This window comes from Rhinoraja longicauda, chromosome 5 (assembly GCF_053455715.1).
Source record: "Rhinoraja longicauda isolate Sanriku21f chromosome 5, sRhiLon1.1, whole genome shotgun sequence".
In the NCBI taxonomy this organism is placed as follows: Eukaryota; Metazoa; Chordata; class Chondrichthyes; order Rajiformes; family Arhynchobatidae; genus Rhinoraja; species Rhinoraja longicauda.
In genome coordinates, this window is record NC_135957.1 from 29589532 (window position 1) to 29661620 (window position 72089).

The following is a 72089-nucleotide window of genomic DNA, read 5'->3' on the forward strand; positions in this document are numbered from 1 at the left end:
GACTAACTTAATCAAGGGATATGGGGAGAAAGCAGGAACAGGTTACTGATTCACCGGCACCTATTTTCTATGTTTCTATGAATTGAACATCAATTTTGTGGAAATTCTGTTCCTGTTTGAAGATTATATTAAACGTAATATTTTTCTACGTCATTTTAACTTAAGAAGAGTGTGGTAACACCAATATTGCAGCCCATCGCAGATAAGTTATTTAATAGAGGCAGAGCTATTCAGCAGGGAAGCAAGCCCTTTCGCCCAACTGGCCCTGTTGATCTTTGTCTGCATTTGGCCCATATCCCTCTAAACCTTTGATAAACCTCTATAAAGTTACTCGTCATTCTTATTTGCTCCAATAATACTCCAAGTGGAATCTAATCACCGTTTTGCATAACTGTGAAGTGACATCCCAACTATTATGCTCCATGACATGGCAAGCATACCATATGTTTGTCTCACCACCTTGTCTACCTGTGTTGCCTCTTTCAATGAACAATATGCTTGTAACTCATTGGTGTCTCTCTGTTCAACAACACCCCTGAGGACCCTGACATTCACTGTGTACGTTCTGGTTTTATGTTCCAAAATGCATGACATTGCACTTGTCTGAGTTAAATTCCATCCGCCATTCCTTCACCCAATTTCCCAGATACATTGCTGTTATCTACAAACATACTAACCATGCCACCTGCACTCTAACCCAATCATTAATATACATGACAAACAACAGGGGGCCTCCACTGATCCCTGCTGGTCTTGGTGTCCAATCTGAAAAGCAACCCTTCACTATCACCCTCTGCCTCCTGCAACCAAGACAACGTTGTGTTCAATTGTGTAGCTCATCCAGGATCCCACGTGACCTAAGTGTTACCATATATAACATTGTCAAAGGCCTTGCTAAAGTCCATGTCGACAACATCTTCAATCAACCTCTCCTCAGTCTTTTTGGGCACTTCTTTAAAAGGTGCAATCAAATTGAAACAATGTACTCACTAATTGTCTCATCTGTTTCTGAATCCTTGTCCAAAAACTTGCAGCTGTCAATGATTTCTAATGGCTTCAGATTAAATCTTCCAGTTTCGACAAGATATGTTTACACAAGCTATCTTTTGCATGGCTCAATAAGATTTGTCAGCTTGCCCAATGCTTCTGTCCCAATTTCTGTCAGAAGTATTGGCTTTCTATCACTGTACATCAAGTTGTTTTGGACTCTCAAAACAGAATCTCATTCCCTTTCAACCTCTCAGATATTTTTCACTTTGAAGAACATTTCTCGTCGCTCAATATGTGAGTTGAGTGATTCTCGACCTCAGTAACATGAGAAGATTCTGAATGGAGTCATGTTATCATATTCCTATCCAAAAATCTCATGCCTAAGCTTTGTGTGTGTAGTAATCCGATGATGTTAATGTCACTGCCCATTGCACATGTTGTCGACCACACCTTGCACCTTTGCTGCAAATCTGCTGCCTATTCTCCTTGTGGCCTGCTACCAGCTGCACTTTTGCTGCAATGCTGCTGTCTATTCTCCATGTGGCCTACCACATGCGTACCTGCTGCAATACTGCTGTCCATTCCCCACCAGGCCTACTACCAGCTGCACTTCTGCTGCAATGCTGTTGTCCATTCCACATGTGGTCTACCACATGCTGCTCTTTTGCTGCTTCTTGCAGTATTCTTGGACAGATGAAATTTCACATGAGTAATTGCAGAAAAACGCAATGAGATATCTGCTTTGATTCTAAATGTTTACTTAAAATTAGCCACATTCTTTCTCCTTCTTCTTAAGCCCTTTGCTCCTCTAGGGAGCATAAGCCATTGACAAATGTCCTCCACCTCACTTGGTTGTTGGCGGTTCTTTCAAGATCTCCCCAGTTGAGCCCCCTCCCAGACATTTCTGCCTGGACACCTCTTCTCCAGCTGTTCCTGGGGCGACCTCTTTTCGTTTTTCCTTGGCGGTTCCATTTCAGGTGCTTGCCGGGTGATGTTTGTGGAAGGTTTTCTGAGGGTGTGCCCAATCCAACTCCATTTTCTCTTTTATCATTATGGCCACTCCCTCTGTATGTTTCGCTCTCTCATCTTCCTTTCCGGAGTAGATAATGGACTGCCCACTGGCCAATTTGATCTCCCCTGACTGTGTCCATCTTGTTTCTGCCAAGCCCAGGACTGAGAGATTGTAGTGCACCATTTCGTTGGCAACAGTGGCAGCCTTGCCAGCATGGAACATGGTTCGGATGTTCCATGTCCCCACAAGGATGGATTTCTTTGGCATCAGAAGGTGTGTCAGCTTCCCAGCGCCCTTGCGGGTTTGGCTGGGAAGCATCATGTTCCCCGTCGCTGGGGCACCTTCTTCAACCAGGTGTGTAATTTGGTTTTCATTCGTCAATGTTTCTGTAACTCCCACTTTTTTCCAGGGTGGGTAGTTAACCCCACGCCCAACCCCCAACCTGGAGGACCAGGGACTGCTTTGTCTGCCTCCTCAACCATGACCTGTCCGGTTTGGTTAAACCTGCCAGGGATATAAAACCCCACCCGGCATAGCTCACAGGATCACTGGAGTACGCAAGCCTCTCCACCAGGCCAAGGTTGCAGTCCAGGAGAAGTTAAAAATTAGCCACATTATCCTTCGACAATTCCGAAGAAAATCTAGTTGGGATTTTATGCTCACCATTTTTTAACGTCTTCACAAACACTTCAATTACCACACCTGGCAATGGTTTATTTGCCAGACCGATACTTCACCTAAATGCATGATGAATCCTCAAGCCATGGCTTCACATTGCGTTTGCCAGACAACAAATTGCCACAATATTACAAAGCAGGCACCCAACCTGACTCTTCTGCCCCACAGGATTTCATTACGTCCACAGAAAGAGGATGTCTATGCGTACTACTTGTTTCCTTTATTTATCTCGCTATGTGTAGGAAAGAGCTGCAGATGCTAGTTTAAATCGAAGGTACACATAAAATGCTGGAGTAACTCAACGGGACAGGCAGCATCTCAGGAGAGAAATGGGTGACGTTTCGGGTAGAGACCCTTCTTCAGACCTGGCTTCGTATCTTGGCTAATATCATATTTTGTACTTGGCTTCATATCTATCTTTCTCTCCTGAGACACATGTAGTTATCCTTTTAAGTTTTTTATAATACTTACTTATGTTACTTTTCTTATCGCATAAATCTATTACTACCTGAATGGAAAAGATGCTTTTACTTCACTCCTTCATCCTAATAATTTAATTCAATTTCACAGCTGCAAGTGATGAACAAGGGATTTCCATTTGCCTCACCACCTGTGGGTCTTCATCTTTCATTGACTGGTAAATTATCCAGCTAGTATACATCATCCACGTGCTATCAGTACACTATCAATTCTACACTTTTGGTGCTTCAAGATTATTAATGTTATGTTTAGGAGACACAAGGAACTGCAGATGTTGGAATCTTAAGCAAAGTACAAAGTGCTGGAGTAACTCGGGCGGCATAGTGGTGCAGCGGTAGAGTTGCTGCCTTACAGCGCTTGCAGTGCCAAAAACTCGGGTTCAATCCCGACTATGGTTGCTGTCTGTACGAAGTTTGTACGTTCTCCCCGTGACCACATGGGGTTTCTCCGAGATCTTTGGGTTCCTCTCACACTCCAAAGACGAAGGGGTTTTTGGTTAATTGGCTTGGGTTTGGATACTTGGTATAAGTGTAAATTATCTCTAGTGTGTGTAGGCTTGTGTTAATATGTGGGGATCGCTGGTCAATAGACAATAGACAATAAGTGCAGGAGTAGGCCATTCGGCCTTCAAGCCAGCACCACCATTCAATGTGATCATGGCTGATCATTCTCAATCAGTACACCGTTCCTGCCTTCTCCCCATACCCCCTGACTCCGCTATCCTTAAGAGCTCTATCTAGCTCTCTCTTGTATGCATTCAGAGAATTGGCCTCCACTGCCTTCTGAGGCAGAGAATTCCACAGATTTACAACTCTCTGACTGAAAAAGTTTTTCCTCATCTCCGTTCTAAATGGCCTACCCCTTATTCTTAAACTGTGGCCCCTGGTTCTGGACTCCCCCAACATTAGGAACATGTTTCCTGCCTCAAACGTGTCCAACCCCTTAATAATCTTATATGTTTCGATAAGATCCCCTTTCATCCTTCTAAATTCCAGTGTATACAAGCCTAGTCGCTCCAGTCTTTCAACATATGACAGTCCTGCCATTCCGGGAATTAACCTAGTAAACCTATGCTGCATGCCCTCAATAGCAAGAATATCCTTCCGCAAATTTGGAGACCAAAACTGCACACAGTACTCCAGGTGCGGTCTCACTAGGGCCCTGTACAACTGCAGAAGGACCTCTTTGCTCCTATACTCAATTCCTCTTGTTATGAAGGCCAACATTCCATTGGCTTTCTTCACTGCCTGCTGTACCTGCATGCTTCCTTTCAGTGATTAATGCAGACTTGATGGGCCGAAGGGCCTGTTTCCATGCTGTATCTCTAAACTAAACTAAACTAAACTCAGTGAGTCAGCCAGCATCTGTGAAAGTAATGGACAGACAATGTTTTGGGTCGGGATACTTCGTCAGGCCAATGCAGTCTGAAGAAGGGTCCCACACTGAAACATTGTCTGCCCATTTCCTTCACAGATGCTTCAGGCCCCGACCTGAAATGTTGTCCATATTTCCCCCACAGATACTGCCTGACATGCTGAGTTACTCCAGTACCTTGTGTTTTGGCTTAATGTTAGATTTAGCTTCTCCAGACTTGCTATTAGACTGTGGCTCAACAATTATAACCAAATTTTAATAAGTAGGGCTAATGCTGCCTCATTGCATGTTCAATTGACTCTGAATGTTCTTTGCAGTAAGTAGAAGGTCAGTCAATAAAACTGTGGAAGAATACAATTGTGGTAATTAAGTAACCACTGCATGCATTGGACTTTCCTCTCTGAATACTATCAAGAAAACTGATCATTTTAAACATAGGTTGTCATGAATAAAGACTATGAACTGTGAAAACCATATAACCTTTTTAAAAATATTTTAAGTGACATTTGGTTCTAATCAAGAAGAATAAATAAATATTTTACAAATCCGTACATTTAGGTCATATTAGGTCAAATGAGTAGTATGATTTGGATGTTCCTACAGAAGGCAGAAAAAATAATTCCTGTTTTGATAAGATTCTTGGACATTTTTGGAAACAAGATCAACATTACTTCTTCAATGGAATTTACATTTACTCCGCGAAGAATGGAACAAACTGACAATTTTAGAGAAATCTTTATATTTAAACTGGGAAAACACCGTGTGGTTTGTCTTGGAGTAGATGATGGAATACGGTGTTGTTGAGTAAAGTTAGGCCTATATATTTGCATTAAGATTATTGTAAATTAATAGTCAGAGTTATTTTTACAGTCAAACCCTTGCAGGCCACTTTTTAGTAGAGGGTTTCAATTTCAGATAAGGAGATAAAGAATGTATCTTGAGTGCTGACCTCCCTTTGTAATTATAATGTGACCTTTTCAATTGAGGTCAATTAACTTCAGCTGACAGGGGCTGTTTGAGTGTATAATGAGCAAGGCAGAGAAACTGTGTCACAGTGGGTCTTGAAATGAAATAATGGCAGAGTGGCAGTTTTGGTGAGTAAATTCTTTTTATTACCAGTTTACTTGCAGTGTGGAAAGAAATTTGATTACATTTTGAGAAGTCCTTTTGAAATTAAAAGTACAGTAGATGAGCTCATTCCAATGTGCTGTACAACTTGGGATTCCAACATGCTCCTTGCAGATTGAATGCCTACGTCTGTGGGATGTGCCTTTAGTTTGGCCCGCTTGAGTGCTTGGCTTCCGAACTTGAGCATTGACTGGGGTCAATGCCGAATGTTGGTGAGATTGAAAGTTATATGGTTAACATGTTTTGAGAAGTAACTATGACACAGCTTAAGTCAAAGTAGTCTGAAAAGGAATAGGTAGAGAAAAGGAGATGGAGGCACAAGAAACTACGGATACTGGAATCTTGAGCCAAAGAGACGCCACTGGAGGAACTCGGTAAGTTAGGCTGCATCAATGGAGGGAAAATGATAGGTGATGTTTTGGATCAGGTCCCTTCAGAAAGGGAGATATGTATTCAAAAAATAAAAACTATGTCTTGTTCTCAAACAGTTTTTGTATTGGAAAGTAGTAGGGTTGAATGTATCTCTGAAGAGTCCAGGTATAGTGATGTAAAGGGCACTGTGGGTTGCTCTGCTGCACAATGGAGGAAGAGCAAGAGTGGTCGGAGATTTGTTAGTGAGGGGAATAGACAGGTGCTTCTAATAATAATACATTTATTTTATATAGCGCTTTTCAAGATACTCAAAGACGCTTTACAGAGCAAACAAGACATAAAAACAAACAAACAAACAAACAAAAGATTTGTCCTGACGGAGAAGCGGCGAACAAACAGCGCCAGCGTCCTCTCACGTCAGGGTCCAGCAGTAAACAATAAAGAACACAAGACACACAATTACAATTTTAACACAAACAACCATCACAGTGATTGCTCCAGGCACACCCTCACTGTGATGGAAGGCAAAGAAAAGTCTTATCTCCTCCTCAATCTTCTCCTGTGGTCAGGCAGTCAAACTGCTGCCTCGAGGCGATCGAGGCTACCGGCTTTTGAAGCCTCCGCCGGGCAATGGAAGGTCCCAGGGCCGAGCCGAGCAGGCCGATGAAGGTCCTAATCCCCCACCGGGCGATGGAAAGTGCCGCGGCCCAAGCCACGCAGGGCGATGAAGGTCCTGCGAGCGGGTCGATCAAACCTCGCGCTTCGGGGCGGTCGAAGCTACTACGGCTGGAGCTCCCGAAAGCCGGTCGCCAGCCAGGGACCTGCAAGCTCCCGATGTTGCGGTCTGCAGGGCCCAAGGCCGAAGCCTCCGAGATGGTAAGTCCAGGCCCTGCGACCGGAGTCTTCAAGGTCAATCCCAGCTGGAGGCCGCCGACTCCACAGTGTTAGGCCGTACCGCGAACGGAGATACGACACGATAAAGGTCGCATCTCCGTTAAGGAGGAGATTAGAAAAAAAGGTTTCCCCCACCTCCCCACCACCCCCCACAAAAATAGAGCTAAAAATAAATCAAAGCATACATTTAAACGATAACAATAGACAAAGACAAAAAAGACAGAGAGGCTGCCGGTGAGCTGCATTTGCATGACGCAGCCACGCCCCCCTTCTGTGCCTATCAACATGAATCTGGTTGGTGTGCTCCTTTCTGATATCGGGGACGAACATATCACAGAATGTTTGCGAGGCACTCCAGTAGGAGATGGTAAATAGCCAGAGGTTCACACGGGTATGAATTTCACAGGTAACAGGAGAGATGAGGTTCTTCAGCATTAATTTAGGAAGCTGGGTTTCAGATGAAGAAGCAGGACTGATTAAATTGTAATCTTGGGATTTATTCTGGTGCCATGTGCAAATGTCTATAACAATTGGTTATCCCAAATCAGTACCCTGTTCCTGCTTTCTCCCCATATCCCTTGATTCCGTTAGACCTAAGAGCTATATTAAACTCTCTCTTGAAAACATCCAGTGAGTTGGCCTCCTCTGCCTTCTGTGGCAGAGAATTCCACAGAGAACTCTCTGGATTTAGCTTGTATCCTTGATTTCTAATTTTTTCTGATAACGCCATTGATTCTTTGGCATACGTGCCTACAATTTCCAAAGCTAGTTTTTGCTGTAATGAACAACCCCATTCTTCCCCTCGGAATACTTGCTACTGATCTGCCCGTAATGCATTTTTGGATTTACAAAATTTTGTTTTGATGAAACCTCATTCATAAATTCGGGTATAGCTATGCTTTTCAAGTGTAATCACTACGAGAAAATTATTTTCTGTGCAGCAAAGTCTGGGAAAAATAGTAGAGGGCTTAGATTTAGAGGGAGAAAGTTTAAAGGAGATGTGCGAGGTTATTTTCTTGGAGTGGTAGGTAACTGGATTGTGCAGCTGGAGATGTGTTAGGAGCAGATCTGATAGGAACTTTTAAGGGGCATTTTTACACATGAACAGGCAGGGAATATAGGGACATGGACTATGTCGGGGCACATGGGGCTGGGTTAGGTTAGCATCATAGTTATCGCAGACATGGTGGGACAAAGGGCTGCTCCTGGGCTGCATGGTTCAATGAACTGAATTGATCGGTCATTTTGGGTGCTGGTTAAAGGATAAATGCTGGTCAGGAACCATGGATTGTTATCTGTAAGGCACCATCTCTGACTGTGCAGAATCTTTTCAGCACTGTACATATATTTGCCCGGATTGCACTGAAAGACTTTATGGGATTTAAAGGCGACCTTCTGATTTCTTTTGTTTTAAAATAAATCTCTCATCTATGTGACAAGCTCTTTTTCTTCAAGGTTAATCTACTCAATTTCTGAGTAGGGCTGTTTTCCAATTTTGACAAACTTTATTTAATTTGTTCCTGGAAATCCAACTCAGGAATGCTAAAAGAGAACACTTTGTCTTGCATGGCGGACTTATTATGTTTTTGCTATTGTTAACTTGTTTTGCTGAGTGAAATGTTGGAAGCAGCATTCATTATCATTCATATCACTGTTAATTAACTGTGGAAGTTATGTCTTTGTTTAAGAATAATATCTAATTATTCTCCCACTGTATTCATGGGTCATTGCTTGGCTAAATTGCTTGCTTAGATGTGATTAGCTGCAACGTTGACATCAGGAATTTTACTATTGTGATTTGAGAAGTCGCCCAATAATAAATGATGTGGAAAGTATAACGATTTATAACAATTGAACAACAGTAAAAATTAACATATTTTGGGTCACCAGGGATAATGCATGATATCGCAACAGGAACACAATTTTATAAAGGAGTGGGAGTGAATTTTATAATAAAATTGGTGTTGAAACACAAAAGCATTTTAACGAAGAGGAAACAAAATTTCCATATCAGCCTTTAACCTTCTATTTAATCCTCAGTCTTATTATGTTGACACAAGGGACTGCAGGTTCCATGTACATGAATAGGTGACGTTTCGGGTCGGGACCCTTCAGAAGAAGAAATGTCTCGACCAGAAAAATTGACTATTCATGCCGTCCGGAGTTACCGGAGTTACTCCATGTGGAACATCTTTTTTCCTCAATGTTATTGCTTTTTTGCTTTTACATGTGCTCACTTATTTTAAGTTTTCTGTGCAACAATGTGCATTAAAGGCATGTGCATGTTGGAGCCACCATCACCAAAGTCTCTTGTGAATGCATTTACATGATTGCTGCTATGCCAGTTAAAACATTCCTGCTCAACTGTATTATGCCTGATATGGTCAAACTAATGTGAAATGTGGCTTGATTTTGAAATGTTCCAATTTGTATTGACTGCTTGATTGTTTAGAATAAAGCACCTGAAATTGTGGCCAATTTCAGAACTTTTTGGTGCTACTATGTGAAATTTCTTCTTTGATTAAAATTGAGTGGACGGGCTTTGAGTAGAATTGAGTATCATGGGCTTTATGAACTTAAAGGCTACCTACCGTCTGTTTCTATTTGGGACCTTCTGTGATTTGCCAGTGATGGAAGAAGGAATTGCACTAATAACTTGCCATTTCCAACCATGGAATACCCAAAGAGCTTCATAGCTTGTTACAGCACTCTTGCAATAGAGGAATGACAGCAGGTTCTTGTGTGACCAGCTGCTCCTTCAAACAACAATGGATATGGTGAGCATAATGATTAAATTACTGCATTACTAGTAAGAGTTCTGGGCTATTAATTGGAAAGGAGTTTAACAGGCATGATCAAATTTGAGAAAATTTAATTTCGAGCAACTGATATATTCAGAATAAAAGCTGGTAATGGTGAAACTATTTGCAAATTATTAAACAAATCCTGGTTTATTCATGTGGGGCATTGGTAAAATGAAAGCTCACAGACTTTTTTTGTAGGGTGGAGGATTGTAAAACTAGAGGGGATAAGCTTAAATTGAGAGGCGAGTGATTTAAGAGGGACCTCTGGGTATCTGTTTCACCCAGAGGTTAGCCCGTTTTTGAACTGAGCTGTCAGAGGAAGCTGTGAAGTGGATACATTTATGACTTTGAAGAGACATTTGGACAGACAGAATGATAGGAAAGGGTTGTAAGGCTATGGGCCAAGTTCAGGCAAATGGAACTAGCCCAGTATGACAATTTAGTTGGCATGGGCAAGGTGGGGTGAAGGGCCTGCTTGTGTGTTGTATCGCTCAAAAGAAAATTAGCAGCCTACCTGTGGAATAGAAAGTCATTTAGTCACAAAACAACTCTGCAAGGCCTCTCCAGCAACACCTTGTAAATAAACATCCCAGACAAGACACTGGGTCATTGTGAAAACATCCCCTAACTTCCTCACCAGTGCAGGAAAATAACTGCCGATGCTGGTTCAAATTGAAGGTAGACACAAAATGTTGGAGTCAGTCTGAAGAAGGGTTTTGACCCGAAATGTCACCCATTCCTTCTCTCCTGAGATGCTGCTTGACCAGCTGAGTTACTCCAGCATTTTGTGTCTACCTTCAACTTCTACACCAGGGTACATACAGTGCTATTATGGAATAACACTATTTTCTTAATGTTTAGATCAAAATCACAAAAATGTCTCCCCAATAATATTGTGTACCTTTATCACTAAGACTACAATGGTTCACCATTGCCCTCAAACAGCCAGGGTTGGACCCACCTGTGAAGGCTGTACTCCAGCAATGAATAAACAAAACTTTGTAAAAGTCCTGCTGTGTTTGTGTATCTTATCTAAGACACTTGCCGATATAATGTTCCAATGTTGGTCAAGAACTGCAGGCACAATTGCAGCTTGTCATCCATTACTCTACATTAAATATTGCAAGGGAAGTGATTTTGTTGATAGCTTTTCTATCAGTAATCAAACAATGTCAGTAAGGCCACATAGAAACTTTGAATTTAATTCATTGATTTTTCTTTTCATATCTACATTTGTTTCACTTGTGCAAGGAGACCCATTCAGTTTTCAGGTAAGCGACGAGAGAAGACAGTGACTTTGTATGACAAAGTGTATTCAACTTTATCACTTTTGTATAGATTGGTCTGTTGCAGTCATAGGACATTCCTGCTAAATGTCCAAAAGCTAATATTGCAGATAAAGTTGCTTAAGACTAAAAGATCTGTTTGCGAATTCCTTCTCCCTGAATAATTTCTGCTCAAAATCTAGGATCAATAAACTTCTTTAACAAAAAATTCTCTAGTAAACAAACAGTTATCAAAAGGTCATAACATGGAAGAATGATGTTTTGGCAGGTTGTGTTCTAAATCAAAATAAATGATTGGAAACCTTTTTGGTTTGATTACTTTAGTTCAATGTTGGTGAGCTATTATTCTAATTATTATTCCAACAGCAGACGGCGGTTGGATGATTATCAGTCTCGGACATATTAATGACTGGGACATTGATACATAATCCTATTTTTCTGTGGATGACAAGAAATTTGAAGATAGAAACAAAATGCTGGAGTAACTCAGTGGGACAGACAGCATCTCTGGAGAAAAGGAATGGGTGACGTTTTGGGTCAAGACTTTTCTTCAGTCTTTCTGTCCTGGGCCTCCTCCCTTGTCAGAGTGAGTGAGGCCCAGTGTAAACCGAAGGACCAGTACCCTATATTTCACCTGGACAGCTTACAATATATTTTAGACAGATTAAATAATGAATATAATATTATTTGGAAGCTCATCGGGAGCATCAGCTGATATCACATGAGGCTCATCCAGTTACCAGTTTATTTTTCTACACTAGGAAGTCAAAAGCGATCAATTTAAGGACAATGGAGTCATGCATTTTGGTAGTAAGAATAAAGGCATGGACTATTTTCTAAATGGAGAGATAATCCAGAAATCGGAGGTGCAAAGGGACTTGGGAGTGCTGGTTCAGGTGCTGGGGGGGAGAGGGGGTGGGTGGGTGGGTGGGTGGGGGGGGGGGGGGGTTGATTTTGAACACTTTTATAAAATTCATTAAATGACCCATATAATCTGAAGTGTATGCTTGTAGTCGGCTAAATTTGCCTATCACTTGCCACAGCCCCTCGCCTCTTACGTCTTGCCTATCTAAAGGCCTCTTAAACCCCACTATCATATCTGCCTCCACCATCACCCCTGGCAGTGTGTTCCAGCCACCTACCCCTCTCTGTGTCAAAAACAAAATCTTGGCCTGCACATCTCTTTTAACCTTTGCAGCTTCTCACCTTAAAGATATGGTCTCTAGTCTTTGACGTTTCCAACTTGGGGGGGAAAAAAACTAACCTGTCTCACATTTATTTACTTTTCATTTTTAGCTGTTGGAGATTTTATTCCCAGGACTGGTTCTGAGAAAAGCTTCCTTCTCTGAAGAGCCACTTTTCTGTTGATTTTTCTCCAAACGTTCCTTTTACTCTTCTGCTAACAGCCGCATGTTCACTGGTTTGATTGACAATTGACTTGGATAGGTTTGGGTGGAGTGGATGTGGAGAGGATGTTTCCACTAGTGGGGGAGTCTAGGACTAGGGGTCATAGCCTCAGAATTAAAGGATGTTCTTTTAGGAAGAAGCTGAGGAGGGATTTCTTTAGTCAGAGGGTGGTGAATCTGTGGAATTCTTTGCCACAGAAGGCTGTGGAGGCAAAGTCAGCAGATATTTTTATGGCAGAGATCGATAGATTCTTGATTAGTACGGGTGTCAGAAGTTCTGGGAAGATGGCAGGGGAATGGGGTTAGGAGGGAGAGATTGAATGTTCAATCTATTGTTCCATTCAATCTTGGATTGAATGGAACAATAGATTTGATGGGCCAAATGGCCTAATTCTACTCCTATCACTTATGATCTTATGACTTACAATGCAAAATATATTTTCTCAATTTCCTTAATTATAACCCTTACTGTACAAATTGTACTTTGAATGGTTCTAATTTTTCAAATTAGAAGATTTTTTTCATCATCTTTCTTGTTTTTGCTCAATGTCCATTTTGCTCAATGTAACTTATGCACCTTTTCTAAATTTCACATGTGAGCCAACAGTAAATTAAACTTGGAACAATTGTGGTCAGCTAATAAGAAGTGATTAAATAAAGTACTGACTCCTTGCAAAATGAGTTAGCAGATTTGAATTCCTGACTGGATTCTATTCATACCAGTGGATCTGCAGCAGGTTCATTGTACTGGACACCAATATAAAGTTGCAACCAATCCATTATGATTTTCTCTTGGGCCCTCCACTATTCCTTTCTGGAAAGTTCGAAAGCTTGGGGGAAAAATATATCACAATTCATTGATCTATAGTTTTAGTATCCAGGTAAGTGCTATTTTATTTTTGTAAGTGATGGAATAAATGCTGAATACAGAAATACCCCAACTATTTTAATTTGGTATCTTTGGTCAGTTGCATTACAAAAAATACACTCGGAAAATACTGTGAATGCTGTAAATCCAAACAAATAATCATGGAAATACTCGGAGAAGAGTGCATCTGTGGAGTGAGAATACAGTTAATGTTAATATTGTGCTCGGGTCATTTCTGCATGAGAATTCAATCAATACTCAGTGGTGTGTCTGGGAAGAAGTTGTGAAATCCATTTTTTAAAATTCTGCCAGGTTATTTGTGATAAAAAGGACTTGAACAAGCTCTGTGCTGCGCAGCTTTGCAATGCACTTTATTTCACTTAGTACATGGGAATGAAAATTACAGAAGAGAGTGGCATAAAAGTAGGAAAGCAAATCACTTTCTTTATGATTAAAGATTTACACCCTCCTATCAGGGCCGTCTTAACGCATGGGCCTGATGGGCACTTGCCCGGGGCCCCACGTGCATAGGGGCCCCATGCTGATCTGTGTATGTTAAGTGACTTGCAATAAATAAATACTACTTTAAAAATGTAGGTTCAATAAGTGCTTTTTTCGCAACATTTTCTGTCACTAAGTGCTTCTCAGCGATCTGTAAGTGCTTTTCGCAACAATGTAGCACCCTAAGTCCATCGCTAAGTGCTTTTCGGTAAGTGCTTTTCGCCGGCACGACGGGGGGGGGCTGGTAGGGAAAGGGGGGTGGGGGAGAGTAACGGTAGGGGCCCCAGTACATTGCTTTGCCCCGGGGCCCATAATGCTGTAAAAACGGCCCTGCCCCCTATGTGATGCTATTTTCATTGCAGCTCATTGAAGTTGCTGCAGGATATAGTGGCATACATTGAAAATGTATTAAATAAACTCTTTAAATAAAACGTTAAGCTCCCAAGTGGTCAGAGAAAGCTTTAAGGAAAAAAGATTCCGAGAGAGAGAGAGAGCTGGATTTAACTCTTTGGGCTAAGAGAATCAAGGGATATGGGGAAAAAGCAGGAATGGGGTACTGATTTGGGATGATCAGCCATGATCATATTGAATGGCGGTGCTGGCTCAAAGGGCCGAATGGCCTACTCCTGCACCTACTTTCTATGTTTCTATTCTTGCGTGCTTCCATTGACAAATTCTGTCTTCAGTACTGATTTTTTAAAAAGTTTTTAAAAAGAGTGTTATTCCTTCATCTGATCCTTTGAGTATCATTGACTACAATATTTAACTGTTAAAGTTGGTGCACAATTGCATTTGCGAAATATTATCATAAGATGGTCATTTAATGCATTGGAAATTACTAATATTGTTCCAAAATTCTTGAATAGACTGATTTGTACTTCATTAAAACTTTACTTGTTTTGGTTCTCCAATAACTGCATTAAAAATCACAATACGTTTCTGGTCTACTTCATAAAGCTCCCCTTGCCTGGATCATTCCTACTGTTATTAATCCTTTAGGAACTAGTCTTCAGTTTAGAGATACAACATGGAGTCATGCTCATGGCCCATTGACCATGCATTCGCACTAGATCTGTTATCCCACTTTCTCATCTACTCCCTCCACACCAAGAGCAATATACAAAGGTCAATTAACCTACAGTCCTGCACATCTATGGGATATGGGACGAAACCAGAGGACCCAGAGAATACCCATGTGGTCACGGAGAGAACCTGCAAACTCCACACAAACAGCACCCGAGGTCAGGATTGAACCTGGGTCTCTGACGCTGTGAGGCAGCAACTCTACCAGTTGTGCCACTGTGCCGCCCTCCTGCACCCAATTCAGGAACTTTTCTTGCATATTGGACCCAATTCAGGAACTTTGGGCAGCATAGTGGCACAGTGGTAGCGTTGCTGCCTTACAGCCCCAGAGACCTGGGTTCAATCTTGATTACGGGTGCTGTCTTTTGGGAGTTTGTATGTTCTCCCTGTGACTGCGTGGGTTTTCTCCATGCCCTCTGGTTTTCTCCCACACTCCAAAGACGCACAGATTTGTAGGTTAAGTAGCTTCTGTAAATTGTCTCTAGTGCATAGGATAGTGCTAGTGTACAGGGTGATCGCTGGTGCTTGCGGACTCAGTGGGTTAAAGGGTCTGTTTCCATGCTGTATCTCTAAAGTCTTAGCAGGTTTTAGAGAAAAAAAAAAGCAGAAAAGAATAGCGGGGCCAAATTTCTTGTGCGACCTTCTTAAATAACCAAATTGAACTGTCTCCAAGCAGTTCACAAATTCACTTTGCACCTCTTGTTAAGTATTTCTTTTTGCAGGGCCACCCCCATATTGTCTTCTGAATGACTGGAAAGTCCTTGCTTGAGGGTGAGGGTATTGTTCGCTAACGGCTGCCTTTTTTCCTTTTCTGTGATGCAAATGTTCACCATTGTAACTCGAGACCTAATTACAAAACAAGATTGAGACTTGTGGTCAGAAGAAAGAGATTCTCGTCCGACTGCTGAGATTTTTGGGTGCGCTTTATTAACTTGTACATTGACCCCATGGTTTTTACAAGTGTAGCAGGAAGGCAATTAAACACAGTGGACTGACAAGCTCCATATGCTATTCTACTTCTCTATGTGAACAGAAATCTGATCCTATCCCTACATATTCAGACATGCTTTGTGCACCTTGAGCTTGACAGAGAAGAGGGTGTGAGCTCGTATGTTTCCAAGTCCTGCGTCACTTTCGAGAACAAGACGGTTTATTTGTCATTTGCACAGAGGATGAACTGGCACAATGATAAACCAAATCATATAGGGCAACCATGTACTTGCAAAGTCCGTAGTGGTTCAGTGCTGACATAGGGTTGTGGTTAGTGGTGTGCAGGGTGGTTCAAGAACAGGGTTGATGGGAAGAAGCTGTTCTTGAACCTGGTGGTCAAAGTTCTTGTGCTCCTGTACCACCCTCCTGATGTCAGCAGAGTGGCCAGGGTACCGTGAGACTTTGATATTAGTTACTTGAGGCATCTCTTTCTGTAGATCTCATCGATGGTGGGGGGGGGGGGGGAGGGGGGGCTTGGAACCAGTGATGGCCCGCCACTCACTGCAATCTCATTCATTCTTGAGCATTCGCATTTCCTAATCCATCCGTGATGCAGCAGCCAGTAACTCTCCACGGTGCACTTGTAGAATTTTGACCAAGTATTCGGCGACATGCAGAATCTCTCCGCTGACTGATTAATGCACTCCAAGTGTTTTGCACTGTACCTCGATACACGTGACAATAAACTCAACTCAACCCGACGAACTGGAGGTGCTGGTGACATTGTATCGATGTGCTGAATCCAGGACGGATCATCAGAGATGTGTATGGCCAGGAATTTGAAGCCTTTGATTCTTTCCACCACCGTTCCATCAATGAAAACAGGTGTAAGGTCCCTCGGCCTTGAAGTCAACAATTGGCTCTTTGGTCTTTCTAGTGTTGAGAGTAAGATTGGTGTTCTGGCACCACTTGACCGGATGATCGATCTCCTTCCTGTACTTTGACTCATCATGACTTGTTATCCATCCAACGACCGTGGTATCATCAGCAAATTTAAAGATGGTGTTGGAGCTTTGTCTGGCTTACACCATCATGGATATAAAGAGTGTAGAGCAAGGGAATGTGCAAGCAGGCTTGAGGTGCCCCTGAGCTCTCCACCTCTTCTAGTCTCCTCCTTTGCCCCCCCCCCCCTAAACCACCACCCACCTTGATGATAATTGGATGAGGATGTGAATCCAGAGCAAAGCCACCAGTGTGTCGGGAGAGACACATCTCTTTCATAGGATCATGAGAGAGGAGTAGAATTAGGCCATTTGGCCCATCAAGTTAACTCTGCCATTCGATCATGGTTGATCTATCTCTCTCTTCCAAACCCATTCTCCTGCCTTTTCCCCATAACCTCTGAACTTTCTGACCATTCATTAAAGTCTGCCACTCAAGTTACGTTTATTGTCAAACCCGCAAGTACAGTGAGATACAGGTGCAATGAAAAGCTTGCTTGCATCAGCATTACAGGCACAAAACTCCAACAACACACCAAAATATAAACTATTAATCAATCACACAAATTCTACAAGATGGTGAAAAGAAAAAGACCTCAAAAATAATACACTAGTGCAAAACACAATTAGAAAACATATTTATGGTAGTGTGAGAGATGCCCATAGTATTCTGTTAACTTGATAGGATTGAGATTATGTAAAACACCACATTAGGGTTTCAAATGGAAAGGGTAGAGAAATTGGATCATTGTACATGCTTGGGTTTCATTTTTAATACTGCTCTGTGGAAGCAGTCTTTTCAGAATGTGTTAAGTAAGTTTGTTTGGTTTATTGTCACATGTACTGAGATACAGTGACAAAACTTTTGTGCGCTAACCAGTCAGTGGAAAGACAATACATGATTACAATCGATCCATCCACAGTCTGCAGTCTGATCTGCAGTCATCTGTTTTGCAACTCTCAAAATCATTTTGTCTTTCAGCAACAGGGATCAACATTTTGTGTTTCAAGTACATTTCTTATTAATACAATGCTATTTACCACCCACTTTCACCGTTTTTCCAAATATCCCTCCTCGCCTTTGCTATTGTATAATTCAGAAACTTACTTCTGGCCATTACACAGAACAGTTGAAATTAATATTTAATAGCATCAGATAAACAGGTAGTCATGGGCCCTAGTTTGAATTCGGTCTTCAGGTTTTATCTATTTGACCCCTATGCTTTTGAATGGTGAGTACTGTTTGATTTGGATATCTTTTGGGTTTGTCAAATTACGGTCTGCAGTCTTTTCCCACACAAAATCCATCAACCTAGGGCTGTACTTATCTTGTGTGTTTGTGCAATATTACGGAGGTCTTTAGGGAGCACCGATGCAGACAATACTCTGCACTGTATGTGACAAGAGAAAAAACATTAACCACTGACACTGCCTTATCCGAGTACACAATGAATGTTACTTCTGATAACTGGGAACTGGGAAACATCAATCCTAATCTAAACTCAGACATTGCATCAAAAACGTGAAGCTGGATCCTTTACATTTAAAGGACCCAGCTTCAGAATTTGGTGCTTTTTAAAAATATAATTACATTGCTTAAAGTAATTATTTTCAGGGGTAATATTTTAAATATGGTACAAGCAAGAACAGACAAACGTTTGCATTTAATATGTCTGAGGTCAATTCCTTCAAGGTTCATCTTCATGGCTTAATGAATCTCGTGGTTCGGCAGCACTGGGGAAAATGGAGATAAACAATGCTGCGAGTGATGGGACAAGCCCATACTCTGCTTATTAATACGGATAACAGGCTACATGATAAATCGTGCTCAATCCAATATTCATCAATTATCCTCTAATTATATCATTAAAAATATAGAGTATTTGTCTTCTGTTGAGTTGCTTCGTTTCTCTGCATGTAGACTCTTCTGACCTCTTGAACAAAAGAACGTTATCATCTCAATTCAAATGATACTTTAAGTGGGTCACGTTTACATAGTTAGAATTAAATCGTTTGATTCAACATGCTGATTCAACAGCTATCATGCTAAATGTCCTTCATTATATCTGTTGCAACTTCTCGGTTCAGAAAGGTGTGCGATTTATTTCCCTTTTTTCTAAAAGAAAATACAATTCTGAATTAAAATGTTGGACTTTTTCAAAAGGAAAGCACATGTTCAATTGTTTTGGATGTACAGATGCAGGTCAGGAGGCACAGTCAGTTGCATTAATGTTATCTTCCACCAATGCTTCTTCTCCTAACAGGGGTTGCATGCTCTTCTATTCCTTTGTTTCTCCCGCCTCCCAGTAAATGTAGTAATTAGGAGAATATGGCAAAATGGAGGGCATGGTAACACAATTGTAATTGCAGGAAACGATCACCTGCTCGTGTCCAAAAAATTAAAAGTACTGCTAAATAAGTGAAAGACTGGATGCATCTTTTTGTTCTGTGCTGTGCCCTCAATGTTAGTAGTTTATTCCAGACCACTGAGACCACACATCGACGTGTGCCGAGACGTAGAGAATGGAACAAATTAGCATGCACAAACCATTGGAATTCTAGGCTTAAATCCTACTCCACTTAAGGAACACCGGCAGTGTGGCACACAGGTAGTGATGCTGCTTTGCCGTGCCAGACACCCGGGTTTGATCCTGACTACGGGTGCTGTCAATACAGAGTTTGGACATTCTCCCCGTGACTGCATGGGTTTTCCCTGGGTGCTCCGGTTTCCAAAGACGTACAGGTTTCTCGGATAATTGGCTTCAGTGAAGATTGTAAATGGTCCCTAGTGTGTGTAGGATAGTGCTGGTGTATGGGGATTGCTGGTCGGTGTGAATTCGGTGGGCTGGAGGGCTTTTTTTGTGCTTCATCTCTAAACTAAAACTGGAAGAAAAGTGTACTCTAATGGTGAGTTGGATAAGGCAGGTAAACTAAAATACATTTTCCTGGTATTTCATCTGATTGGATAGTGTAAGAAAATAACTGCAGATGCTGGTACAAATCGAAGGTATTTATTCACAAAATGCTGGAGTAACTCAGCAGGTCAGGCAGCATCTCAGGAGAGAAGGAATGGGCGACGTTTCGGGTCGAGACCCTTCCTCAGACTGATGTCGGGGGGCGGGACAAAGGAAGGATATAGGTGGAGACAGGAAGATAGTGGGAGGTCTGGGAAGGGGGAGGGGAAGAGAGGGACAGAGGAACTATCTAAAGTTGGGAAAGTCAATGTTCATACCACTGGGCTGCAAGCTGCCCAGGCGAAATATGAGATGCTGTTCCTTTATATATATATTCTCACTAGTTCATTTAAAAGAAATTAGACATCAAACACAGTCTACCTTAATTTATATTTACAGGGAGTGTACTGGAGCAGGTGGAAGGAGAATGCAGAGGAACATTTTTGTGGTAGTTATTTGTCATATTTAATCAATACATGGGAGGCCATTTGGCCTGTTGACTCTCTGCTGGTTCTCAGAGCAATCTCATTATTCCTATTCCCTCCTTTATTTCCTTGTAACTCATTCTCACGTATGTACCCATTAAAATGTCTATGAGTCTCTGACCAGTCACCCCCACATTAGGGACAATTTACAGTAGCCAATTGATCAGTCAATCAACCAGTCTTTGAGATGGGGGAGGAAATTAGAGCATGCGTTCATAAGTCATAGGAGAAGAATAAGTCCATTCAGCCTATCAAGTCTACTTCGCCATTCAATCATGGCTGATCTACCTTTCCCTCCGAACACTATTCTCCTGCCTTTTTCCCATAACCGTTAGCACCCTTATTAATCATGAACCTATCAATCTCTGCATCGAGCACGCGGTCACAGTGAGAAGAAGCAAACTCCTACAGGGACAGCTCCAGAGGTCAGTAATGGACACTGGTTGCTAGCTCTGTGAGACAGCTACACTAATGAGGCATCCACGTCAACTTAGCATTGTCCTGAAAAAGGACAAAAATAGTGTCGACTGAAGATTCCAAATTTGGGGAGGAATAAAATTGGATTGAAAGGCAAATTAGGTTATATGGGCTATAAACACTTACTCAGAAGCAAAAAAATTGGGGAGGAATTGGAAGAAGATGATTCCAGGGCTTTGGAGTTAGTAAGTTCCTGCAAAGGGGGAAAAAAAGGTTGGACTGCCAAACCTGCTGCAGGACTGAAAGGGCCAATCATTTAATCTTCATTTTTTCTCTTTTATCATGAGATCACACCACTCAATGCTGAAAAAATGGCATCAACACTGATTTTGACACTGTTCTGAATGCACCATCTGAAGTCTTCAACACTGAACCCTGCATGAAGTCCCTTCGGCTTATGGGATAGTGTGCCACCCTGTGCAAAGATTGGATCTCTGCATCGGAAGTCTCCGGAAAATATTAACAAATGAAATAGATTTATTTGATGTCGGTAGTTTCTTATTTGGTATGTGTAGGAAGGAAGTGCAGATGCTGGTTTAAACTAAAGATAGACACAAAAAGCTGGAGTTACTCAGCGGGTCTGACAGCATCTCTGGAGAAAAGGAATAGGTGATGTTTTGGGTCGAGACCATTCTTATTTGGTGTCTGATGAAGGGTCTCGACCCGAGACATCACCGACTCCTTTTCTCCAGAGATACTGCCAGACCCTCTGAGTTGCTGCAGCTTTTTGTGTTTATCTTCAGATTTATTTAAACCTTGGGGAATTTCTTTTGAGCTGCTGGAAAATAATTTCTGCACTCTCTTGTAGTTATGGAAAAGATGGAGAACAGCTGCATGGAGTTCCTGACCTTATTCAGCATGATTCATGAAAACAAATCTATATTTTGTCTTGATTTTAAGTCTTTCATGGGATCACCACATGGGAAAAATGATCAGGGCTCCTGAATAAGCACAACTTCTGGTTCTCATCAGTCCTGCCATCTCACGGGATGGCCAGACCAGGGAATCGATGTTACCGGTAGGTTCGCAGTTCATGGAGGAACAACGTTACAATTTTCTACCCAGCCGTGACACTGATGCTGCTTTTCCTGGCTTTTCAAAAGTCAGTGCTAAGTAATGTGCAGATTTCTGATGAAGTTACATAAACACAGAGATCCTGGGAAACTCTAATAAAAATTCAAAAGCAACTATTTTTAAACTTAAATTACCACACAGCTCAATAGGTCATATTTAAATGTAAAGTATGCTTACATTTGACATCATCCATGGGGATGGCAGGGGGATACTGTCTTGTGCAATCTACAATGCAGGAAAATAACGTGATTGTCAAACATGCTCACAGATTAGTCTTAAATGCAGATGTGTTTTGACTGTCAAATAATCTTCCAATACAGTTACTAATGTAGGAACTACAATGGTTGGTGAGAGGAGGAAGGTAGAAGAGATATCCTGTATCTTCTACAAGACTCTCCAGGCACACACTCAAAAAGCAGAGGAAGTCAAAGGCCTGGTGGCATTCCTTCTCTCCTTCTCTCCAGAGATGCTGCCTGACCCGCTGAGTTACTCCAGCATTTTGTGATACCTTCGGCCTGGTGGCAGTGGCTGTTCTGGGAAATCCATGGCATGATGATACATTCAGTGAATGTGTTTCAAAGTGCAGGTGGAGCAGTGAGTTAAAAGCCACTCGCAGCTCCAGCCACAAGGTTCAATCATGACCCCTCGCTTTGTCTGTACAGAGTCTGCACGTTTTTCCAGTGACCACCTGGATTTCTCCCCGTGACCCAGTTTCCTCCCACGTGACAAAAGCGTGGGGATTGGTGGGCTAATTGGCCATTGTAACCTTGGTATTTACGCGAGTAGCAGTGGTTGGGATTGAATTGATGGGGATGTATGGTTTTCTTACAAGCGGTACAGGTAAGAAGAAATAACAGTGTGATGAAGGAAGTGTTTTGACAAGAGGAGATGGATCAGATTGTTTTTTTAGTTCATACATAAATCAACTGAATGTCTGTGTGTTAATTTTTCTTTTGAAAAATTTATGTTGTACCATTACAAGAATGAATTTGAATGTATTGTTTGGTCAAGTATGTTTCTTGTACAATTATTAATTTATTTAATCTTGTTAAGAAAACACGCATTAGTCACACATGGCTTGTAGCTCGAAAATAAACACAATGTAAGCCACATTTTATTTTTAAGCACAGCTTTTAGAACAAAATGATGTCATCTGAAGCTGTGAGTAAAATTGAGAACAATGCGAATTCTAAGTTTTGCTTTCTAAAGGAATCATATTGACCCATGACAGCATGTGCCAAAAAAGATGACTGCGGTGATTTCAGCCTCTTATTGGCAATTGAGTCAGAGAGTAGAAGTCCCAACAAATCTTCGCGCAACCCAGCAACCATCCCACATCAGCTAAATGAGTGGATTCCCAGATAAGTTTCAACATCTTGGACTGGAGCAAGATAAGTCTATTGAAAGTTCCCTCATGAAGTTGGGAAATACCATCTGAACTTTCTGAGGAGGCTCCGCCCTTTCATCGTCTGCAGTAAGATGCTGCAGATGTTCTACCAATCGGTGATGGCCAGTGCCAGCTTCTTTGCTGGGGCAGCAGGGTGAAGGCCACGGACAGCCACAGAATTAACAAACTCATCAGGAAGGCTAGCTCCATCCTGGGGTTGCAGTTGTATTCACTGGAGATGGTCTTGGAGGGGAGGATGCTCCTTAAACTTGGATGATACAGCTCACCCCCTCAATGAGGAGACTGGTCAACCTGAGGAGTACCTTCAGCAACAGACTGGTTCCACCAAGATGCAGACTGAATGCCACAGGAGATTGTTGTTCCCCGATCCTGGACTTTCCTCTCATCACGTTAATTTCATGTTTCATGTATCTTGTTGTGTTTTACGACAGTCAGCAGACCAATTTCCCTCCTGGGATAAATAAAGTCCTATTGTATTGTATCGCACTGTAGGTCATTGCAAATTCAAGGATGAGGGTGAAAGGTTAATGAACCAGCTCATCTAGAGTTCAGCCTTCTCAGCTTTGCATCTAGTGGGAAAGAGGAGTTTGACTCTCATGGGGTCTGCAGATCGAGCACAAACTGAAAACAGTGGCTATCCCAATACCAGACCACAGGGAAATGAAGTGAGGATGATGGGAGCAAAATGGAGAACAGAATAGAAGAGTACAGGTCAACTACCAATTTAACGGCTGCTGATGGCCCTCCACCTTCTTTAATCCGTGCAAAATCATGAGAGCGCACTTGAAATCTCCCTTGGAAGTCCATCCAAAATGTGACGTCTAGGCTGGGTGTGGCGGACAATCTCAACCTTGGAGTATTGAATTTTTCCCCTATTGCTGGGCTTTGGAACTCCGACCTGGCTGGAGCCAGCGGATCCATTCACATAGCTGACTTTTGAGGACAACTGTGTGGGCTGGTATCTCGGACCTTCGACAGCCTAGGCGGACCCTTCCGGAACCGTTGGACTCCTCCTGGAGGCCATGTCCTTTGTCGGTCTGGCAAAACGGATAACCCAGAAAGGCTCTGGAACCAAGGGTGCCGGAAAACTGGTGGTGGACCTGTACTATTAAGGAGCTGCTGACATCCAAATATATTTGAACAATGTTTGGTGTACTTTTGGCCAGCACGTCTTTTGACTGAAAATAAATTAGATTCTCAGAGGATGCAAGGAGGCAGGACTAAAAGCAAATGGCCTGCTGATCTGACAAAGCCCACAGCCTTCTCCATGAGGTGGTGGAAAGAACTGGAAGACAGGGCTCAAGTGAAATACTAACAAATGTATGAACAAATAGGGAGAGCATGCCAGATCTTTGGAATGCTCTGGACACCAAATAGTGTTGAGGCAAATCTAGAAAGTCACCATTATTGTGTAGGAAGGAACTGCAGATGCTGGTTTCAACCAAAGATAGACACAAAAAGCTGGAGTAACTCAGCGGGGCATCTCTGGAGAGAAGGAAAGGGTGACGTTTTGGGTTCCGACCCTTCTTCAGACCCTTCAGAAGGGTCTCGACCCGAAACGTTACCCATTCCTTCTTTTCAAAGAAGCTGCCTATCTCACTGAATTACTCCAGCATTTTATCTTAAGTCATTTTTATTGCTGAGATCAATAAAACAGGACATCAAAGGGCAGGAGACATCTTCCAATGATGCTCCAGTTCTTTCATTCCCCTTGTGACTGAGGATGAATGAAATACCACAAAATTTAGTTTGAACAAACTGAGAGTATCCTCCAGGCTACCTGTCATTGTACAGGTAGATATTTTCATTGACATTCTGAGCACTCAAGGTACAAGTTGATAAGCCAACACCATTTAGTTTCAAAGCTCCAAAGTGAACCAAATCACGGAAAGCTATCAGAAGCTCTGCACCTATCTATGTGGGAGGAAATTTGTAGTGGAATATAATAACTGATCCCGAGAGGAAATCTGAAAGGAATAAACCCACGTGGAGCATCAAAACGACTGTAAAGATTATACTTGAGTTATGACTTTACTCTGAACTACATACCAGGAAAATAAGTGGTGTTAGATGATGACCTACCATATCCATTACCGAGCATGAGCTGAGAGATTTAGGTTTGAAGAAGCGTAACTGAGTGAATGTGACATCAGTAGAAACAAGTAAAATCAGAGACAAGACCAACAATGATCTCTCATTAAATGATTTGAGGAAGCCTGAAAAGATTAAACAAATGCAACCAGCAGTAAAATGTTATTATTTGATCAGAGATGAGTGTCTCGCTGTTCGACTAGTTGGAATAGTCAACAAACAAAAAATAATTCAAGGTGAATGATTCTTGAAAATAGACTAAGACCTCATGAGTTTGGAGAAATGTAACCTGAGAAATTGTTCATGTGCATAAGGAACTGATGTATAAATATGACCTGGAGAGAATGGTGTCAACATAACAGTAAGGCCTGAGATGCAGAAATTCAGCTTAGTTTATTATTGTCACTTGTACCGATGTGCAGTGAAAAGCTTTTTAGGTGTGAGATATCCAGTCAGCGGAAAGACTATAGAGAAGATGATGGCGACTAGCAAAAATGATATGCCATATTAGTAGTGCCATATATGATATGCTATATTTTTTAGTTTAGAGATACAGCCCAGGAACAGGCCCTTCGGCCCACCGAGTTCGCACCGACCAGCGATCCCCACACATTAACACTATCCTACACGCACTAGGGACAATTTACACATACACCAAGCCAATTAACCTAAATAGCTGCACGTCTTTGGAGTGTGGGAGGAAACCGAAGATCTCAAAGTAAACCCACGCGGTCATGGGGAGAACGTACAAACTCTGTACAGACAGCACCCGGGTTTCCGGCACCGCAAGCATTGTAAGGCAGCAGCTCTAACGCTGCGCTACCATGCAACCCTAGATCTAGATTCTCATCCATTAGAGGTCAGAAAGAATTGAGACCCCCCAATTGAAAATAGAGTATCAGCAGCAAGACCAATTGAATGTAACGTCAACAATATCATCAACATGATGAGTGTAAAATGGTCACAACAATAACCAAGTTACCAATTGGGATCAAGTCATAGGGGCCTTTTATTAAGTGGGCCTTGAAGTTGCCGGGAATATTTAGGCTCATTTGCAGTTGGTGTCCACTTCCAAGCTGAACTCCAAAAATAAGTTTGACTAGTTTAAGTTTTTTCTACGTGGCTCAGGTTCACCAGAACAATAGCAGGTTTGAAAGAGTTAAGTCCAGAACTCTGTTTCTATTTCCTGGAGTTCAGGGTGTTAAAGTGTGACCTGATTGAGCTGTATAACAGGCAATGGAAATCTGGAACTCGCTCCCAAAAGGGCTACTGGGTCAATTGACATATTCAAGGTGAAGATTGATGAATTGTCAGGTCAGGGTATTCAGGGGTGCAGAGCTGAGGTAGTTAAATCTTGTTGGAGTACAGATCAGATGTATTCCAATTGAAAGATGGGCAGGCTTTTGTCGAATGACCTAATAATATTCCCGTAAACCAAGAAGATTGCAAACACGGAGAAATTGCAAGTAGAATTGACGCAGGTGATTCTATTAAAAATATAATTCCAGCTTGTTTTACTCTATCTGATTTTCTTTCCTTTTGATTTCAATGGAAAAGAAATATGTGCAGAGCATAAATCACTGTGCTCATTCTTTTGCCCACTGCTTCGCTGCTATTGGTGAAGATCTTTCAACCTCCATGTCCTGTCTTGTCAATTTTAATGCCCTTAATTGTTACATTTTAAGAAAATAACTCGGAACAGTTATGAACCTCTTCCCGCCACTGTTAATATAAAGTTAAAACTGAAGCAGAACTTTCTTCAAGAGTGCATGGGGTTAAATGATTTGCCACATGTGAGCAGTGCACATGAGGTGAGAGTGATCCTGTCCTTCGAAAGCTGAAAGATCAGAGTTCAAATTGGAGTCTGACATGTTGAATATATGGCTTAGTTTCCCATATTAACTGGGCCTCTTGAGTTAATTTTGCCGTAATAATATTGGGGTGAAGTTGCTGCAAGATTTTGCATATTTTGTAAGAACACACAATGATTAATTACTTATCTTGTGTTATGAGTAGAGGCAGTCAAAATAAAGTACAGAATACATTGTAGTCTATTTATTATTAGCAGTGTGAGAAAAAAATAAATTTGAACATTGTTATTTTTGAATGCCATTCAGAATGCTCAACAATAGCTAAAAAGAGTTAGTTAGTCAGTGATGGTCATCAAATGGTCCTCTAAGCTAATTAGTTTGGCAGCAAATCTAACAGACACATTATTTTAACAATTTTGATTATCACATTTTCTGTTTTCCTTTTCGGCTTTTTACTAAAAGTCAAAAATTCTTCATTTTTCATTCCTCCATTGAGATTTATTTCAAACAATCGGAGAAGTAGCATGGCAAGGGCATAAATCCGCATGTTTCAAAGTCAGTGAAAACATAATAAGTATCCACACTACTGTTATAAATCAGAAAAATAATAGCCTGCTGCACCTGTTGTGAATAGACCAAGAAATCAAATCCTTGCACCATGAGCCGCAGGGGTTTATTGAAAGCAATTCTTTTTAACACTGCAAAAACTACTATATGTGATTTATTTTTGTGTGAATATGAAAGAGAGATGAGCTTCTGTTCTGCACATTATACTTTGTAAAAATTGGTTTCGGTGAAACAGAAATAGAATAACTATGTAAAGATCACATTAATGGTGAGTTCCAAAGTATAACTTAACAGTCATTATCGCACATGATGAATTAAATATTTCCTCGTGAAAATATGTCATTCTAAGCACAATATATTATTTTTAGGGTTTCTTTGGGAGTGGTTTAGGTTTATTCCCAATGTTGGGGGTGTCCAGAACCAGGGTGTCACAGTTTAATAATTATAAGGGGTCGGCCATTTAGGACTGAGATGAGGAAAAGCTTTAACACCCAGAGAGTTGTGAATCTGTGGAATTCTCTGCCACGGAAGGCAATGGAGGACAATTCAATGGATGTATTCAAGAGAGAGTTAGATAGAGCTCTTAGGGCTAATGGAATCAAAGGATATGGGGAAAAAAACAGGAACGGGCTACGGATTTTGGATGATCAGCCATGATTATATTGAATGGCGGTGCTGGCTCGAAGAGCCAAATGGCCTACTCCTGCACCTATTGTCTATGTTTCTATTATTGTCACGTGTACTGAAGTACAGTGAAAAGCTTTGCTTTGCTATCCAAACAGATCAGATATATCATGTATAGATACAACCGGTTCAAACACAAATGCAACAGATAGAATGAGAAGGGGAAGATACAGAGTGCAAAATATAGTTTTCAGCATTATACCATATTAAACTTTGTCTAAGGAACTGATGCGCCACAAAATCCTCATTGGGGCAGAGGTGAATCAAATAGCACCCCAGTTAATGGAAGGGACAAAGCTGTTCCCGAGCCTGGCAGTTTGCGCTTGCAAGATTCTGTACCTTCTGATGGACAGGAGCAAGGAGAAGAGAAAAACACCGGGGTGAGACAAGTCTTTGATTATGTTGGCTGTTTATCCGAGGCAGCTTGAAGTGTAGATGGAGTTAATGGTGGGAAGCTTGGTCTGTGTGATGGACTGGCTGTATCTTCCACTTTCTCTGGTACATCTGCAGAAGTTATGTAGGAGTCGTTGCAGACATGGCAGATTTCCACAGTCTCCTCAGGAAGTAGAGGCATTGGTGTGCTGCCTTGGCTGCCGCATCAATGTGGTTGATCCATGACAGGTCATTGGCAATATTAACGCCAAGGAACTTGAAGCTCTCAACCATTCCCAATCCGCACCATTGACGCTGATTGGGGCATATACTCCATGCTTTTTGAAGTAAATAATTAGCTGCTTTATCTTGCTGATATTGAGGGATGGATTATTATCCTGGCATCATGTCATTAAGTTCTCTATCTCCTTCCTGTACTCCATCTCGTCATTGCTCTTGATTCTGCCCACTACAGCAGTGTCGTCTGCAAACTTGTAAATTGAATTAGAGCTGAATTTGGCCATGCAATCACAAGAGTAAAGGAAGCACGTTAGGGGACTGAAATAGCATTCTTGCAGGGCACTGGTGTTGAGAGTTATTGTGGAGGAGGTGTTATCATCTAAGCTGAGTGTTTGAGGTCTGCAGGTCAATAAGTCGAGATTCCAATGGTGGAGGGGGAAGCTGATTCCTAGGTCCTGGAGTTTGAAGATAATTTCCGATGGGATTATGGTGTTGAAGGCAGACCTATAGTTGATAAATAGGAGGCAGAAAGGAAAGCTCTACAGCGGGTAGTCCATAGAGCTCAGAGGGCCATCGGAACACAGCTACCAGACTTGGAGGGCATCTACAACACACGATGCCTCAGAAAAGCCACCAGCATCCACAAAGACTCTTCACACCCCTGCAACAGTCTGTTCGAACTCCTTCCATCGGGCAGACGATTCAAGGCCTTCTATGCCCGCACCTCCAGACTCAGGAACAGCTTCATCCCCAGGGCCATAGCTGCTATGAACCGGTCCTGCTGAGCCGGATGGCCACAACGCATAGATCAACTTGCACTTTACCCTGTCCAAAACTGTTACAACTGTTCGTTTCGTTGGGTTGCTGCTGTCTAAATTACCTAAATTAGTGCATCGTATGGGAGGCGCATTCCCAATCTCGTTGTACCCCTGGGTACAATGACAATAAAGATATATTGTATTGTATTGTATTGTATTGTCTAACATAAGGAGTCTTCATAGTGTAGGTTTAGTTTGGTTTTGTTTATTGGTGTCACATGTGCCGAGGTACAGTGAAAAGCTTTTTGTTGCATACTTTTCAGTCAAAGAAAAAACTGTACATGATTACAATCAAGCTGTCCACAGTGTATATGTAAATGATAAAGGATACAACTTTTACTGCAAGATAAAGTTTGATTAAAGTTAGTTCAAAGGTCTCTGATGAGGTAAATGGGAGGTCAGCACCGCACTCTGGTGGAAGAGGATGGTTCAATTGCCTAATCTCTGTTTCAGAGATGGATGTAGGGCCATGGAGATGACACCTGCTGTGGATCTGTTTCGACGGTAAGCAAACTGCATAGAAACATATAACATTGGTCGGTTTCCTAATATTTGGAGCCTTGTCACAGATTGTACTAATTGTGCATCTTGGACTTGATTACCTGGCATTGTTGAGACCTGCTTTTGTGAAAGAGTGTACCAGTTGATAAATGATTCAAAGAGTGCAATTTTGAGGCATAATTCATCTTTTCTTTTAGATGAAAAGCAGCACGGAGAGCGATTAAAAATAAAACAAGCATTTCAAATATAAATGGTTCTGAAGGCAATCTTTGATATTGGTTTTAACATTGCCAAGAGAGACTGAAATATCACTTTAATTTGATATCTTTTAGTCAGGAGCTAGACCCCCGAGTGTGGACATGTGGAGTAGGTGATAAGTGCCCTCGGAAAGAATAGCTTGATGTGGGGTAGAAGATTACACAAGGAATTGTTCCTTGGCAACAATCTCGGAGGGTGAGCAGAGTTCAGCATGTTAGTTAACTGAAGGGAAATAATAATAACAGTCCCAGTCAACGGTAATTCTTGAAAGAAGTCTAATAAATTATGAAAAAACAAATGCAGCCAGTAAAAATTAACATAATAATAACGCTGGAAAATAAGTGACTGGGGAAAGGATGTCTATGCATTCTTATTTCAACACTCCCAAAGCTCTGATTTAAACTTCTGAATGTAATATATGAATTATGATTAAAGACGATGGTTCCGCACTACTGGTGTCACATGAATAACCCACTCTACTTCTCTAATCAATGTTAAAATGAATACTTAACACTGAATAGACAAGGCTGGCATTTCTTGACATTTGCTGTAATCTTCTCAGAGCCTTCTCGAGCTTTTGGTGAATTGATTGTCCAACACCATTTACCGGTAGATGTGGTAGGATTGCAGAGCCATGATCTTTTTTTGCTCCATCTATTGCATGCCTGCATTGCAAGTAGTCCTTTGCAACTTCAGAGGCTGATGGCTCAAATTGGACACTCATGATGCTGCTTCTGAAATGTGTCTCAGTATTCCTCATTGAACCAGGGATCATTCATCATCTTGACAGCCATAGAGCACGGAAAGAGGTCCTTCCATCCAACTTGTATGTGCCATATGTACAGGAAAGAACTGTGGATAATAAACTAAACTAAACTCTAGTTGATAAGTTATCAGATAGGTTATTTACACTCTTTGAAATATCTAGTTGTTAGTGTTACACTTCCATGCTTTCTCCATCCCTGGCATGCACTTTCCGATGGGCTGCTGCATGATGGGGGGACAAGTAATCTTGGACCATTGTTCTCCTTTCCATTACCATAGCTCTGACCACTCCCTGCAGTCTCTTGTATGGACCATTGCTTTCCTCTTTGCCAAAAACAGTTGGAGCTCCCCTGCAATCACCTCAACCAAGAGCAAGGACAGTGATTTACGAGTACTATTCAGGTTCCTGCTCCGTTTGATTCAGTTAGTCATCAGCTAAACCTGTTGAACTTTATGAAGAAACCAAAGTTGCTTTTTTGTTGAATTTTCTTGAGCAATGTTTCCCTTCACTTTTTCCTTTCCTGAGTTTGCCTTCTAAGTTTAGTTTTTTTTAGTTTAGTTTAGTTTAGAGATACATCGCAGAACCAGGCCCTTCGGCCCACTGAGTCCACGCCACACTTCGATCCCCGTACACTAGCTCTATCCTACGCACTAGGGACAATTTACAACTTTTACCAAAGCCAAATTAACCTACAAACCTGTAGGTCTTTGGAGTGTGGGAGGAAACTGGAGCACCCGGGGAAAATCCACCCAGTGTGGGGAGAACGTACAAACTCCATACAGACAGCAGCTGAGGTCAGGATTGAACTCTGGCTCTGTAAGGCAGCAACTCTACTGCTGCGCCACTGTGCCGCCCCTAAAGGTCATTAACCAATCTGGGTATGGTCACTCTGTTATGAGCTGAAGGAGCTCTAAGCCCAGAATGAGTTGACAGAATGAGTAAATGTGACACTGACCTCGTTTTGTCTTATCCACGACTTGATCTGAATATAATAAAATTATCAGCCCTTGCTGGTTGGTTAAACGTGCAGTAGTATTGGGAGAGCTTTCAGTTTTATATTGGCACTTCTGCATTCCTTTCTTGCCTTGAAATCCATCTCTTCCTCTCTACTGTTGTGTTCATGCATTAAGCACTCAGGATAGCTATAAAAAAAGCAATTGGTCAGCTGTGTCCAAAATGGTCCATCATTAAGCAGCTAGGTGCTGCTTTTGCAAAGCTTCACTCCCTAAATTGTGCAAGAGGTGGAGGAGTAGGTAATAAAATACATATCTCCTCTTCCTGTAGCCAGGAAACAGATCAGGAACAAAATTGGTCACAGCTGCATTTAAAATGCTTCACACTAATTCGTATAATAATGAATGAATATAAAATTCCCATCAGATTCAGTTTCAAAGAACATGCATTTTCAAAAAAGTAAGGATAACATTGTTGTAGGCTGCATGAAACCTGTCACCAAGACTGGAGATAACTTGACCGCTGTTGTGAATTGCTTCATTAAAAAATAATTGCCAATATGAGAGAGAGATTTTAACTCGCGAACCATATTTTCTGATCTTTATTTACACAAGTGCGGAAATGCATATTCTGTCGAGGTTATTTACGCTCTTTGAAGTATCAGTGCTCAAAGGTCATATATTGGGCCTGTCGGATGCAGTCTTACTTTTAAGTTGTACTACATTAACTATGCTAAGTCAGCAAGGTTGAATATTTTGACCCACTCCAGTCTAATTTACTGCAGGTAATAAGTTACTCCAACAAAGTGGTTACTAAAATTATTCAAATTTACCACTTTAAATGGAAATTAGCCACTTCAACTCGGCAATCAAATGTGACTTTTAGCACTGTGCCCATAAACTGGAAAATGGTCAATAAAGTTGAAAGACCAGAATATAAGTGATAGCAGTAATTGCAGGCTGCTCTGCCCCTTGTGTCTGTTCTATCATTTAATAAAATCATGGCTTATCCTTTACTGCAAAAGCACATTCCTACACTAATCATATTTCCCTTGATTTGCTTATCCAAAAAATCTATCTCTCAGTTAAATGTTACTGATACAGGAAGCATTCAAACATAATTCAATTGGAAACTAAATGCCATTGCTTAACTCAAAGTAACAGGGCAAGATTTGTGACAAAAAAATCTTTACCTTCAATAATTTCAGAAAAATTAATTTCTCACATCTATATGGGAGTCTTAGAATCCCTCCTGATACATTTACAGATCATGTCAATAATAACTGAATTTAAACCTCATTAACTAATCATTGATGACTTTGTATTAATGATGTGTTGCTTAAAGTTATCACAAAATGCAGGAGTAATTCAACGGGTCAGGCACCATCTCAGGAGAGAAGGAATGGGTGACGTTTAAAGGTTGCTTAAAGGTACTCTGGCTGTTTTGTTTTGTTTTTACTCCACTTGAATCTGTAAATGCGAAACCAGCAGGCAAAAAATGGAAAAGTGCTATTGTTACTACTGGAGTTTGCTACTTTTTGGAACTCAATTTAGATAGCCAGTAAACAGATGAACCATGTATTAATATGTAAAATGAGCCTTATGTGTCAAATAACATAGCTCAGATGACAATGCTGTGAGCAAAATGATTTTGGGTAGTGGACAAAATTTTCAATTGCACAAAAAGGATCTTGAAGTGTTTAGTTTAGATGTACAGCACGGAAATAGGCCTTGCCCACAGAGTCCGCACCAACCAGTGATCCCCGCACATTAACATTATCCTGCACACACACACACTAAGGACAATTTTACATTTATACCTGTATGTCTTTGGAGTGTGGGAGGAAACCAAAGATCTCGGAGAAAACCCATGGTACACAGGGAAAATGTACAAACAGCCAGACAGCACCCACAGTCGGGATCAAACCCAGGACTGGCACTGTAAGGTCTGTAAGGCAGCAACACTACCGCTGTGCCATGGTGCCACAGGTTTAGAGATATAGCATGGAAACGAGTCCTTTGGCCCACCGAGTCCATGCTGACCATTGATCACCTGTTTATACTAGTTCAATGGTATTCCATTTTTGTGTCCACTCCCTATACATTGGGGGCAATTTACAGAGGTCAAATTAATCTACAGACCCATACATCATTGGTAAGTAGGAGTAAACCCGAGCAACTGGAAGGAACCCAAGTGGTCACAGGGAGAACGTGTAAACGTAGAATAAGAAAATAACTGCAGATGCTGGTACAAATCGAAGGTATTTATTCACAAAATGCTGGAGTAACTCAGCAGGTCAGGCAGCATCTCGGGAGAGAAGGAATGGGCGACGTTTCGGGTCGAGACCCTTCTTCAGACTGATGTCAGGGGGGGCGGGACAAAGGAAGGATATAGGTGGAGACAGGAAGATAGAGGGAGATCTTGGAAGGGGGAGGGGAAGAGAGGGACAGAGGAACTATCTAAAGTTGGAGACGTCGATGTTCATACCACTGGGCTGCAAGCTGCCCAGGCGAAATATGAGGTGCTGTTCCTCCAATTTCCGGTGGGCCTCACTATGGCACCGGAGGAGGCCCATGACAGAAAGAAGAAGGTCATCTGGGTCTCTGACACTGTGAGGCTGCAGCTCTACCACCTGTGCCACAGTGCCGCCCTAAGTGTTCTAAGAAATTAGACAGACAGTTTAAATCTGCAGTCTCTGGTATGTTGTCTGTTAATGTTGTCATTATTTTCAGCCTTCAAACAAAAAAATAGGAGATGCTGGGATTCTGAAACAAAACCTGAAAATGCTGGAATCCTGCAGCATATCAGACAGCATTCTAGGTAGAGAAAGAATCTAATGTTTTTGGCCATGGACCCATCCACTGAACTGGAAAAGTGAGATAATAAATGTGCTATAAATTGCAAAACGAAGGGGCGATGGTGGGGTGGGTGGAGAGAACAGATAAAATGTGATGGGGTGTAAGGCACTAATTAGTTTAAATACTGGCAATTATAAACAAAGGAGAAAAAAAGAAGCAATGGAATGAATTGGAGCCAGATTGTCTAGCAACAGTGAAGAGCAAAATATGATAACGTAAAATTGTTAAATGCAATATTGAGCCGCATGATTGCAATGTGCGTACATGGAAGAAGAGGTTCTGTTGTTCTGTGAGCTAATGTTGGACAATGGTGGGACAGTGGAGAATGCCAAAGACAGAGAGCTCAGAGGGGATGTGGGACAGAGATGAGTGGTTGGGATCATGCCTGCAGACTCAACAGAGATGGAGAAAGATGTCTGAAGAAGGGTCCCGACCCAATACGTCACCCATACTACTTTTTTCAGAGATGCTGCCTGATACACTCCAGCATTTGTGTCTATCTTTGACTCAACAAAGATATTTTGCAAAGTGTTCACCCAGCCTGTGTTTGGTTTCTCCAAAGTGGAGGAGGTCACATTGTGAGAACCAAATGCAGTAACTGGATTATGAAGAAGTCAGTCCTTGCTTCACCTGAAAGGATTGTTCTGGTGGTGCCTGGATGGATTTCCACCAATCATTCCCCCTCCTGTTGAGGCTGCAACGGATCGTTTGCACAGCTGAGAAGGTTGTTGGCTGCAGCCTTCCCCCCATTGACGAACTGTACACTGCAAGGGCCAGGAAGCGAGCGGGCAAGATCATCTCTGACCCCTTTCACCCTGGCCACAAACTCTTCGAAGCACTTCCTTCTGGAAGGTGACTCCGGTCTGTCAAAGCAGCCACAGCCAGACATAAAAACAGCTTTTTTCCCACGAGTGATAGTTCTACTCAATAACCAAAGTCTCTAGTCTCTTTTTTGCTCTGGTTTATTTTCACCCACATGTTTAGACCGTAATGGCGTATCCTTATTGTTTTGATGTGTTTATGGTTTATTCTTAATTGTTAACTGTATGTTTGTGTTGTCATTTGTGTGCGGAGCACCAAGGCACATTCCTTGTATCTGCATACTTGGCCAATAAACTTATTCATTCATTCATTGTTGGGTACTTGGGAACGTGCCACTCTAGGAGATGCAACACTTGCCTTTTTACCTCTTCCCTTTCCATGACCTCTCCCCACGGATGCTGCCTGACCTTCTGAGGGCTTCCAGTGTTTTCTGCTGGCAGCACAGATAATCCTGGCTACTTGCTTTTTCTGTGCGGGAATCCCTCGGGCATGAAATTAAATCTCATCAAACACCTCGGGTGGAAAGAACCTAAGGTTCACTGTTTATGCTGTGTCAAAACTAATTCCATTCTCTTTACCAAACTCAGCATGATTACTTGTGTGTACCCAACCCGTTTCCGTGCAACATGATCTAAATTTACAATGTCATGCATGTAAGCATACAAAAAAAATGTGTAGGTAGGAACTGCAGAAGGTGGTTTACTCGGACAATTGACACAAAATGCTGGAGTAACTCAATGGGACAGGTAGCATCTCTGAGGAGAAGGAATGGACCTCCTACATATTTTGTCTGCTCCACTGCGAAATCTTCTCAAGGTAAACCTAAGTTGAGAAAGGCCTCCCCTCCCTCCGACGAGAGTTCACACATTCCCCTTCCATATCTCCAGTTTCCCTCTACCCTGACTCTCAGTCTGAAGAAGGGACTTGACCCGAAACATCACCCATTCCTTCTCTCAAGAGATGCTGGCTGGCCCCATGAGTTGCTCCAGCATTCTGTGTCTTTATTCATTGTTTTTTCTTCTTAGCTGTAAACTTGTCATTGACATTGTCTTTGTTTCTTCAGGTTATAAATTAAAGAGGTTGAAAGAACGATTAAGGGGGAATTGAAGTTGGTAGGGAGGTATATAACTGCTTGAAAGAACGGTGTAGGCAGAAACCCTCATCTCTAAAATATCCATTTAAAGAGCTATCACCTATCAGGGTAGGGATAAATTCCAGAAGATGGAATTAAATCGGGAGGCTCCTGATCGACTGCAACAAAAACATTATGGGCTGAGTGGCCGTTTTTCTGAGTTGCAAACGTTTTATGATTCTAGGATTCGAAGCAGAGAATTCACAACGACCTAGTTTAAATCGTTGTTGTTTTTTATGTCTTCAGCCACAGACAAATCTGTATCCACGGGAGGGAGATTTACAGTATTATCGCACATCCCTTTAATGTCCTCTGAGATCTTTTCATCAACATGGACAATTCCAGATATAACTTTCACTATGAACCAAGTACCTTCTTACATTATTGCCTTGGATTACTTCACTAGTGTCCCATTGCTGAATCTCAGACTTACTCACTGGTCTAGTTTTCCTGACCTTTTCACATTGTCTGAATTGTTATTCTTCGCCTTAATTGCTGGTTGTCTTTCCTCCACATTGGGATGAACTGAAACAGCTTCACTTCAGAATTTCCTCTCAAATAAATCATTTGTCCCCTGCATTTGCTTTTCTTGTGAGGAGATTGTCTGAACAAGCATGTCTATCCTCTGTGCCTGTTTTCTTTTTCCATGCTGCATCAAGAGATCTTTGAGAATTTGACTCCACACATGAACTAATTGCAGGAGTATGATCCATTATTAGTTTAGTTTAGAGATACAGCGTAGAAACGGGTCCTTTAGCCCATCAAGTCCATGTCAACCAGTGATACACTAACGCACAATAGGCACGAGGGATAATTTACAATTTTTTTCCAAGCCAATTAACCTGCAAACTGTACATCTTTGAAGTATGGGAGGAAACCAGAGTACCCGGGAAGCACCCACAAGGTCACAGGGAGAATGAATGCATGAATAAGTTTATTGGCCAAGTATGTACACATACAATGGTCCCAATACTGAATCCTGAAGCATCCAATTTGAAAGCAACCTTCCACTATCATTCTTTATTTCTTACAAGGAGCCAATTCTGTGTCCAGTTTGGTAGTTCTCCCTGGATCCCATGCAATCTAACTTTCTAGAGCAGCCAACTATGCGGAACCTTGTTGAAGTCCTTGCTGAAGTCCACATAGACTACCTTTATGGCCCTTCCCTCATCAATCTTCTTGGTTACTTATTCGAAAAACTCAATCAAATTTGTGAGACACAACCTCCCATGCACTAAACCATGTTGACTGTCCCTAGTCAACCCCTGTCTTTCCAAATGAGGGCTATATCTTATCTCTCAGAATCCTGCCCAGTAACCTTCCCACCACAAATGTCAGGCATACTGGTCTCAGGTTCCCAGTTTTTTCATTGCAGCCCTTCTTAAATAAAGGTGCAATATTCACCACCCTCCCCGTCCTCTTGCACCTCACCTCTAATGATGATTCACATATCTCAGCCAAGGCTCCTGCAATTTCTGCTTTAGCTTTCCATCTTGGCTTTGCCTATACCTGACCAGACCCCAGAGATCTACCTACCTTCACCCTCTCCTTCTGTAGAAATTATGTTATCAGTTTCCAATAGACACTACTCTTTTCTTGATTATCACATCTTATTTGCCAGTTTTCAAATGTAAAATGTAAAACAGTGGACCTGTTGTACTCCACTTCTGAAAGTTGGGTACATGGAAGCTGTTTTATTTCTTTTTTGAGCGAGGGGTGAGTTTTACTGTGACCACTTTGAGTTTTACTGTGAGTTTTCCTGTAACCACTCCAAAGATGTACAGGTTTGTAGGTTAATTAGCTTCAAAAAATTGTCCCTAGTGTGTAGGATAGTGTTAGGGTACGGGATGAATGCTGATCTGTGCGGACTTGGTGGGCTGAAGGACATGTTTCCGCGCTGTATCTCTAAAGTAACGAAAAAGGAAAGAGCAATTCCGGTGATTTGGAGAAATGAAGAAGAATTTTCATATGCTGGTCAGACATAATCTAATAGTTTGGTAAAAGAGGATCAAGCAATTAAAGATGACCTGCTCCTGTTCCTTGGCTCTCAGGACTGCTATTATGTAATGGTATTAAATGCATCAGTGTGTGCATGGACCATTTTGCATTGAGTCAATGAAGAAAACTCTGAAGAGATAATAGTCAGGTTGCAGACTCTATCACAGGCTTTGACATATTGATTAAAAAAATCAAAACCTGCTTTTGTAACCTCTGCTACAAGAGGTCTCTGAGTTTTCACTTCAGGCAACCAAACATTACATAAAATCAGTATTTTTTTCCGTTATTTCCAATCTCTAGTAGTGAGCTAAAAATTGCCTAATGAGCTAATTATTTAGGGTAGGTCCCAACAAAGGCAAACCTGTCATCATTTCAGACCTGCAAAAATGAAGACAACCTAATTAAAACGTGTTGCTCTGGACTTCAGCAATCGTCTTAGAATGTACCTGCGACCTGTCTTTTCGTGATCTGTGAAATTGCCCAGGAGAGTTGTGTGTTAAAAGCACAAAGTAAATACAGGACAAAATCCAAAAAAATCACAAGACATTTTATGTCATTAGATTTGGAATTGCACACATGGTGTAACCTTAATGTATTATTTCAACAGAGCACAGCAAATAAATTATTGTTGGAAGGAGACTGCAAGAATACATGTGACAGGATTCTGCAAGTGTTGAAGCTAGAAACATAGACAATAGGTGCAGGAGTAAGCCATTCGGCCCTTCGAGCCAGCACCGCCATTCAATTTGATCATCCAAAATCATCAGTACCCTGTTCCTGTTTATTTCCCCATATTCCTTGATTCTGTTAGCCCTAAGAGCTCTATCTAACTCCCGCTTGAAAACATCCAGTGAATTGGTCTCTACTGCCTTCTGTGGCAGAGAATTCCACAGATTCACAACTCCCTGGGTGAAAAAGTTTTTCCTCATCTCAGTCCTAAATGGCCTACCCCCTATTCTATGGAAACTATGTCCATGTGCTGCCTTCTTGCTCAGAAGCCACAATTCCCAATACAGGGGGTGATGCACATTTCTTGCCCACAGGTGGAAGTGTCAAAAACATTGCAGGGCTTTCCAGTGGAGCAGAGCCTTGGCCAAATTACGAGGCATAGATGTAAAATCTGTAAACCTTATGGTTACTGGCACCCAACGATGGAGCAGACTAAATGATAATCTTTAGACTTTAGAGGTACAGTGTGGAAACAGGCTCTTCGGCCCACCGAGTCTGTGCCGACCGGCAATCACCTCATACACCAGCACTATCTTATGTACTAGGGGCAATTTGCATTTTTTTAACAAAGTCAATTAACCTACAAACCGGTACATCTTTGGTTTGGGGGGGGCAACCGAAACACCTGAAGAAAACCCACGTGGTCACTGGGGGAACATACAAATTCTGTTCAGACGGCCCCCTTAATCAGGATTGAACCTGAGTCTCTGGCGCTGTAAGGCAGCAATTCTACTGCTGGGCCACTGTGCTGCCCTAATGTCTGTGCCGACAACCTCTTTAAACTGGAGCAGAGGTGGGTGAACAGAGGCATCGTTATCTGTGGCCATGAGGAAATATTTTATTATTCCACAAGCCACATCCATGGCCCTGGGAATTAGAGGTGTGCTGCTTCTAAAACCTACTTTCAGCAGGGGCTAGTTCCCCAACTACCTTAAGAGACCTGCAGAGAACCTGAGACATAGAGATAGCTTGGTTAGATTTTGCAATAATCAAGGCTAACTCAGAGACGTGAACTTGACGCCATAGATTAATGACTCATTGGCAAAAATATTTGCGATTATTAGCACTAAAAATGTATGTTTAAAATGAGGCCCCAATTTGGATGTTCTGTGACCCAAAGGCACAGTGAAGTGAATAATATGTCTGTCAATACCACTCACATTGTTAGACAAAATTATGACTGGTTCTTTTCTTTACTGACAGCTTCAAGGTGCCAGAGACCCAGGTTCAATCCTGACCTCGGGTGCTGTCAGTTGCTATGGTGATTTTGTTACGGTTTCCTCAAGATGCTCTGGATTCCTCCCACATCCCAAAGATGTGCTGGTTTGTAAATTAATTGGCCTCTGTAAAACAAAAACAAAATTGCCCAAATGTGTAGGGAGTGGGTGAGAACGTGAATTGAGTTTAGTTCATTGTCACGTGTACCGAGGTACAATGAAAAGCTTTTGTCGCGTGCTAACCAGTCAGCAACAAGACAATCCATGATTACAATCGAGCCATCCACTCCCTAGAGCGTATAGATACATGATCAAGGGAATAACGTGAATAGCGTTCAGTGCAAGATAAAGTCTGATCAAAGATAGTCTGAGGGTCTCCAATGAGGTAGATAGTAGTCTAGGACTGCTCTCTAGTTGTGATAGGATGTGTTAGTTCCGTTTTGAGGGAGGGGGTGAGTTTTACTGTAACCACATTTGCATTAGAAACCAAGCTGGTTAAAATAGATGGATAGATTATTCTTGAGAAAGTATTTCAGGTGATTTGGAGAAATGACAAAAAGTGTTGATATGACAAATGAAGTAGAAAGCTGCATTCGCAGAGCGCAGGGGAAAAAAAGAGACAAATCTTGCTATTGGGAAAATGCAGAATAAAGTACTGAGTGCTGCCTATAGGTGGATTCTGTTGGGTTTGGATCAAATGACCAGGCTCGGCTTCAAATCTAGATTTGGACATTTTACCATTGAGTAGTTGGCATAATGATTTTGACTGTTGATTTTTCTTTTGAAATGATTTCCGCTTACATCAACTGTGCGATAGACTGTCCATTTTGCTGGCAAACATCTGCACATCTAATTTGCACCAAAACGATTAAGACCGAAGGATGCCACTTCCTATTTTGCACAGTTACACAGAACAGAATAGGGTGGCCACAGTGGCGCAGCAGTAGAGTTGCGGCCTTACAGCACTAGCAGCGCCGGACACACGGGTTTGATCCTGACTACGGTTGCTGTCTGTACGGAGTTCGTTTGTTCTCCATGTGACTGCATGGGTTTTCTCCGAGATCTTTGTTTTCCTCCCACACACAAGACGTACAGGTATGTAGGTTAATTGGCTTGGTATATGTGTAAATTGTCCCTAGTGTGTGTAGGATAGTGTTAATGTGCGGGGATCGCTGGTTGGTACGGACACGGTGGTGGGCCGAAGGGCCTGTTTCCGCCCTGTATCTCTAAAAACTAAATTAAACCTAGTCGATGAATTGATTTCTCCCAAAGTATTTGATGTTGCTGTTGAAACCAAATAAAAAATAATTAGTGTTAGAGTAAACCCTTGGGGCTTATTAGTATTCATATGATTAGTCACACTGTTACCATTAGGATGACTAGCTGAACAGTTACTGAATAGAAATTAGCTCTTACTTTAGTTTAACTGGCGAATGGCAGGGAAACAATAACTGAAAAATACACTGAATTATATATATATATATATATGTGTGTGTGTGGTGAATATTTACATCAGAAAATAGAAGTTGTTGGTGCATACTTCGATTTCTGACTGCACATCTGCATAAAAACAAAATATTTCTCTATCTGTATTTAATCAATGATTTCTTTCTTTATATATTCACCATTCGAGGTAATTTATTATAGCAATATGATAGGCATAACTATTGAATAAATCTATCGCATTTAATCAAAATATTGGCTATTTATCTAGGAAAATACTGCAGATGCTGGTAGAAATCGAAGGTATTACAAAATGCTGGAGTAACTCAGCGGGTCAGGCAGCATCTCAGGAGAGAAGGAATGGGTGACGTTTCGGGACGAGACCTTTCTTGAGACTGATGTCAGGGGAGGGGGCGGGACAAAGATGGGATGTAGTAGGAGACAGGAAGACAGTGGGAGAACTGGGAATGGGGAGGGGAAAGAGAGGGACAGAGAAACTATCTGAAGTTCGAGAAATCAATGGTCATACCGCTGGGGTGTTAGCTGCCCAAGCAAAATATGAGATGCTGTTCCTCCAATTTGCAATGGAGGAGGCCCATGACAGAAAGGTCAGACTGGGAGTGGGAGGGGGAGTTGAAGTGCTGAACCACCGGGAGATCAGGTTGGTTAAGGTGGACTGAGTGACGGTGTTGGGCGAAACGATTGCCGAGCCTGCGTTTGGTCTCGCCGATGTAGAAAAGTTGACATCTGAAATAGCGGATACAATAGATGAGGTTGGAGGAGGTACAGGTGAACCTCTGCCTCGCCTGGAAAGACTGTTTGGGTCCTTGTGTGGAGTCGAGGGGCGAGGTAAAGGGACAGGTGTTGCATCTCCTGTGGTTGCAGGGGAAAGTACTTGGGGAAGGGGTGGTTTGGGTGGGAAGGGATGAGTGGACCAGGGAGTTACGGAGGGAACAGTCTCTGTGGAAAGCGGAGGAGATGGGAAGATGTGGCCAGTAGTGGGATTCCGTTGGAGGTGATGGAAATGTTGGAGGATAATTTGTTGGATATGCTGGCTGATGGGGTGGAAGGTGAGGACAAGGGGGACTCTGTCCTTGTTACGAATGGGGAGAGGGGGAGCAGGAACGGAGCTGCGGGATATAAAGGAGACCCTAGTGAGAGCCTCATCTATAATGGAAGAGGGGAAGCCCCGTTTCCTAAAGAATGAGGACATCTCTGATGCCCTAGTATGGAACACCTCATCCTGGGCACAGATGTGGCGTAAACGGAGGGATTGGGAGTAGGGGATAGACTTTTTACAGGAGATAGGGTGGGAAGAAGTGTAGTCAAGATAGCTGTGGGAGTCGGTGGGTTTGTAGTAGATGTCGGTCACTAGTCTGTCTCCTGTGAAGGAGATGGTGAGATCCAGAAACGGTAGGGAGATGTCGGAGATGGTCCAAGTATATTTAAGAGCAGGATGGAGATTAGTGGTGAAATGTATGAAGTCAGTGAGTTCTGCATGGGTAGCACCAATGCAGTCGTCGATGTAGCGGAGGTAGAGTTCGGGGATGGGGCCAGTGTACGCCTGGAACAGGGATTGTTCGACGTACCCGACAAAGAGGCAGGCATAGCTAGTGCCCACAGCTACGCCTTAGGTTTGGAGGAAGTGGGAGGAGTCAAAGGAGAAGTTGTTGAGGGTGAGAACCAGCTCTGTTAGGCGGAGGAGAGTGTTGGTAGATGGAGATTGGCCGGTTCTACGGTCGAGGAAGAAACGGAGGTCTTCAAGACCATACTTGTGGGGGATGGAGGTGTAGAGTGACTGGACATCCATGGTAAAGATGAGGAGGTGTGGGCCTGGAAACCGGAAGTTATTGAGGAGACGGAGAGCATGTGAGGTGTCTTGGACATAGGTGGGGGGGGATTTGACCAGCGGGGATAGGATGGAGTCATGGTGGGTGAAAATTAGTTTGGTGGGACATGAACAGGTAGAAACAATGGGTCTGCCAGGACAATTCTGTTTGTGGAGTTTAGGGAGAAGGTAAAATCGGACCGTGCAGGGCTGGGGAACGATAAGGTTGGGGGCATTAAAAGGCAGAGTGCCTAAATTGGTGAGTTCAGTGATTAAGGTCTAGTGCTCGTCAGTGGGGTCATGGTCCAAGGATGAGTAGGAGGAGGTGTCTGAGACTTGTCGTCTGGCCTCAGTCCGGTAGAGGTCAGCGCGCCAGACTACCACGGCACCTCACTTGTCAGCGGTCTTTCCTTGTCTTTCCAGGTGAGGCAGAGGTTCACCTGCACCTCCTCCAACCTCATCTATTGTATCCGCTATTCCAGATGTCAACTTTTCTACATCGGTGAGACCAAATGTGGGCTCGACGATCATTTCGCTCAACACCTTCGCTCAGTCTGCCTTAACCAACCTGATCTCCCAGTGGCTCAGCACTTCAACTCCCCCTCCCGCTTCCAGTCTGACCTTTCTGTCATGGGCCTCCTCCATTGTCATAGTGAGGCCCACTGCAAATTGGAGGAACAGCATCTCATATTTCGCTTGGGCAGCTTAGACCCCAGCGGTATGAACATTGATTTCTCTAACTTCAGATAGTTCCTCTGTCCCTCTCTTTCCCCTCCCCTTCTCAGTTCTCCCACTGTCTTCCTGTCTCCTACTACATTCTATCTTTGGCCCGCCCCCTCACCTGACATCAGTCTGAAGAAGGGTCTCGACCCGAAACGCCACCCATTCCTTCTCTCTTGAGATGCTGCCTGACCCGCTGAGTTACTCCAGCATTTTGTGATACCTTGGCTATTTATCTGTTCATTTCATTCAAATTATTAGGTGTACATTGGAATTTCACTTATTAACTACTCAGTGCTATTACAATACTAATTCCAGATAATTAAACATGTTTGGACCACAAACAAGTATTAATTATCAGGAGTTCGTCATGTACACTTCTGAAACAATAATTACTGATTCAGAGAAGAGATGAAGAGACATTATTTTACACAGGGAGTTATTACCTAGAACTCGTAACAATGCAACAGACAAAATTTAAGTAGTAGTTTTCAAAGGGAATTAGATAAAAGAAACTTTAAAGAAAGAGAATTGCAGATCTGTGGAAGAGGAACATGGAGCTAGCTCTCCCATAAAGACAGCTCAGGCATGATGATCAATGGACCTTGTTCTCAGGAGCACAATCATAAAGATTGACATTTCTCAACGTATCAATTAAATGAATGGGAAAATAAATGTTTAATAAAACTACAATTTTATACCACCAAGTTTTGCACAAAAAAACTGGATTATCCTAATTAGTAAGGAACATTAAAGTCTGTGGACAGGTTCAAAATGAACAGCCCATGAATTGTTTCAACTCTTCAATAAGATGATCACTGATCGCCATCAGTAATCTCTATCAGTTCATTTAACTACAATTGATCCACATTCCTTAAAGCATTTACTCAACAAAGTAAAATATGTTTCTTTATTTTCTTTGAAGTGTTAAAATAGCTGTGAGCTATGCTGTAACACCAATAACCTGTTTAATTTGAAATAAGAATCTGGCCTAAGTATGTAGTTTTGGTTCTAATTGCTGAATACTATAGCAATGCATTGCCTGGAAGTAATAACATAAGAACATAAGAAATAGAAGAAGGGATAGGCAATTGATTTTTCTCCTTCTGTTCCCATATCCTTTGGTTCCTTTGATATACAGAGATTCATCCATCTCTGCTTTGAATGAAGGATTGAATCAAAGGCCGAATCTCAAATTTTTAGGGCAGCAAAATCCAAAGAATTACTCCCATGAACGCAAAGAGAATGCTCCTCTTATATGAATCTGAATTTTCATCCTTTATTTAAGATTGTTGTTTTCAGTGCTTAGTTCTTGGCCTGGGGAAATGACTTCTTCACATATGTCGAACACTCTTGTAATTTTGTGTCCCTCAGAGAGGTTGCCACTCATTTTTCTAAACTGAACGACAATAGGCAAAGTCTCCTCTTTTCATCTGACAGATCTGTCATGTCAGAAACCAACTTGATAAATCTTCACTAAACTCTATAACAATATCTCCTTCCTCCAGTAAAGAGACCAAACTTGTGAACAATACACTGGATATAGTCTCATCAGAACCCCCTATAACACACTTCTGTATTAATTCTCTTGCACTAAAGCCACATGATTACTCTTCCTAATTGCACGCTGCTTGCGGTAAATTTTGTACAAGGCCAACCAGGATCCTTTGAACATCCACGTTTCCCTGTCACTCACCATTTAAAAAAAATCTGCATTTTTGCTTTTCCCATCGAAATGGATGCCCTGCTCATTTATCCACATTGTTCTACACCTGCCCGTTGTTGCTAGCTTATATCCCCTTGCAGCCCCTTTGCATTTTCATCGCTACTCTCATTCATGTCTTCAGCAAATTTAGAAATGTTGCCTTTGATCCTCGGCCAAATTATTGATACAGATTTTGAACAACAGTGGCAACAGTCACAGTCTGCCAAGCTGAGACAGGCCTATTCATTCTCACTCTTTCCTTTCCATCAATTGATCAACTGTAAATCTACGCTCGAGTATTATTTCCATGCATTCTAAAGATATCTACCTACTTATCAAAATCTTTCTGAAAATCTAAACACACCGCATCCACTGGTTCTACTTTATCTACCCTGCTAGATAATTCCTAAAGAATTCCAATGGATTTATCAAATACGGTTTTCTTTTCATAGAGAAACTTAATAGTAATTGTGTTGTTTGGATGCAATTTCAGTTTAATTTAGTTTAGAGTTGCAACATGCAAACAGACCCTTTGGCCCACTGTCCATGCCGACCAGCAATCACTGTGCACTAGCACTATCCTACACAATAGGGACAAATTACAACTGAAGCCAATTCACCTACAAACCTGTACGTCTTTGGAATGTGGGAGGAAACCGGAGCACCCGGAGAATGTGGGAATGTCCGTGTAAGTGAGGGCGTGTGCATGTGTGAGAGTGATGGCAAGACACCAGCACCACTTGTGTTTGCCTCGGTTGTGACCAGATCACACTTAAAGACTGATGTGTGTTGTGGATGTGGCAGCTGGCGGAAGCCTCTGGAGCAGCTTATCTGAGACATAAATAGCATGTCTAGGGGAGAATCGGTTCAATGATTGTATTGTGCTTCACTGGAGGCCTTTTGTGGAGTGCAACAACATTCAACGAGGTCCAGGGGTCCCCCAAGACAAGCTCTGCTGGAGTTAATACTGGGAGTCAAGGCCCTGCAGTTGGATACTGGAAATGTATCTTAATTCTCCCTCTGCTCCTGCCACTTATGGGCATCTGGGTTTAGATGTGAGTGATGACTGACTGATTGACTGTGAGGTCCACAGATTCTGCTGCAGATGGAGTAGGGTGTGCTCGATGAGAAAGATGGGTGATTAGTTTGTGAGACAGGCAGCATCTTCAGACTGAAGAAGGGTCTCGACCCTAAACGTCACCCATTCCTTCTTTCCAGAGATGCTGCCTGTTCCGCTGAGTTACTCCAGCATTTTGTATCTATCTTTGGTTTAAACCAGCATCTGCAGTTCTTTCCTACACTGATTAGTTTGTGAGTTTGTGCATAGTCGTGTAGCATAGAACCAGGCCCTTTGGCCATTTAGTACCTGTTTATATTATTCCTGTTTTCCATAATTTGTCCTGTAGTCTTCAATGCTTCCAAGTTCAATCTAAATGCAACTTAAAAGTTGGGAGAGGACCTGCCTCCACCAAATTCACATGCAGTTTTCAGATTTCAATCATGCATTAAGTAAAAGTATTCTTTTTCAAATCCCCTTCTACTTCCACTTCTCCTTCTATGCCAGGGGTGGCCAAACTTGCTTAATGTAAGAGCCACATACGATAAAGTTCAGATGTTTGAGAGCCGCAAGACATGAACAAAAGAGCCGCAAGACATGAACTTAAATATTTTTACTAACCATGAACATTAAACTTACTTTTATTCCAATGGGGTCTCAATTCATACCCAGTAAATAATTATAAAGCTTGAAATTTGTTCTTATTTACCTTTTATATTAACTGTGATGAAAAAAAGGAGCTCAGCCAACATATTTCCACGAGCCGCATATTAAAGGTCAAAGAGCCGCATGTAGCTCGCGTGCCGCAGTTTGGCCACCCCTGTTCTATGCCTTCTGATCACAAGGGGAAATGCTTCTCACTGTCTATCCTATCCCTGCCCCTAATCATTTTGTGTACTTCTATTATCTGACCTTTGGCCTTCTCTCCTCTGGGGAAAGCAAACACAGCCTCTCCAGTCTTTCCTCGTAATGAATCTCTGTGACTTTCTCCCAGTAGTGTAGGGAGCAGAACTCCACTCAGTACTCCAGCTGTAGTCGATCAAAGTTATATGCGGTTGTGCCATAACTTCCTTGTGTATTCTTGCTGTTCTCTATGCGAGTCTCAATAGAAGTATAGAAGAGGTCAGGAATCATTGCTACCTGGTAGACCATGAGTTTTGATGTTGGTTTTCAGGCCTTGATCTCGAAACACTATTTCTTCAGATGACCAAAAGCAATGCTGGTGCATTGGTGGTGAATTTCAACCTTGCTCTGCGATAGCTGAGACGTGGCTGCCAAGATTTGGACATATGTCCGGCCATCAGCTGCCCTAGCACCGTAGGCCCTATGCTGCTGATGACCAAGAATAGAGGTGAACCTTTCAAATGCGTGGAAGCAGTCAATGCTAATGAATGGCTTAACCCTGACTCTAACCTTGATTGCATCCCGCAGTAACATTTTTGTAATGTATGTAAGTGATATTGTGCAGCATGTGCGACGGTGAGAATATATGCACGTAAATGTATGTGTGCAAATAAGTGTGCATATATGTGAAAGTGTGTGTGTCAGAGTGCACACGTGTGTGAGAATTTTCACATGGTCTAACCATCAAGAAGTCATTGATCCAGATCATCAAATCAAGGCCTGACATCCAGCACAAAGTCATAAAGGCCATAACCCAACCAAAAAAACATAAGTTTTCTTGACATGATAGTATCTCCACTGACATTTTAAAACACGATGATAAAAATCTCAAATACCTACAACCTCATTGTTCCTGTTTGGGAAAGGAAGGATATAGCAGAGGACTTGGGAAATGCCTTAACAGCGACCAAGAAAGGAGGCACACCTGACTGCAATAACAAGGGATGGGTGACCTTATAGTCTGCCATCAAGAAAGTGATCACCGAATGCTTCACTTGAATGCTTCCTTTGCAATTTAGCCACAAATAATAAATGTAAACCATAACATTGAGTTGGGGGCTGAAAAGTGATTTTAATAAATGGATCGCCCTTGGCAAGGAAAAGTGCTACCTCACGTGAACGGCAGTAGGAGTCCAGGTGGTTCTTTTGTTGATTCACACAATGATTGTGAAGCAGCGACGAGAGACAGCAGGAATTACAAAATCTACAGATATTTATGGATTGGGCAAAATATGCAGAGTAGATTTGTCTGAGGAAGCTATGGGAGGAAATTTCAAGAGTACAAAGGCACTCTTGTGTCTTTGTAGTACAAAGGCAGCACAGTGGCACAGTAGTAGAGTTGCTGTCTTATAGCTCTAGAGGCCAGGGTTCGATCCTGACCTTGGGTGCTGTCTGTATGGAGTTTGTATGTTCTCCCTGTGACCACATGGGGTTTCCTCCAGTTTCCTCCCACACTCCAAAGATGTGCCAGTTTGTAGGTTAATTGGCTTCAGTAAATTGTCCCTAGTGTGCAGGATAGAACTAGTGTGCAGGTGATTGTTGGTCGATGCGGACTCAGTGGGCCGAAGGGCCTGTTTCCACGCTAAACTAAACTAAAGTATCTGCCAATGTAAAATTGAAGGCTGAGGATTAAGAGGCATTTAGTGGTTCAAACATAATAGTGGATCATGCTAAATTTTACATGGATGTTATGAATGGAACTGTCACTTTTTACAAATTAACACACAAGAAATCTCAGAGTACACGCATTGACTGTGAAATGCTGAAGTCTGAAACTCATTCACAGGTTAGAAAGGGATGAATCTATCAATTTGCCGACTCAGTCCAACACCTAACCTCAGTCACCTGAGACATCACCTATCCATGTTAGGTGAATAGAATGTCACCTATCCATGTTCTCTAGACATGCTGCCTGACCCGCTGAGTTACTCCAGCAGTTTGTGTCAAAATTATTGGCATCTCTCACAATCCCACCCGTAGATTTACCAGATGCTAACAGGGGTTTCTCAGAAGCAGGGGCTTCGTTCAGTGCTGCCAAGATCCTCTCACTCCTGACAATGTGCTGCTGGACACTGGGATGTCAGATGTCAATGAGATAAGACATCAGCATCCTGCTCAGATGGGCATGATGGGCATGACACCCTTACTAATCAAGAATCTGTAAATCTCCACCTTAAAAACACTCAATGACGCCCTCCACAGGCAATGAATTCCACAGAATCACCACCCTCTGACTAAAGAAATTCCTCCTCCTCTCCTTTCTAAAGGTACGTCCTTTTAAGGCTGTGCCCTCTGGTCCTAGACTCTCCCACTAGTGGAAACATCCTTTCCACATCCACTCTATCCAGGCTTTTCGCTGTACAGTAAATGTCAATGAGGTCCCCCCTCATCCTTCTAAATTCCAGCAAGTACAGAGCCAGAGCCATCAAATGCTCATCATACATTAACCCAATCATCCCCAGGATCATTCTTGTAAACCTCCTCTGGACTCTATCCAATGCCAATGCCTCCTCAGATATAGGGTCCAAAGCTGCTCACAATGCAGTCCCACCAGTGCCTTATAAAGCCTCAGCATTACTTCCAGGACCACCTTGGCCCTATCCAGTGGGATCTCCTTCAATCTCTGGTGGTCCGGACCAACACAGTGACAGAAAGTCTTAAGGCATCAGGATAGAGAAGCCCCATGCAATCTGTTTGCGTGTGATGTCAAGATGTTATGGAGTAGTCTGTGCGACAGGTTCTAACAAATTAGGCTCAAGCCCTTGGGTGATAATGAGAAGAATTTAGGAAGAATTGTATTTGGGTGTTTTTTTTGTGGTGTCAAAATCCAATGCTAGTCGGTCTGTGTTATTTTTGTATTTTGTTGCCACAGTTTTTTTTAATTGAATGGTTTGCTTTGTTGATTCAGTGGACTGCGGGTCTGGAATAGAACTTAAAGCAGACATGGTAAATTCAGAAGATTATTTTCCCTAAAGGGTGGCAGTGAAACAAGTTGCTTGCTCAACAAAATAATCGTTTTGCGATTACTGTTACTTATTTCAGATTAGTTAGTTGACTGAATTGAAATGGCCTGACTGTCATGGGATTTGAGCTCATGTTTCTGGACCATTAGTTCAGCCCTCTAGATTTCTGATCTAGTAACATAATCACTCACTCTTCACTTGGAAAAATTGGTGACATAAATAATAAAAGAGCAGGGAACCATGACACATTAATAGAGTGCTCAGCAATAGTTAAAGAAGAGAGTTTAGTCAGGCTGGGCAAGATAACTTACAAATAATAAAGGGTGAGGCCCACCGGAAATTGGAGGAACAGCACCTCATATTTTGCCTGGGCAGCATGCAGCCCAGTGGTATGAACATCGACTTCTCCCACTCTGTCCCTCTCTTCCCCTCCCCCTTCCCAGATCTCCCTCTATCTTCCTGCCTCCACCTATATCCTTCCTTTGTCCCGCCCCCCTGACCAGCCTGAAGAAGGGTCTCGACCCAAAACGTCACCCATTCCTTCTCTCCTGAGATGCTGCCTGACCTGCTGAGTTACTCCAGCATTTTGTGAATAAATACCTTCGATTTGTACCAGCATCTGCAGTTATTGTCTTATAATAATAAAGGGTGGATAATTTCCAGAATAAAGTACCAGCCAGTTTCCGTCTGGAGCAACGAGAATACTTCTGGTTGCACAGGCACTCGCGTGTTATTGCATCTCCTGAGAGGTTGAGGTGCGAGCAACAATGGGCACTGATGTCAATGGAATGTAACATCTTGAGAGTCAAGCATCTCCTTCCCTCACCCCTGGGGTTACAAGAATGGCAGCTATGAGGGCATTTGTGGAGGAAAAAAAGCCTGAGTATTTCCAGCAATTCTGCACACACACCTTGGGCAAGTTGATTTGCTTCTTGGGAGAAAAGAGAGTCTTTGAAACGGTATAATTATAGTTTTTCAAGATTCAGAGAAAAACCAGCACAGTGGCACAGCAGTCGACTGACTGGCTGCCTTTCAGCACCAGGGACCCAAGTTCGATTCTGACCACGGGTGCTATCTGTACAGAGTTTGTACATTCGCCTTGTGACAGCGTGGGTTTTCCCCGGGTGCTCTGTTTTCCTCCCAGATTCGAGACTTGCAGGTTTGTAGGTTAATTGGCTTTGATAAAATTATAAATTGTCCCTAGTGTGTAGTGAACAGGTTGGTCTGCACAGACTCGATGGGCCGAAGGGCCTATTTCCACGTTGTCTGCGTGGAGTTTGTATGTTCTCCCTGTGACCACGTGAGCTTCCTCTGGGAGCTCCGGTTTCTTCACACTCCAAAGCTGTATAGGTTTGGAGGTTAATTAGCCTCAGTGAATTGCCCCTTGTGTGCAGGAAGTGGATGCAAAGTTGGGATAGCATGGAACTAATGTGAACGGGTTTGGTTTAGTTTAGTTTAGAAATACAGCGCGGAAACAGGACCATCAGCCCACCGTTCAGCTATCCCTGCACATTAACACTACCCTACACACACTAGGGACAATTTTTTATATTTATACCAAGCCAATTAACCTACAAACCTGTATGTCTTTGGAGTGTGTGAGGAAACCGAATTCTCTGCCTCAGAAGTCAGTGGAGGCCAATTCTCTGAATGCATTCAAGAGAGAGCTAGATAGAGCTCTTAAGGATAGCGGAGTCAGGGGGTATGGGGAGAAGGCAGGAACGGGGTACTGATTGAGAATGATCAGCCATGATCACATTGAATGGCGGTGCTGGCTCAAAGGGCCGAATGGCCTCCTCCTGCACCTATTGTCTATTGTCTATCTCGGAGAAAACCTACACACGCCACAGGGAGAACGTACAAACTCTGTACAGACAAGCACCGTAGTCGGGGTTGAACGTGGGTCTCTGGTGTTGTAAGGTCGTAGCTTTACCGCTACGCCACCGTGCCGTTGACTCGATGGGCCAAAGGACCTGTTTCAGCACTGTATCTTTTAATCAATCAACTAGTCAATTCAATCAAAAGCAAAGTAATATGATGTAAATATCACAGCATAATTGCAAAATTAATATAAGGAGATACTAATTAATTGAACTTTTGTAATAAAAGTATGTATTGTGTTCATTCCACCATAACTCCAACTGTCAGATTTGACAATTAACTAATAAATATGAACGTTGCCTGTTGCATTATCAAAGTGAAACATGAGAAGCCAGGTTAAAATAAGGTTTGGCCACAGACAAGTGAATTTGACTCAGTATTATGAATGAATGATTTGTAAATATGGCAGTCCTGGGCTCCTGGGAAACAAATCATTGGCAAGCTCTCACGTGATCCAGGCTGATCCGGTAACCCGAGAAGGGTGTTGTATAGCTGGGGTAGAACCAAGCCCTGCCCGATAAACTGGAACTAGACAGCAGAAGAACAGGCCTGTGTTGTCATTTCTCGTAGTCTGCAGCAGGAATGTGACTCCAGGCTACTGTTGCTTTGAGATAGGCAAGGAGGTAATTTGGAGCTGAAGTTAAATGCCAGAAGTTATGGAAAGAACCATATTGCATAGAGCGGCTTCAAAGCATTTTCTTGCTGCAAGAGTCTTTCACAGAGACGAAGCTTGGGGATCGGGTTTTGGAAAAAAAAAAGCAGTCTCAGAGTACAGAAATCACCATTCGACAATGTAACAGTGTCTGCTGGATGTAATGGTGTAATCTCACCCTAGTTACTGAGAGCTCGTGACAAATTTGAAAAACAAGTAGACAATGATTATGAAAAATTGCCTTTCCTTGGGAGATTCCAGCTGCTTTCAATTAAACAGTTCAGTATTCAGCAAAATTGTCCATCAAAGATATGCTTCTGTGTGCACACAGTTCATGCCTATGAAATACTACTTATTGGATGTGATATAGGCTCCCTCAAACATGTTTAATTTGTATCCATAGCAAAAAGGCACCACTGAATAAATGAAAAGGGGATTTTAACTCACTCCTCTTAAGCAGAATCCAAGCAGAACAATATTGCAAATCAAGTGCCGGATTGCCATTTTTTACCTGTGTCTCTGTTTACGCATTTTCTCCTAGAGTCAACGAGTCATAAAGTGTGGAAACAGCTCCTTCGGCCCAACTTTCCCACACCAACCAACATGTCCCATCCCACTTGCCTGCATTTGGCCTATATCCCTCTAATCCTGTCCTCTCCATGTACCTGTCTACTTGCTTCTTAAACGTTGCGATAGTCCCTGCCTCAACTACCTCCTCTGAGGTCAAAGGGAGAACGTGCAAACTCCACACAAATAGCATCCATGGTCGGGATCGAACACGTGAGGCAGCAGCTCTACAGCTGCACCACTGTGCTGCTAACACTCACCTATTGTAACCAGTCGGCAACCTCCAGGCCACTCCATGATCATTACACACTTTCTGTTGCACCTGGAGGATCTGCTGATCAAGCTCCTAGACTGGGTTGTTACGTGCTCCCATTAGTTTCAAACTGAGAGTTAATGCAGACCTTGTTTTATCGCAATTTGAAAAAGGAACATTTTTACACACTGCAGGTTCACTACTGATGCTTATCAAATATATGTCTTTAAACGACGAAATATTTTGTACTTTACTCTTTGTATAATGCAGCTGGATGTGCTGCACATGAACAAATTACGTGAAATGGGTGCGCCAAAGCATAACTGCAATACTTGACTCCCTTCCTGGATAGAGTGGATGAGGAGAGGATGTTTCCACTAGTGGGAGTGTGAAGGAACAGAGGCCATAGCCTCACAATAAAAGGATGTCCCTTTACAAAGGAGATAAGGAAGAACTTCTTTAGTCAGAGGGCAGTGAATATGTGGAATTCATTGTCACAGAAGGCTGTGGAGGCCGTCAATGGATATTTTTAAGGCGGAGATTGATAGATTCTTGATTAGTACGGGTGTCGGGGGTTATGGGCACAAGGCAGGAGAATGGGATTGAGATGGAAAGATACATCAGCCATGATTGAATGGCGGAGAGGACTTAATGGGCCGAATGTCCTAATTCTGCTTCTATAACTTATGAACTTCCCCACAGCTATGATTTTTTCCCCCCTAACGATCAGTGGAGCATCTTTAATGCCTGGCATTGCCTGTGGGCAGATGGTGAGAAATACACCACATTACATCTTCCCAGCATCTTCCTCCCACTTTCCCACTTTGATTGGAGGATATTTCACAGCTGAGATTTCTTTACTGGGAGGAGATGATGTTGGATGGCAATTAGCTGTTCTCCACCCACATTTGTCCAGATTGTAATCGAGCTTCCAGTATCAACTCTACAGACTGTGCAACAAAATTAAATTTGAAACTCAGACACTGAATTTATCAACAGGAGTACAGAGAGTAACATTTTTGGAAAAGATTTGTATGACGCATTAGAACCATAAAGGAATCAGCAATCTAATCCACATGTGCTTAATGTGCCAATGGATGGACCAAGTTTGAACAGAGCTCAATTCATACATTCATTTGGGTGGTGCATCAGTAGAGTTGCTGCCTTACCGCGCCAGAGACCCAGGTTCGATCCTTACTACGGGTGCTGTCTGCATGGAGTTTGTACATTCTCCCTGTGACCACGTGGTTTTTTTTCCAGGTTGTCCAGTTTCCTCCTACACTCCAAAGACGTACAATTTTGTCGATTAATTGGCTTTGGTAAGTTGTAAAATGATTCCTTGTATGTAGCATAATGTTAGTGTATGGGGCGATCGCCGATCAGCATGGTCTCAGTGGACCGAAAGGCTTTTTTCTGCATGGTATGTCTAAAGTGTAAAGACATACACAGAAAGGATTTCCATACTCTGATCATGTAGACAATGTGTAGGCATAAGAACAGCAGATGCTGCCTTACTCCAACGCTTTGTGTTTTGCACAAAATCTCTCTCGTTACCTGATGGCTCAGATGCAAAATTCCTTCTAATGCAGTAAATATTCCCAACTTATTTGAAGAGAATTCTCGATGGAGCGTGGATATGTGTGTTGCAACCAGAGTGCCCAGTACAGTGCAAGGATGGAAGTACTGGGGCAGTTTATAATACAGTCTGTACAACGGCTAGTGAAGCACAATGCAGCACCCAGATGCAGACATTCATATAGACAACAGGTGCAGGAGTAGGACTAGTTGTTCGCATAGTTCCCTTTATTCTCTGTCTATACTTTGGGGTGACACTGTGGCGCAGCGGTAGAGCTGTTGTTTAACAGTGCCCGAGACCCGAGTTTGATCTTGACTACGGGTACTGTCTGTACGGAGTTTGTACGATTTCCCCGTGACTACGTGGGTTTTCTCTGGGAGCTCTGGTTTCCTCCCACATTCCAAAGATGTACAGGCTTGTAGGTTAATTGGCTTCGATAAAAATAATCAATTGTTCCTAGAGTGTCAGATATATGGGGATAACTGGTCGGAGTGGACTCGATGGGCCAAAGGGCATGTTTCCGCACTGTATCTCTAAGTTAAACTAAACTTTACCAAGTTCACAGTGAGCAGTAAAATAATTGTAACGTTCATACCGTGAGGTGTTTTGCACTTTTTTGCACACCTGCCATGCCCATTTTGCACAAACTAGAACATTTCTTTAATCAAAAAAAGGACACAAAGTGCTGGAGTAACTCAGCAGGTCAGGCCACATCTCTGGAGAACATGGGTGGATTGGTGACGTTTCAGGTTGGGACCAATCTGCTTCCAGTTTTGAATTGCAGATGAGACTGCACCGAAGGCCTTTCCAAGCTGCTCTGGCTAATTGCACCATTGTGCTACCTCTAAGCAAAGGCACATTTTCTGTTATGTTCCCTGAAGTATAAACAGCAACATTTGATGGTTGATTGGGCTATTCTGTTTGTAACCATCTATCAGTCTAAATCAATGCACGCCTTCAAGAACTGTTCTGCTCCTGGGTCACAGATTGTCACATAAAAGTGCACCAGCAAAAAAACGCTAATGACCTGACCTGATAATTGGTTGAGGTCACCTTGGTGCCACAGGCATATTCAGCACCTAATGAACTTCATTCTCAATATCTAAACAGCTCTCTTTTAAGGTACACTCAATAGTTTAAAGATTAAAACACTGTTTTTTCCTCCTGAAATCACATTGGCTGGATTGTTGAGGAATCTCTGACATAAATGGGCATAGTTTAGTAACGTATTAATAATCTTGACCTTCAGTACTGTCTGTGTGAAGTTTACACATTCTCACTGTGATCCTCTAGGTAAAGCAGTTTTCTGCCACATCTCAAGGAGTTGGTAGATTAATTGACCACCGTAAATAATCCCGAGTATATAAGTGAATGCAGCATTTCGGGGAGTTCATGGGAACATGAGAAGAGTGGGATGGGATATGGAGCAGCATGGTGGTGCAGTGGTAGAGTTGCTGCCTTACAGTGCCAGAGACTCAGATTTGATCATCAGTATGGGTGCTGTGTGTATGGAGTTTGTACGTTCTTCCTGTGACTACGTGGGCTTTCTCCGGTTTCCTCCCATACTCCAAAGACGTACAGGTTTGTAGGTTAATTGGCTTCGGTAAAAGTGTAAATTGTCCCAAGTGTGTAGAATGGTGTCTGTGCATCGCTAGTTGGTAAGGACTCGGTGGGCCAAAGGGGCCCGTTTTAATGCTGTAACTGGAACGTGTAAATGTCTAAAGGTAGTCAGAGGTCAGGTCTAATATGTTTTTGTCAAGTTGTAAGTCTTAGAGCAGAGAGGAGCCAGCAAGTATTGATGTTCCTATGTACCTGCAGCTGTTGTCCTTCAGAGCAGTGGAGATTACAGATTTGGGAGGTGCATTGAGTTTTTGTGGATTTTTGAGGATTTATTTAAAAAAAGGTAAACACTGTAGCCACAGTAGAGTGATGGAATGTTTTAAGTGGTGGATGAGATTCCAATTAAGTGGGATGCTTTGCCATCTGTGAAGGCAAACATCTTCTATCCATGCAACTAGAATTATTCCATCGCAGTCCTGATTGTATGGTGCTGGATTTCCAGATGTTGGAAAGGCTTTGGGTGCAGAGGTAGATGACTTGCCAGAGGATCGCAGCCTTCATCCTCTCTATCAAGCTTCAAATCAATGGTTTTGGTCACCATGTTATAGGAAAAATGTCAAACTGGAAAGGCTGCAGAGAAGATTTACGAGGATGTTGCCAGGACTCGAGGGCCTGAGTTATAGGGAGAAGTTGAGCGGGCTAGAACTGTATTCCTTGGAGTGCAGGACGATGAAGGATGATCTTAGAGGTGTACAAAATCGTGAGAGGAATAGATCGGGTAAACGCACAGTCTTTTGCTCAGAGGAGGGGAATCGAGAACCAGAGGGCACTGTTTTAAGGTGAGGGGGAAAAGATTTAATAGGAACTTGAGGGGTAACTTTTTTACCCAAAGGATGGTGTATGTATGGAACGAGCTACCGGAGGAGATAGTTGAGGCAGATACTATTGCAACATTTAAGAAGCAATTAGATAGGTATATAGATAGGATAGGTTTACAGGGATATGGGCCAAACAAGGTAGGGGGGGATAAGTGTAGATGGGGCATGTTGGTCGGCGTGGGCAATTTGGGCCAACGGGCATGTTATCTGACGTCTTTTCTGCGAAAATGTGAATGATTTTGTTTCTGGCCTCATCGGCTTGAACCTGACATTAAGGGATACGGGAATGATCCAAATTCAGTCTTGTGGGTCAACCTGCGTGATTTTTCAATTTGATAATCCTTCAAATGGAAATACAGGAAAAGTACATTTATTTTCTAATTAAAAATATGTATATTCAAAAACAATAGAGCATAAGACAGTGCAGCACAGGAACAGGCTCTTTGGCCTACAATGTCCGTGCTGAGCATGATAGCAAGTAAAACTAATCTCATCTGCCTGCATTTGATCCATATCCCTCTATTCCTTGGATATATATTTAGCGCCTACCTAAAAGCCTTTTAAATCTTCTTTAATAGGTAATGATCTCACAGGAAACAGGCCTGCTTTCATAAACAGGAGGAAACTTTAGGTTTCAACAACATCCCCAGGATGCATCTGAATATGCCTCTTCACCTTCACATGCGAAAATCAGTGAGTAATCTAACAAGCTGTGAACAACCTGGTTGAAATGAAGCTGCTGACACTAGTAATCTGATTTCAGTTTCCAAGGACTGCAATTATAAGGTGTAAAGTGTGGAAAATTGCACAATTTTCTGACAGGGTGTGAAAGTCATTGGAGAAATGAAATAATCTGAATGTTTATGTAATTTACTTACGGAAGGCCATTAAAATGAGTGATGTGAATGAATTTCGGGGATAATGAGGTACATTCCTGGATGGAGAAAGAGTTTTAGTGACTATGATGAAAATGTGAGATGGTGGGTTAGTGTTATCCTAACGAGGCCAGTTCCAAAAAGGCAAACAAAACAGTTACTGGTGGCTTAAAGTCTTGGCTTTCCAATCGTCCTTCCACCTATTTCGGTTGCGCAGTGGCACAGCTGCTGCCTCACAGTGCCAGAGATCCTCGTTCAATCCTAACCTCTGCATGGAGTTTGAACGCTCTTCCTGTGACCACGTGGGTTTCCTCTGGTTGCTCAGGTTTCCTCCCATATCTCAAAGATGTAGGTTAATTGGTCTCTGTATATTGCCCCTAGGGTGTAGAGGAAAGGGGGGTGTGGGGGTGTGGAGTGGATGAGAAAGTGGAATAACTTGGCACTGTGTGGAGAATCGCTGGTCAGTGTGGACTCGGTGGGCTAAAGGGCCTGTATCCGAACTATTGTGAATGGGTGATCAATGGATTGAAGGGCCTGTTTTCATGCTGTATCTTTCAATCAAGGGTAAGAATTCCATCAGTTAATTAATTTTTAGGAAGTCAGTCTACAGAACTATTTGTTGCCTCAGCAAGGTCTGCGAACAGGTTTATACTAGGCAATGGGAGGTAGAGTTCTTAATGACCGAGTATTATTTATGCCTGACCATTGTACGTCATTAATTTCTTCTTCTTTCATAGAAACATAAAAGCATAGAAAATAGGTGCAGGAGGAGGCCATTCGGAGCCAGCACCGCCATTCATTGTGATCATGGCTGATCATCCACAATCAGTAACCTGCGCCCAACATCTCATATACCTTGATTCCACTAGCCCCCAGAGCTCTATCTAACTCTCTCTTAAATTCATCCAGTGATTTGGCCTCTGTGGCAAAGAATTCCACAAATTCACAACCCTCTGGGTGAAAAAGTTCCTTCTCACCTCAGTTTCAAATGGCCTCTGCTTTATTCTAAAACTGTGGCCCCTGGTTCTGGACTCCCCAACATTGGGAATATTTTTTCTGCATCTAGCTTGTCCAGTCCTTTTATAATTTTATATGTCTCTATAAGATCCCCTCTCATCCTTCTAAACTCCAGTAAATCCAAGCCTAGTCTTTTCAATCTTTCCGCATATGACAGTCCCGCCATCCCAGGGATCAATCTCGTGAACCTGCACTGCCTCAATTACAAGGATGTCCTTCCTCAAATTAGGAGACCAAAACTGTACACAATACTCCAGAACTCTTTCTCCATCCAGGAATGTACCTCTTTACTCCTATACTGAAATCCTCTCGTTATGAAGGTCAACATGCCATTAGCTTTCTTCACTGCCTGCTGTACCTGCACACCAACTTTCAGTGACTGGTGCACAAGGACACCCAGGTCTCGCTGCACTTCCCCCTTACCTAACCTGATACCATTGAGAAAATAATCTGCCTCCTTGTTTTTGCCGCCAAAGTGGATAACCTCACATTTATCTATATTATACTGCATCTGCCACGCATCTGCCCACTCACTCGACCTGTCTGTCCAGGTCACCCTGCAACCTCATTACATCCTCTTCGCAGTTCACACTGCCACCCAGCTTTGTGTCATCTGCAAACTTGCTACTGTTACTTCTAATTCCTTCGTCCAAATCATTAATATATATGGTAAACAATTGCGGCCCCAACACCGAACCTTGCAGCACTCCACTGAAAAGGACCCGTTTACTCCTACTATTTGCTTCCTGTCTGCCAACCAATTTTCTATCCATGTCAACACCCTACCCCCAATACCATGTGCTCTAATTTTTGCTCACCAATCTCCCGTGTGGGACCTTATCAAACGCTTTGTGAAAGTCTAGATACACTACATCCACTGGCTCCCCTTCATCCATTTTACTTGTCACGTCCTCAAAAACTTCCAGAAGATTACTCAATCATGATTTCCCTTTCATAAATCCATGCTGACTTGGACTTATCCTTTTACTGCTATCCAAATGCACCGTTATTACCTCCTTCATGACGCATTTATGTAGTGAAAAACATTTTATGAACATTTCATTCCTGTTCCATTTCCCAGTTTGAAGGATGGAGATTGAAATTATTTTGGGAAGTCTTTTTCTTCCAGTTTATTGTAAGCATCCTTTCTGATATCACGCCTGCCAACACCATCCTTTCTAATATCATGCTTGTCCACTTTATTTTTTCATTTGTTTCCAACCAAGATTCCTCTCAGAATTGCTATGTGTTATTCATGGTTTTAGTGCCCATTCTTGTCTTCCTTATTAAACTGCCCAGCTGCAATGGTGACCCTGTCACAGAATGTTAAATGCCATCCAATTAATCGTTATGTATCGCATTATGATGCTGAATAGCAACTGATGCAGTTGCATATTTTTTAAATACAGCAAGATGCTGGTGATCATTCCTACATCAAATAAGACAAACTTAGTTTAGTTTTGGAGATACAGTGTGAAAACAGGCCCTTCGGTCCACTGAATCCGCGCCGACCTGCGATCCTCGCACACTAACACTATCCTACATGCACTAAGGACAATTTACAATTATACCAAGCCAACTAGCCTACAAACCTGTACGTAAATTATTTGGATTGTAGGAGGAAACTGGAGATCATGGAGAAAACCCATGCAGGTCATGGAGAGAATGTACAAACTCCATACAGACAGCACCCATAGTCAGCATGTAAGGCAGCAACTCTACTACTGCGCCACTGTGCTGCCCTGATGAGTTTTAAATCTTTTAAGAATGCATAGTTCAGGGTACATAATGTTCTTTGGTCTGTATTTTCTCCTTGAGTACAGGTGTACCATTTTGGATATGCTATATGAGACTACATTAGATGGTGAAATGCACCTATCTCTTGACATGGAATAAACCATAGACAGGCACAAAGTGCTGGAGCAACTCAACGGATCAGGCAGCATCTCTGTAGAAAAGGAATCGGTGATGTACTAGGTCGAGACTCTACTTCGGACCATTTCAGGTTTCTCCAGCATACACCTCTGCTGAAACATTGGGTTTAGTCTTGCTGATTTTAACTTTCATTTAAACATTAGTACCCTACTATTGTAAATTAAATAAATCAACATCTATGTGTTAAAGTGTTAACATCAGATACTCTTCATCCATATTATTGAGACTTTCTTTCATAAGTATAATTTTCGCAAAACCTTTTATCATAATACTTTTTTATAACATGGTCTGGATTACAGAAGTTCTTCTTGGTCTCTTTGTAGATGACTGAAACTTTCTTTTTAAACCAAAGCATCGTAAAAGATTATAGTCTTTAGCCCCAGCCGAGCTCTCGCACTACAAAAGATACAATGACTGGAAGGTAGACTAACTTCTTTGAAGGATGATTGCAATACAGTCATGAAAGACAATGCTGAATTGCAATCCCCTTGGGTCTTGAGGTTTCCTGTGAAGATAGCTTTGTGTAATAAGGAACTCCGCTATAATGGAATGCAGTTTGATCTTTTGCAATGAGTATAAGCTTAAGTTTGACATTACTATATGACAGTACAATCGTATGAAGAACTGCCTTGTACATGGGTCAGATCAACAGATACTTCTGATACAATCTTGATGTTGGTATCCTTTCTGTTGTGGGAGATAATGCAGTTTGCAGCCTAAGACAGATCATAATTTACTATTCAGCGTACACAAAAAAAGGAATGAAAAATATAGGAAGCCATTAATGAAAATGTCCACAGCTCATTTTAATTTATGCTGGAATTAAGTTGATGGGCATAGCCAGAATTTGATGGGTAAGTGGTTTTCTATCCTTCCATTTTCTCAGGCTCAATCGGTTTCTTTACTCCCTTATTTGGCTGGACCTTCATGCAGGTTACCAATGCAGTCACACAATTCCATTGGTTTAGGTCATACTTCAAGCAGAGGAAGAAGATTGTGCTTGATTGTGATCATTCACTGCAGCTCTGGGAGACCTCTGCAAGTGTTCCTCATGGCATTGCTCAATGCTTCATTGCATCATCCATGGTCTTCCTTTCATCAAAAGATCAGAAATGGGCATGGTCACCGATGTTTGTGCAATATTAACCTTTGTGCAATTGCCTCTTATCAACTGCCTTCCAAGAATACTTCCACTGTTGGCCCCCTCTTAAATACTTTACAGTTACACACAAAACATAGATGTGCATTGGATCATGAGGGAAATAGATAGGGTGAATGCACAGAGTCTTTTAGCCAGAGTCAGGGAATTAAGAACCAGACGACATAAGTTTAAGTTCTGAGGGGTAAGATTTAAAAGGAACACAACGGTCGACTTTTTCACACAGAGGGTGGTGGGTAAATGGAACAAGCTGCCAGAAGAGAAAGTTGTGATATTATTATAACATTTTAAATATATTTAGACAGGTGTGAGGATAGGAAAGGTTTAGAAGGATATATGCAACAAACGGGGGCAGGTGGGACTAGCGAAGAAGGGGCACCTTGGGCAAGTTGGTCCGAAGGGCCTGTTTCTATGCTATATAAGTCTATGACTTCATCAATGTTGTACTGTCAGAGCAAGAGTTTCCTTTCTTAAGACTGCTTTGACTCTGCCTCAACTTATTGACCTGTATCTTCTGCAGGTTGTCAGATAAACCTGCTCGTACCTGATAGACACAAAAAGCTGGAGCAACTCAACGGTATCTGATAGATGTGTCTCAGTATATTGTAGGGCTTATTGTATGGAAATAGCGGGCCTGTGACGTGAAAACTCTTTAACATGAAAATTCCTTCTCTCCCGAGATGCTGCCTGACCTGCTGAGTTACTCCAGCATTTTGTGAATAAATACCTTCGACGTGAAAACAGATGTCGCTGGAAACTTTCAGCAGACTGGGCAGCATCTGTTGAAAGAGAAAGAGTTAATATTTTAGCCTGAAAACTTGTCATAATAACTCATGATTAAAAGAATTTTATGAATACTTGAAAGAGAAGGGTTTCATAGGAATAATTTCTGTGTGATGCCGTTGCTCTCAGCTTTGCAATTAAAATCACAAATGTCATGAGTTATAACGTCATCATTTAAAATGGGCTGTTGCTTACCTCAGCTGAAATACCAAAATCTTTACACATTAACATTAACATCGATTGAAAAGTTGTTGGTTATAATGTCTTAAATGCTCTGTGTATTTTTGGCAGAAACAGCTATGTTTATTCACTAGTTGATTATCCATTTCTACAATTTTAAATGATGTTTTGTTATCACAGAACAGAACTTGACCACTTGACCCAACTCCATTTGGACCCGATGAATTGCATTGAGATGGGTATCAGAAAATGTATGAGTCCTCAGGATTGAGTTGTGTTTGAAATGGTTGTGGTTGGGTTGGTGGTAATGTTACATGGGAGCAAATGTCTATCATAGAGTTAGACACAAAAAGCTGGGGGAACTCAACGGGTCAGGCAGCATCTCTGGAGAGAAGGAATTGGTGACGTTTCTTCTGACTTGGAGTTGGGGAGAGAGAAACGAGAGAAATGAAAAGGTACATAGGAGAAATGAATGAAAGCTATGCAAAAGAACAATTCAAAGCTAGCAACGATGACCAAGGAAAGGTGGAGCCCACAATGGTCCATTGTTGGCTGCAGGGAAGGTGATAATGAGTGATACAAACAGTGAAACTCAGCAGGATGACAGTGAAACTAGTATGATGATTAGAATGGAGATGGGACAGAGAGAGAAGGGATGCAAGGGTTACCCAAGGTTGGAGAAATCAAGATTCATGCTGCTTGGTTGTAAACTGCCCAAGCGAAACAGGTGAAATTACCCACAATAGTAGAAATACAAAATGGAAATACTCAAAATGGCAAGCAGCATCTATGGAGTGAGAAGCAAATTCAATGTTCAAAACATGTTCTCCAAAGATGCTGCCAGACATGCTGAGTTATTCCAGCACTTCACTTCTACACAAGAATTCAGCATCTGTAGTACTTTCTTTCTCAATGTTCAGTGCAATGAGACTTCTCACTGCCACATGATGCAAGGCTGGAGGGGGATTGGAGTGCAAGACAGAAAATCCATTGTTAGCTGGCACCTGAACCTTCAGATTACACCACAGACACAAACTCTCCTCGGCATCACTGAGGCTGCCAGTTGGGTGACATATGTTCCGAATCTGTTGCTTCAGCTTCCTTTCATTCCCACTGTTGCAGATCAATGAAGCAAACTCACCCAGATTTTGACAGTCCATTGACTGACGAGGTAAAGTTTTGGTGGTCTTCATGGAATATATTTATTTTCACATACGAGTTAAAACCAGTCAGCAAGTTGCACCTTGAAATTCACTCGGGCACTAAAGGGCCTGTCCCACTTTAGGCGATTTTAAGGCGACTGCTGGCGACTGTCAAAGTCGCAGCAGATCGCTGAACTTTTCTTTTACCCAATGACAATGACCACGACAATGCCGAGTCAGATCGAGATTACAGCGTCTTCGGAAACATCGCGTAATTCCCACGCTGTCAATGCTTCTCCGGCGTCCTAATTTTCGCTGAAATTACTGACAAGTCAGTAAGTACTTGAGAGTTTTGAACTCTTGAATGGGTTACTTAAAAACCAAGCTTCACTGTAACAAGGCATAAACTGGATTTACTTCCAGTTTACTAATAGCTGTATTTTTAAAAAAATTTTAAAAAGTGGTTGTGGATTTTTGTGAAAGGTGTGTGGGCATTCTTTGAAAATGTACGGGAGATGCATATCTGGTTTCTGGGTTGCATATCTGGGTTGGGAACCCAATTTAAATGTAATGGCTGATGGGCATAAACATCGTTAAAATTCCCACGCTTACCTGACCGTCAAACTGTCGCCTACAATCTACCTGTCAAATGTCCTGACGGTAAATAAATTGGTTAAACACAAGCATTTTATGGTATTTTGAAATGACTTTACTTATTTTAATATAATGTGCTTCTAAATGTATCTAAGAGAACCTAGCAAACCTGGGGACAGCAGGCGACAGCGCCCGCAATAAGCAACGATACCTGGCGACAAGCCAGCTGTCGCCGAGAAATTTCACTCCAGATGATTTCTCAGCGAAGCGCTGAGATCCACTACGATTCTTGGAAGATTCGTCACGATCATGCCCGCGATACCTGGTGAACTGTCGGCGATAGCCTAGTCGCCGGCAGTCACCTTAAAACCGCCTAAAGTGGCACAGGCCCTTAAGAGTGCAGTTTTGGTCTCCAAATTTGAGGAAGGATATTCTTGCTATTGAGGGCGTGCAGCGTAGGTTTACTAGGTTAATTCCTGGAATGGCAGGACTGTCATATGTTGAAAGACTGGAGCGACTTGGCTTGTATACACTGGAATTTAGAAGGATGAGAGGGGATCTTATCGAAACGTATAAGATTATTAAGGGGTTGGACACGTTAGAGGCAGGAAACGTTCCCAATGTTGGGGGAATCCAGAACAAGGGGCAACTGTTTAAGAATAAGGGGTAGGCCATTTAGAACGGAGATGAGGAAAAACTTTTTCAGTCAGAGAGTTGTGAATCTGTGGAATTCTCTGCCTCAGAAGGCAGTGGAGGCCAATTCTCTGAATGCATTCAAGAGAGAGCTAGATAGAGCTCTTAAGGATAGCGGAGTCAGGGGGTATGGGGAGAAGGCAGGAACAGGGTACTGATTGAGAATGATCAGCCATGATCACATTGAATGGGGGTGCTGGCTCAAAAGGCTGAATGGCCTCCTCCTGCACCTATTGTCTATTGTCTATAAGGGTAGAGCCTGTCCCACTTAGGCGATTTTTTTGGCGACTGCCGGCGACTGTCAAAGTTGTAGCAGACCGACAAACTTTTCTTTTACCCGACGACAATGCCGCGACCCGCCGAGATCCACTACGATCCACTACGATCTTTGGAAGACTCCTCACGATCATGCCCGCGACACCCCGGCGAACTGTTGGTGACAGCCTGGTCGCCGGCAGTCACCTTAAAATCGCCTAAGTGGGAAAGGCCCTTTACACTTTACGATTTCCTGGGCAACAGTGAGATATGATCAGCCAAGATTCATGGTTTATGCTGAATAAGCTGCTACAGTTAAAGTTATGTGTATGGACATCAGCTGAGACATTGTAGAGTTTACCTGTGAGACTACAGGTGAAGTCTGTAGTGAAGATTTAAAATTATTGCCAAGGAATAGCATTTATTTTTGATTTTTTAAAAATATTATGTTCAATGATCCAATGGAACTTCACTGGGTGTTCCCTTTACACAGTGGATTGAGTAACCGTAAAATTGTCCCCCCAGTAAGGAAAGGTTAGGCCATGAACGAAAATAATTAAGCCCCCTTCTTTTATTTTTATTTAAAATTCAAAAAAATAAACTTTATTCAGAATAAAAAATAGATACAAAACAAAATCTCTGCAAAATCTCTTCATGCATCCTATTTATACATTCAATATTGTCCTACTCAGAAGTGTTTGCACCCATCTTTAAACAAAACACCATGGCCACTCATGTGGTCCCCTGGGGGGGGATATCCTTTCCCTTGTTAGTGGGGTGTCCCACTGGACGCTGCCCCTCAATGTCCAGCAGTGGAAGGACACTAGACTGTGGTCCTGCCCCATTGCCCCTTTCATGTTGGCTGTACCAAGCTTCCGTGAGTCGCTCACCATGAAAGAGAACAAATGATTCTGCACCCAAAACTGGGCATTTCGCTGCTTACTACCTGACCGTTCTACCTTCCACTATATGAAAGGAGGAGTGAAACAAAATGCTGGAGTAACTCAGCGGGACAGGCAGCATCTCTGGAGAGAAGGAATGGGTGATGTTTCGGGTAGAGACCCTTCTTCAGACATGTCAGGGGAGTGGGCGGTACCGAGATAAAATGTAGTCGGAGACCGTAAGACTGGTGGGAGAACTGAGAAGGGGGAGGGGATGGAGGTAGAGGGAAAGCAAGGGCTACTTGAAGTTAGAAAAGTTAATGTTCATACCGCTGGGGTGTAAGCTGCCCAAGCGAAATATGAAGTGCTGTTCCTCCAATTTGCGCTGGACCTCACTCTGACAATGGAGGAGGCCCAGGACAGAAAGGTCAGTGTGGGAATGGGAGGGAGAGTTAAAGTGTTGTGCAACTGGGAGATTAGGTAGGTTTAGGCCGACTGAGCGGAGGTGTTCAGTGAAATGATCGCCGAACCTGCACTTGGTCTTGCCGATACATCGGAGTCCACACCTGGAACAGTGGATACAGTAGATGAGGTTGGAGGAGGTGCAAGTGAATCTCTGCCTCACCTGAAAAGACTGTCTGGGTCCTTGGGAGGAGTCGAGGGGGGAGGTATAGGGACATGTGTTGCATCTCCTGCGGTTGAAGGGGAAAGTACCTGGGGAGGGGGTGGTTTGGGTGTGAAGGGATGAGTTGACCAGGGAGTTGCAGAGGGAACGGTCTCTGTGGAAAGTGGAAATGTGGGGAGATGGAAAGATGTGGCTAGTAGTGGGATCCTGTTGGAGGTGGCGAAAATGTCAGAGAAAATGTCAACTGTCGCAAACAGCACATAATCCTCCGACATTTTCACCACCTCTAATGGGATCCTACATCTCCCTTCCAGATCACACCTTACCACGAAGTATTTCAAAAGAGAAAACCTTTGCATAGGATCAACCTTCCGACAACACTTCTTGATTGCCTTGCTAGATGGTCCCAGCAGTAAATACCACTTGCAGGGAGCGCAAATGAGGAAATCACAACCGTGCTCTGCTTGATTTTCAGGTATCCTGGGAGTGCTGTTGAGTACCTGAGTGGGTAGTGATCCTTGTTCTCACTGCTCCCAGCTGCGAGCAACTTCAGGAAATTAGCTCATCGTGTCAACTGTAAATTCGAGTGAAAGCCAAGTAAATATCTTGTCATTTCCAATCTAGCTTTCCCAACAGATGCTGTTGGTTGTGCACTGTTTTTCAGGATTAGGTGTCAAAACCCAGGTGAATGTTAAAGATTCCCAGAAACATACAAGCTAGCCCACAGAGTCTTCCCACTATCCCTAATTAGCATTCCTCTCGGCTAACCTGGAGTTTAAAAAAGATATTGAATAAACAGGTGATTCATCTAATGATTGTTTCTGAAAATAGGACCATTTGTTGTGTACAGTTTATGCACTGGAGTGACAGAAATATAACACATAGCAACATTACATTATATTTTGGGATGAAACAACCAATTTAAATATTTTTACAGATCAATAATTGAGGCTGAATTGCTAAAAAAACACACCGAATTTGGAAAAATTTAAGTATTCTACCACGTGTGGCTGGGTGTTCTGAGTTCATCTTCGGGAGGCGCCCCTATGCATGAAGTCGGTGAGGTAGTTGTGGGAGACGAGGGAGACGAGGGACGGCATGTTTGTTGGATGGGTCCGGGTAGATGCATTGGTGGAATGGGAAGCTCGGCAGAAGCCTGGGGCTCATTGGATTGGGTGCCGTTGGAGGCCATGTAGAGGTCGAACACGTGGGGGTTCGGATGTAGCATGCAGTGGCACGGACTGGCGGGGGAAGACATCGACAACATCGCTAGACCAGGCCAGCCCTTACATTTCCGACCCAATGCAGCAGCCAGGAAAACAGGCCTTTAAAGAGGATGCAAGATTTAGTTGTTTAGGTTAGAGGTACAGCGCAGAAACAGGCCCTTCGGCCCACCAGGTCCGCACCGACCAGCGATCCCCGGACATTAACACTATCCTACACACACGAGGGACAATTTTTACATTTATACCAAGCCAATTCATCTTCAAACCTGTAAGTGTGGGAGGAAACCGAACATTTTGGAGAAAACCCACACGGTCACAGAGAGAACATACAAACTCCGTACAGATGACACCCGTAGTCGGGATCATACACTGGTCTCTGGTGCTGTAAGGCAGCAACTCTACCACGGTGCCACCGTGCCGCCCGTACCCACGCTACCAAAGGAGACACTGGAAACGTAGCATCTCTTGTGTACTGTCTCAGTGTAATCTACCATTCTTACATTCTTGCACTTGAGTATGTCATCATCATCGTGGCTATCCCTCGAGGTCGAGGATGATGGTCTATATTCTGATGTTAGAATGAAGACGCCTGTGTGTGGGTTTGTTTAACGTGTACCTGATGTTGCACTCCAAGAAGCACACGGTCCTTCACAAATCAATCAACTAATTCCAATGGCAAGGGAACCAAGACGATTGGAGCTGATAGATCTGTTGCAGCCTTCATCCACCTTCGCAGCCATTGAGTTCAAGATAACTTTGTCCGCCTGGTCCGCCGTTGAAGTCTTGTAGGTTGGATCGTTCTTAGTCTGGGCCCTCATCCTCATCCTTACTGCCATGGGTGGCCCGACCAGAAGCTAGTGCTGCCGACAGCATCGCTCTCGGAATCATGGGGGCACGCAAGCTTCTTCAGCACAACAAGGTGAACGATCGGAAGAGGACTTGAGTATGATTGTGCTTATATATAGTAAGATTTTTTACTAAAATGTATGCAATTGAGGTGGCATTGTGGTGCAGCGGCAGAGTTGCTGCCTTACATCACCGGAGACTGGTTCGACCCTGACTATGGGTGCCGTCTGTATGTAGGTTGTATGCTCTCCCCGTGACCTGTGTGGGTGCTCCAGTTTCCTCCCACACTCCAAAATTGTAAATTGTCCTTTGTGTATGGGATAGTGTTAATGTACAGGGAACGCTGGTCGGCGCGGTCTCAGCGGGCCAAAGGGCCTGTTTCCGTGCTGTATCTCTAAATGAAACTAAACTAAAACAGGAATTTCACTGTAGCTAGGTACATGTGACAATATAGTACCATTGAACCATTGTTCAATTTGTGCAATGTGAATTTCACAATTAAAAGTGATATTTAATGGGTAGATCACGAGCTGGAATCGTAGCTAACCTGAAGGTAGATGGATTTGATTGTTGGAAGCCACTCATTTCAGTCCTCGGATATAACTGCCAGAGTTTCTCAGGACCGGGTCCTGAACCCAACCATCTCCAGCAGTTCGTGCATATTGTGGAGAGAGGAACAAAGTTGATATTTAGGGTTGCTGAACTTTTATCAGAAATTGTAAAAGTCCCAAACATGACATGTTCTCAGTTGTGGAGAAAGGGGATGAGTGCAGGGAACAAATGCAATGCCTGTTACAGGATGGAGCCTGAGAGAAACTGAATATGACATATAAGGTGCTGGCTCTGGTTGAGAGGTAGTGGTGAAGGCT